The following is a 65,542-nucleotide window of genomic DNA, read 5'->3' on the forward strand; positions in this document are numbered from 1 at the left end:
GCTGTGGTGTAGGTCACAGATATGGCTCAGATCCTGTGTTGCTGAGGCTGTAGTGTAGACGGGCAGCTGCAGCTCTGATTTGACCCCTAGCTGGGGAACTTCCATATGCCACAGGTGCGGCCCTAAATTAAAAAAAAAAGAAACAACCTGGTAATAATAATAGACATTTATGGTGACCTTTCTATGAACCAGGTGCCATTCGATACACTTTACTTAAATAATCTTTTTTTTTCTTTTACTAAAGGCTGCACCTGCAGCATATGGAAGTTTCCAGGTTAGGGGTTGAGTTGGAGCTGTAGCTGCTGACTTACGCCACAGCCACAGCAACACTGGATCCAGGCTGAACCCAATGAGGGAGGCCAGGGATCAAACCCTCATCCTCATGGGACACTATGTCAGGTTCTTAACCTGCTGAGCCACAACGGGAACAATCTTAAAAAGAAGAACAACAACAACTTTTGGATTTAGGTACTATTAAGTCATTTTACATTAAAAGAAACCAAGGCAGAGTGCAGTGAAATAATTTGCCTAAAATCACACAAAAAAAGTATAAACTAAGGCAGAAAGAAGATATGGGTCCAGGAAATAGTGACTCAGACCCTAGAAAATAGTGAAAGGAAGTCCCAGGCAAAAGCCCTGTAGTAGTCATAGAAATTACAGAAGGACAGTGAATTTTTGGAGGGTGGTCTTCATGGAGAAAAGCTTGAAACCTAAAAATTAATACAAGTGAGAGATAAGATATAAGATAAAGGAGTCTGAGAGTTCCTGTTGTGGCGCAGTAGAAACGAATCCGACTAGGAACCATGAGGACCTACACCACAGCTCTGCCTGGATCCCTAGCCTAGAACTTCCATATGCTGCAGGTGCAGTCCTAAAATTAAAAAAATAAAAGGCTGGAGTTCCCATCGTGGCGCAGCGGAAACGAATCCAACTAGGAACACCATAAGGTTGCGGGTACGATTCCTGGTCTCGATCAGTGGGTTAAGGATCCGGTGTTGCCATGAGCTGTGGCGTAGGTCCCAGCCGCGGCTCGGATCTAGCGTTGCTGTGGCTCTGGTGTAGGGTGGCATTTATAGCTCCGATTGGACCCCTAGCTTGGGAACCTCCATAGGCTGCTAGTGCAGCCCTAAAAAGCAAAAAAAAAAAAAGGAATCCGGCAGCATGTAGTAAAGATGTCATTGAACTTCCTTCTAAGCACTGTTCTTCAACAACACAGTGTAGGGTCACTGACTGCTTCAATCCCTTTCACTAGCTTTCTCTGACCAACCCCTGAACTGGGTCACCGCAGCATTCTGGATATACCTCTATAATACCCTAATCACACTGTATGTACCAGTTTCTCTCCTTCGCTAGGACGTGAGTGCCTGGAAGCCAGATGCTCATGACTCATTGATGTTCGCGGCCCCAGCCCCAAATCCGTGGCCTGGCACCGAATTTCGGTGTTTGCGAAAGTCAATTTCTCCACTTTACACAAAACTTGGCTGAACTACCTACTTTGTCTTAGATGTGGGGCTGAGGCAGAAATTCGGACAAGTCCAAACAAGCGGATTTCGAGCGAGAAGAAGGAGCACACCCACAACAACCACAACCAAAAGCTAAGGAGCCAGATCCCACCAAGGCAACACGGTCCCAGCTGCTCCAATTGCAACTCTCGCGAGATTCGGCGTCAGCGACAGCCCCCGACACTTGCTGCTCCGTTTCCTCTGTATTCTCGCGGCTACGCAACAAGCCAGCGCGAGCACTTCCGGCGCTGCGCGCAGAAAGCGGAAGTGTTACTTCCCGTCTGTCAGAGTCGGTGTGTAACTCGGTGGTCCTGAAGTCTAGGAGTCGTGTACATTTTGCTTTCCCTGGCTCTCGAGCGCTTCCCCCCTAGCGGGTGGGAGTGCAGGGACGGAAGCGCGAGATGAGCACCATGTTCGCGGACACACTGCTCATCGTTTTTATCTCCGTGTGCACGGCTCTGCTCGCCGAGGGTGAGAGCGGCCGCTTCTCTGACGTTTGCTCAGTTCCTGGGGTGGGGGAAGGATCCCGGGCCCAAGGTCCCTCGCGCCACCAAGGTCGCGAGCCTTGCTTCCTTTGGCAGGGGCGGGGGTGGGGGTTCGTCTCCTCTACTCCAGGGAATCTTTCCTCCAGGAGCCGAAGGGATGGTGTGGAATCGATTGCCGAGGTTTCTTTGGCGTAGAGTAGATTTCGCTTGGATTTCTGTGGAAGCACCTTCATATAATGTCACAGTTGTTTTGGGTGTAGAGTAGGTTATCTTCACAGTTGAAAAAAGTTAATTACTGCTGAATATAAGGCAAAAAGTTGGAAAGCATTCTTATCCAACAGTAACCACCAATAAAGGCTGTTGTAATTGTTCCAAACATTTCTTTATTAGCCTGTTGCTTCTAATATTTCAGGTATAACTTGGGTCCTGGTTTACAGGACAGACAAGTACAAGAGACTGAAGGCAGAAGTGGAAAAACAGAGTAAAAAATGTGAGTATGGCAACATCCTTTAGAAATAGTTGCAACACATCAAGCTCGCTGAGTGGCTGTTCACAGTACATGTTTAAATAGCACCAACTGATATAAAAACCTTATAGTGGAGTTCCTGTTGTGGCGCAGCGGAAAGGAATCCGACTGGGAACCGTAAGGTTGTGGGTTTGATCCCTGGCCTCGCTCATTGAGTTAAGGACCCCTCATTGCTGTGAGCTGTGGTGTAGGCCTGCAGCTGTAGCTCCTATTGGAGCCCTAGCTCTGATTGGAACCTCCACATGCCTCAGGTGTGGCCCTAAAAAGCAAACAAACAAAAACAACAACAACTTTATAGAGATACAAAGGTGAATCCAACCTGAAGTCTCTTTAGATGCAAAATATGTAATATAAACATCAGCAGAGCAAAGGACCTGAGGGATACTTAATGTGGTGTGGTGGTTCTAAAGAGATCCCATTGGTTTGTGAGGGGCCATGGAAGCCGTTGTGATGCAGATGGCCCTGCAGTCCTTCTTGGATAGTTAGAATTTGGGTAGAGGACTAGATGGGGGAAGGAATTCCAGGCAAAGGAAATAGCATATGTACAGAAATATGGAAATTTTAATCAGTAGGGCGTGTTTGGAAAACAGTGGGTCAGTACGATTGTCTTGGGGATAAGCCGGCTTTCAGTTAGGTATGATGGTTGAACGAGTATTTGAAGAAAGGGTTAAGAACAAGTTGAGTTTGTTTTTGAAATAAAACAGGAATTCTGTAGGATACAGCTGAGGGGGCTACTAGCAATGTAGAATGAATGGTTCGTCATAGGCTTGATTTGGCTTTCAGTCTTCTACCTCATCTTAGGACTTTATTCTATGATTTTTCTTTATGTCTTCATAAGTGTTTGAAATTTTCGTTCTTACAATATCCCATTTCCAATATCCACATAGCAACTGTTTGTGGTCAGTTATTCTCCCTTTAAAGAAAAGAAGATTGAGACTCAGAAAGGTTAAATGACATATTAATGTCACAGAGCAAACAAAGAATTAGAAGCCAAACTCAAACCTTTTAAATTATGGGTTACTTATTTACTTATTCAGTGTTGATAGAGCACTTCAGCATATTTAAAAACCAAGCTTATTATCTTACCTTCACTCATGTGATCCTTTCCCAGGATTTCCCTGTTTGGTGAGCAGAATCTCCTTGCTTCCAGTGGTGCAAGCTAGAAACCTTGCTATGCTTTCTTCATTTGGCTTTTGATTTTGTTCTTATTTTGTTGGTTGGTCTTTTTTTTTTTTTTTTTTTTTTTTTCTTTTCAGTTTCCTTGTTGATCCTGTTCTTGACCTCCTGCTATAGAGAGTAACCCAAAATTTATTTTTTTTCCTCTCTACTCACCCCTTTGGTGAAGTCATTCATGTGCTTTACTTGTCAGTGACTCCCAAATTTATATCCTTAGCCCACTCTCCTGAATGTTGTATTCACATGTCCAACTGTTGACTTGTTAATTCTGCTGGAATGTCTGACATACATCTCAGACCCAACCTGTCCAACTGAACACTTGTTCGTCACTTCCAAGCCTGTTACATTGGTAGCCTTCACAGTCTTGATCAATGGTAATTCTGTCCTTCCCGTTGTCAGGACATAATCCTTGTGTAGTTATCTTTGATTCTTCTCTCACAGTCCATATCCAGTACTGTTGGGCTGCCTTCAGATATATCCACAATCTGACCATTTTACATCACCTTCACTGATAACTACCATAGTCCAAGCCACCGTCATCCTTTGCGTGAGTTATTGTAATAACCTCCGACAAGTGTCCCTGTTTCCCTATAGTCTGTTCCCAAGATAGTAACCAGAACTACCCTTTTAAAAGTGCATCAGATCATGTCTCTCCTCTGCTCACACCCCTGTGATGGTGTCCCATTTTTACTCAGAGGAAAAGCCAACGTTTTCACAGTGGCTACAGAGCTTTCCTCTTATGATTCTGATATTCTTTCCCTCTCATTCACTCTACTCCATCCCCACTGATGTGCTTGCTGTTCCTCACTATATGTTGGCCTTACTCCTATGCTAGAACCTTTCTAATGACTGTCCCCTCTACCTAGCATATTCTCTATGATAGCGGCTTACCTGCTCTTCATATCTTCTTCATATCTTTGTTCAGAGCTCACCTTAGTGAGTCTTAACTTGACCACCCTGTTTAATCAGCCCTCCTCCTCTACCATTGATGCTCCTCATCTCTCTTATCCTGATCTGTTTTCTATTTGTTTGTTTCATTCACCTGCTAGAATGAATGCTTCACCATGGCAGTGTTCTTTTTTATGATTGATGTGCCTCATGTACCTAGAAGAGTGGCTGGCACATGGTAAATGTCTATTCAATATTTATTGATTTGAATACTTTCTTCTCTCACCTTGTATGTGCACACTGTATATGTCTACTGTTGTTGTTTGGCTTTTTAGGGCCATACCCACAGCACATGGAAATTCTCAGCCTAGGGGTTGAATGAGAGCTACAGCTGCTGGCCTACACCTCAGCCACGGCAACTCGGGATCCAAGCTGCGTCTGTGAACTACATCATATTTCATAGCAACGCTGGATCCTTAACCCACTGGGTGAGGCCAGGGATCAAACCAGCATCTTCATAGATACTAGTTGGGTTTGTTACCACTGAGCCACAGTGGAAATTTCCTGAAAGGTTTTTTCTAAAAGGTACCAAGTTTTGATTCAGGTGATCTCTAGACTCATGAGTGTGCTCTAAATGTCAGTAAGACTTCTTCCATTATGTTACTTTTATAATATAGACAGTGAAAGAACACTTTAATAAATGAGAAAGAGTAAAGTATTATAGGTAATTGGATTCTTGTAACAAAATTAATTATTTGAAAACATTTATTAAGTACAAAGTATAAAGTGTTTCTTTTGTTTACAGTGGAATAGGATAAAGCTTTTAGGATAATCTATAAACTGAGAACACTAGAATTCAGAATGCAGCAATTACCAGGTCATGGGCAAAAAAGTATTTAATAGTAGACATCTTTTATTTTTTGTCAACTCTGCTATCTCCATTTCTTATGGGGTGAAGTTCTGGTGAATATGTATCAGCAAAAAGAGTTTCTTTACAACTTTATGAGGTTAAAAGAAAGGTAATTTTTATTAACCTTAGAAAAGATTTAACTAGTTTCAATCTAGTTTGCTAGAAGACCAGGTTAATTTTCATAGTATCATTTTATGTTTCTATACTCTAGTCTTCTTTTTTGTCCTTTTGTCCTTTTTTTTTTTGGCTTTTTAGGGCTACACCTGAAGCACATGGAAGTTCCCAGGCTAGGGGTTGAATTGGAGCTACAGCTGCCAGCCTACACCACAGCCACAGCAACACCAGATCTGAGCCTCACCTGCAACCTACACCATAGCTCATGACAAATGCCAGATCCTTAATGTACTGAGTGAGGCCAGGGATCGAACCCGCATCCTCATGGATACTAGTCAGCCTTGTTACCACTGAGCCACAACGGGAACTATCAGTAATACCAATTCTGCTTTTAGAATTTAGGCAGCAGTCTTAATATACTAGGGGAAAGATTCCTACCTGCCAATTCTCTTTAATCAGCTTTTAGAAATAATATATGTACTCTACTGTTTGCTAGTAAAGGAAGTATACTAAGATAATATAAGAAACAGATAATGTAAATAAAGTAAAAGTAATTTTTGGTATACCTATTGCTAATCTATTCGTAGGTGATTAAAGATAGTAAATATAAAATATAAATGTTACACTAGTCTTCAGAATCTTACTATTATTCTATTGTCATATTAATTGAAAAGCCTCAGAAAAAGCTGGTCTTAGATTTTTTTTGGCTTTCCTGATCTTCCTACCCTGTGCATGTATTTATCTTGCCAGTTGCCTGAACTATAATTGTTACTTGATTATCTGCCCTCACTAGCTTGTTTTTTAGAGGGCAAGGGTCATGTTTATCTTTTTATTTACCTAGAACAGTGCCTGTTAGGCAGCCAATAACTGAATGAATGAATTTCCACCTTCTGGAGTGAATATGAGAATGGAACTACAATTAATCATCAGAGAGCAGAATTTTAAAATTGTGTTTTGATACTTTATAAGGCAATAATCCTCAACCAGTGGTTTGAAAATCATTTCAGTTTTTTTTTTTCTTTTTCTTATTAAATGGGCCATGTTTAATTCTACACTCATTTTCTCTAGACCACAGTGTTTGGTCATAGATTCATAGATCAGTTAACACAAGCAGCAGCTATTTCACCAACAGCCTTGCTGTCTTTAAGCAGCAGCAAATGTCAAAAGTTCAGGAATAGGCCCAGAAGGATGATGAAAAGAATCAAGAAACATGTCTTACCAACTGTCAAAATAGCAGAGAAAAGCATCTGGTATCCAGAACAGCAGGTAGAAAGGGCATCAGCAATGACAGGCCTAACCCTGTAGGCTTGTTGGAGTAGCTGTCCCTACTTCCCAGTTCTGTCTTAAGGGACAAACCAGGGAACCTCATAAAAGTCCACATAATACAAATTAGTTATTTTGCCATAAGTCCCATGTAATCATCAGTTTTAATCAGAGTAGGTTTTCTTGAAAACTTGCTTATCACATTGATCTCTCCAAGTCTCAGTACCAGGATGCCACACATCTTTGTGCTAAGGTTTCCTTCTTGAACTGATCATTGATCATCCATTTTCAGGCTGCAAAATCTCTGAGGATAATGCCAGTCACTAGAGTGTCTTATCAGCTGAGCCTCAGTGTTGTTAAGAGCCATCCTGGTTCTATCAGCTGTGCCTTGGTTTCTCATGTTGAACATCAAGGATTCAGAGAACATCAGCATAAGACAAGGCCACTCTGTGGGTCTTCTGGGGTCTTCTGGGGAGGCGAGGGTTGGTTGTGGTCACTGGGGGCAAGGACACGGTGGCGGAAGACCCAGGGAATATTCTTTGGCATGAGTTCTCCAGGTGGTCGCCATCCTGGCCCGTTTCAGTTTTGATAATGACTTTGTCTTTATAAAGTCTTCTATGGGTATTTGATTAAAAATATTTACAATATAACTGTTTTAGTCTTAGAATTTTGTCTAGCTTTTTACTAAGTTAAAGTTAACTTAATCATGATCATAATCAAACTCATTGTGTAACTTTCTTGTAAGCTTTCATTGGTTCAGCTGTGATAAAGCAGCCTTTGTTCCCTTAATGTACTGCATAATTAATTTTTACAAGTTACTATGTTGTTCACAGTGGAAAAGAAGAAAGAAACAATAACGGAGTCAGCTGGTCGACAACAAAAAAAGAAAATAGGTAAGACGAGTTACTGGTATACACAATATTGAGGTTTTCCTGGGGAAAAATTCTTGGATGATGAAACTATAAAAGTTATTAATAGTAGTAACTCATGTTTGTATATAGGTTTATGGTTTATAGTGCTTGTATACATTATTTTACTTGATTTTCTCCACTATTTTATAGGGCAAGTTCAAGCAGTTGCTTGTTTTTTGCTCTTAGCTTTGAAATTTGAGTGTAGTAAAATGATGTTAACAGTCATGACTTTTGAACTTGGCTGAAGGTTCTTGGCATAGTTTATAAAAACGTATTGTTTTTCTTATCTGAGATGATTATATCCAATTAAGTCTGAGGTACTTGTGTTTATTGTTGCCATGGCTTCCTTACCGGTGATGGAACTCCACCAAGGCGTAGGAAATTATCTGCTGAGTAATTTTACCTAGTCTGAAAAATAATTATATGTCTTTGATTTTTCAGTGTAATTTAGAATTTAATTACAGAACGTAATTCTGTTCTAAAAAGACAGTTTATAAACGACTACATATGATTTGTATTTATACTTTATGATGCTTCCTGATTCTAAAATCAGGAAAAAATTGTTGTGAAATTGTGTATTTGGTTTAGCAGCTATGTCTGTATTCCTAGGACACTGCTATTAAATCTTAGGAGAGAACTCTACCAGGCTAGACTCTACCAGTGTCCTATTCTGGTTAAAGCTCTTCAGTTTAGCGTAGGGGTATCAGATTTTTTTTTTTTTTTTTTTTTTTTGTCTGCAGCATATTGAAGTTCCCAGGCTTAGGGTCCAATTGGAGCTGTTGTTGGGGGCCTACGACAGAGCTACAGCAACACGGGATCCAAGACTCGTCTTTGACCTACACCACAGCTCACAGCAACCCTGGATCCTTAACCCATGGAGCAAGGCCAGGGATCAAACTGCAACCTCATGGTCCCTAGTCAGATTCGGGATTTGTTTCCAACACGAGGGAACTCCTTAACCTCATTTTTAGAGATGAGAAAATTGAGGCTTAAGTAACTTCCTCTTGGTCATTCAGTGGTATGATAGGATTAAGTCAGTGGTAGAGAAGGGGTTTGAACCTGGTCATTTATAACTTTAGAATCCACCTTTTTAAGCCCTGTATTTTCTAGGCAGAAGGATAGGCATATGCAAAGGCACAGAGGGACCAAATAGCAAGGTATATACCTGGATCTATAAACAGTTTAGTATAACAAATAAAAGAAGGGGTGTGTGGAATATTAGCAGATGAGGCTAGAGAAATAAGTAGGGCCTAGTTCATAAAGGTCTTTATCAGTTAATCTAAGGTAAGGAGGTTAACTCATATCCTGAAGGCTTCCCATTACCATTAAGGGATTTAAACAGAAGTTTGAAAACAGATTTTAAGGAAGGCAAGTCTGACAATAGGTTGGAAGATTGAAATCAGAGGGCATCATTCTAGAGGCAGGGAAGTTCAAAGACTTTTTAAAGTATCCTAGGCATAAAAATGGCAAGAACCTGAACTTGGCCAATGACAATGGGAAAGGGAGTAGGTGGTACAGAGCCAGTGGATATAGAGGAGGTAGATATAATAGGACTTAATGACTTTATTTTGGTGTATGCTACATAGAGAGGAGTAAATTTGGGAAGAAGCCCAGATTTCTGATTAGGAGAGGAAATATCAGAGGAGTAGCAGATTGGCATGAGGAAGAAGAGAAGAGGATTTCTGTTTTGAACATGTTGGAGTTGTAGTGCCTGTCTTATAATAGGGTGGAAATATTTGGTACACTGTTGGATGTTTGGTTTGGAGCTGGAAGAGAGATAAAGCTACAAATAGATTTTAAAATTATATGCTTATAAATTGTAATTGAGCCCATTAGGTAAATGAGATCACACAGGGAGACCAGATAAGAGTAAGAAAAGCCAAGTGCTGAGGATGGAGAGAGTCTTGAAACAATGAAATTTAAGGGATAGTAGAAGTAGAGCTCTGAAAAAATATTGCCAGAGAAGTTGGAAAGGAGTTGCATCACAGAAGTTGAAGGGAGAGTTTCAGAGGACAGGAAGGGTCATAGGGTGGGTGTTAAATATCTAAGAGGCATAATGGCGACAATCAGGGATTTAGCAAAAATAATTTCAGTGGCATGATAAGGGGACAGAGCCAGATTATATAGATTAGGGAGATAATGCATGGTGAGGAAGTAAAGACATTGAACATGGGCAGTTCTTTCAAGTGTCTTTGCTGTAAAGGATAGGCAAGATACAAAAATAGAAAGCAGGAGTTCCCATTGTGGCTCCACGGGTTTAGGACCTGATGTTGTCTCTGAGGATGTGGGTTTGATCCCCTGGCCTTGCTCAGTAGGTTAAGAATCTGGTGTTGCTGCAAGCTTCGGCGTAGGTCGCAGACATGGCTCGGATCCCATGTTGCTCTGGCTGTGGTGTAGCCCAGCAACTTTAGCTCAGATTCAACCTAGCCTGGGAACTTCCCTGTGCCACAGGTGCAGCCCTAAAAAAAGGGGGGTGGGGTACAGATTATCCCCTGCCCTTAAACTGACAACACAAGGTATCTTACACTCAAATTATTTTAACATGGAATGCAACCTTGAATTGTTCGCTCACCAAAATGCCAAAATGTCATCAGAAGGTAAAAAAATACATATTTATGAAGAGTTGCTTATCAAAATTTTAACTGGTTATAAGACAATATTTATTAGGAGTTGCTTGACGGACAAACATCCTATCCATTCTTTTTGTTTGTTTGTTTGTTTTTGTTTTTTAGGGCTGCACCTGTGGCATTATGGAGATTCCCAGGGTAGGGGTCTAATTGGAGCTACAGCTGCCAGCCTACACCACAGCAATGCAGAATCCAAGCCGAGTCTGCAACCTACACCACAGCTCACAGCAATGCCAGATCCCTAACCCGCTGAGCGAGGCCAGGGATTGAACCTGCAACCTCATGGTTCCTAGTCGGATTTGTTTCCACTGTGCCATGATGGGAACTCCCATCCTATCCATTCTGTAGATTATAAATTTTACTCTTAAATTAAGCTAGATGATCAGAAATCTGTAAACCTAAACTTGCAGTATTTTGGACTTGACAAAATTGCTTTTCCATTTCACCTTGGCATTTGCACCATTGGGAATGTCATGAAAAACTCAGCCAGATAAAATATATTGTAGTACTACTGTGGAATGTTTTTGAAAACCTTGTGTACAAGGTGATACTCCTTTGACAAAAAAATATGGAAACTTTCTAGTAGTTTTCAATGTCAAAAAAGCATTGATTCTCATAAATATTGATTTATTTTTAGCTTATCGACACTATGCTTGAACTGATGGTTCCCTCCAGCCCCTGCTTTGAACCGGCTGCTATTAGAGTCAGATTTGCTTTTCATCCCCAGCAACTTTATAAGACCACTTAAAAGGGTTTTTGTATACTGCCCCTATCTACCATTTTTTGATTGTTGCAACTCTTACTTTCCCTTTGCTTATATTCCGCACTTGGGCTTCTTTACAAAAGTAGTGGGTGGACTACAAATAAAGAGTGATACTGCTGCCCTGAAAGAATCAAGTTCTCAGTAACTGGAGAGGGAACAGCATATTCAGTGTTTCAGAGAAGCGAAATGTTGATATCACTAGGTGAAGCTCTTTCCAAGAGCTTCAAGAATGATCTTGGATAGAGCCATTAAATTTGAAAGTGAAGTGTCTGAAGATTTTATGTTTCTCATTCTTAATTTCAGGAGCAGATATTTTCGTTATTTTTCATTTCCTTCTCATAGACAAGAAACAAACTACTTTTGACGTATGAATTTTATTTATTTATTTGTTTGTTTGTTTGTTTATTTTTAGGGCCACACCCATGGCACATGGAGTTGCCCAGGCTAGGGGTCTAATCAGAGCTACAGCTGCTGGCCTAAGGCACAGCCACAGCAACTTGGGATCTGAGCCTTGTCTGCAACCTACACCACAGCTCAAGGCAACGCCAGATCCTCAACCCACTGAGCAAGGCTAGGGATCAAACCTGAAACCTCATGGTTCCTGGTCGGATTCGTTTCCGCTGCACCACAATGGGAAGGCCTGATGTATGAATTTTATTTATTTAGTTCTTTTGGCTGCTGTCAAGTTACCTCAAGTAATGAGGAATTTAAGGATATATGTGATCCAGAATTTAGGAAAAGCTGAATTGATTAGTCACAAGAAAGCAAGAACTGTGTGAAAACAAGTGCTGCAGGCAGAACAAGCCCTGAGATAAAGCCAGACGTTGGGCTCCATTGTTAATTCTCAGTACTTCTGTTGTTGAGCTTTCCTACTTTCTCTGCGGTGCTTTCCTAGCATTTAGTTTTTGTCTGCACCTAACTTGGCTTGTGTCCTGTGGTTCTTTCTATCTTGGTACTATTCATAAAGTGCTCTCCAGGATACCTGTATCACCGCTGCTTGAGATACTTGTTATAAATAAAGGGTTCTGAGTCTTACTCCCAGGCTTTACTGAAACAGAGTTTCTAGACATGCAACCCGGGAGTCTGCCTTTTTAATAAGCTGCCCAGGTAAATCTCAGACAAACTAAAGTTTGAGAGCCAATACTATATTATTATTTTTCTGCTTCTGTTCCTGTTATTAAATGATTTACTTTTTCAAATTCCTGGAAGAAGGAATCCAGTTAACTCAGTTCATCTTTTTAATGCCATAGGTCATGGGAAAGACCATGGATTGGGCTACCTTTTTGGTCCATTGTGGCAGGACAGGGGGTGTTAGGAATCCTCCTAAGGTTGAACCTCAACAAAGACTGTGGTGAGAGGCAGATATTCCCCAGAAGGTGGCCAGCAAAAGGAGGGCAGGCATTTGCTAAATGAGATATGTATCTCCTTTCTTGGTGACTTGGAAATGTGGGCAGACGTTTTTGAAATTTATTTGGGGCCCTGAATTTATATATTTATTCTAGGCCTTTATCTGTGCTTTTTGGACTTTCCATAAAAGAAGGTTGTATCAGTCATTTCACTTAAATTTTGCTTCTCCTAACATACATGAAATTTTAAAGGCATGTTGTTAATTGGTCTTCCATTCAGTACAACTAAGAATATAGAATATATACCTAACTCGTTTAATCTGTAGAGTGGCATCTGCTATTTTGATCATCTCTTCCTTATTTGAAAATGTTCCCCATCTCCCAAACTGATCAGTTGGATCAGGCTACCCAGCTGCCTCCTGAGTCCTTTCATTGATTTATGTTCTTTGACAGAAAAGACACTGGTTATTGACTAAGATAAATGAAGTTTTCCTTCTTGGTTAAATTATAAAATTTAGTCTTGTAAAAGCCTACTGCTGTCAAATAAAAATATGTAACAGATTGGCTTGAGGTTTGTTCATTCTGTGGTCAGAATGAATGTCATCATTGCTATTAGTTTATTCGGTAGCTATAAAAATACAGCCTTTTTTTAGTTGGCGTGTTGCCCTCTAGAATTTTAATTTTTCCTTTTGTCTGTCATTTTGGGTAATAAATCATTCTAGAATATAAATGTATCTTTTTCATACTTCCAGTTTCTTCTCTCCATGAAATTTCTTCAAATTTCACGGAGGTTGTATTCCAAAAGTTAAGTAGTAGATGGGTGTATAGAATTCCTTTCAAATGGAGGAAATGAGGTAAGCTTGTCCTCAGTATTAAATCCTGAGCTTCTAGATGTCATACAGCCAAGGATGGTTCACACAGGACAAGTGAACACTGAATGACACATAATATTTATTTACAGCTGTATTCATCTTTAAATTCAAGATCTTCAAGGGAGGTATAGAAGGTTTTAGAAACATTTTCACCCTCCTGTTGTCACCCTAACAGAATATGATAGAAACTCTAAAGGGTGTTTTAAGAACTTTTAAGGACTTAAATGTTTCATTTCTTACCGTGTCTTAACAGAATATCCTCACAAAACTTGAATCTTATATTTTAAATAGTGAGAATTAGTAGAATAGATCTTTGCTTAGCAATTATTAGAGTCAGGGTTTGGTAGTCACAATGGAAGAGAAATAAAGAAGGAGTTTAGTAATTTTCTAAGACCCGAAAGGAAAAAAGAGGGTAAAAGATAATGTGGGTCTTGGGAGAGAGAGGGAGAATAGAGCGTCTGAGATGGAATTAACTGAACTGGGATAGGAGAAAAATGATAATGGAAAGACTTCAGATTAGGCATTTCTCCCAGCAATTATTTAAAGGTACCATCAGTTTGGGGGGTTAATGGGAAGAAATGGAGGTATGTAAACCTAGCTGTGGCTTCATGGGGATATTTACAAGTGTGTTGTTCATAACTTGGGGAGTACCTGAAATCGCTTCCCTATTGGTTACATTTCCATTTGATCAGATTCGCTCTTTCCCAAATGGGCTATTTTTTTTTTTTTTTTTTTTTTTTTTGATTTCTGAAGACTCTTACATTGTCTAGGACTTTTAATATTAAATTCCTTGTCTTTTGTAGTGTTTATGCTTCTTGAGGCATCTTAGCGTTTCGTATCAGCTAAACAGTTCAGGTTCATTCCAGATGGAACTTTGCATGCGTAGTTGACCCTTGAACAACATGGGGGTTAATCTATGTGTGATTTACAGCCAGCCCTCATATCTGGGGTTCCTATGTGTCCCTGGATTCAACCAACCACAGAATGTGGAGTATTGAAAAATATCCATGTATGAGTGGACCTATGCAATTCAAATTTGCGTTGTTCAAGGGGCAACTGTATAATAATTCCCTGTTTAAATATATACCTGTTTAGTGTGTTCCTTTATCCTCTTTTACTTTTTTTCTCCCTTCCCTTTTTTTTTTTTTTTTTAACAGAGACCTTTGGTTTGTTTTTGTCTTTTTAACCAAATTTACCTTTTTTATATAGTATCTTTTTGGTTCTGTTCTATTGAGAATGATCCCTAGTGAATGGTGAAATCACTGGAACACATAATACACACTTTTCAGGTTGCCACAGGCACAGCCGTCTTTTAATTATCCATGAGTAAAATACCTGTGCTGAGAATTAGCTTTAATTTCTTCTACCATACCATCTAGCTACATCTTGAGTGGTGCTATGCCATGAGTCTTTCAGAACAAGTCAGGAGTGAAAGCAAACATCTAAGAAACCTGACTCTGTTTCTTTTACCCCCTCCAAATCCAAATGAACATTAACTTAAAACACTACTAAAACTTACTTATATGGTGGGCACTTAAAAACAGTTTGAATTGAGAACTCTTTAGGCACAGCAGTATTGGGATGTATCATAGAGCTATGCTGTTGTATTCTTGTTAAGCTCTGGATACATATAATCTCCCTTGACACTATTTATGGTTAAAGTTTCTGTTTGGACGTAATTGACAAAAGTAGAGTCAAACTTCAGAAAAACGATGTCACTTTATTGTACTCTCAGCCTTTTAGGCTTTTTGTGCCTCTTCAGGCCATCAGCTTTATTATAAAGGACTTCCGAAATCCTTTGAAAGGGATTTTTGGTATAATGTGTTTTTGTATCAGCTCTTATTATATTCCTGATTCATTCATGAGGCAATATTGAGCATATACTACAATACTGAGCAACTAAATACATGCCGGTTACTGAGCAAACAAAGAAGAAGAAGGCATAGGTAGTCCTTGTCCTCTAAGAGCCTACTTTCTAGTTGGGTTGTTGAGAACATAAGCAGATCATTATAACAGAAGGTAAAATTTCAATGCGTATAGTGAGAGAGGTGTGCTTGGAATATTTTGGAAGCATAAAATAAGGACTTTAAATCCAGTGGCTAACACTGCATTGCCCTTATAACAGCCTCTAGCTACATTTGACTGTTTAAACTATAAATTAATTAAAGTTAAATAAAGTTAGAATTTCAGTTCCTCAATCATACTAACCACATGGTAACTGTATGTAGCTAATGACTACTGTATTGCCAGCACAGATATAGGATATTTTCATGATTGTAGAAGGTTCTTTAGAATAGTGTTGCTTAAGGAATTAAGATTTTCAAAAGGAGGTGACACAAGAGCTGATGCTTCAAAGTTGAGTACAGGCTAGCCAGGAAAGGATTGGATGGGGTAGGATAAAACATTCAAGGTGGAGGTAGGATAACCAACAATCCCAATTTTCTAGGACTGAGGAGTTTCTTAGGATGTGAGGTTTTCAGAGCAAAAACTGGAACAGTTGGGGCAAACTGGGACAGCTGGTCACCCAAGGTAAAAGAGACTTTATGAACAAAGACTAAATCAAGAGAAAAGCATCACATGTAGAGGAATTTAAAGTTGTTTGGTGTTGTAAGAACATAAAAGTTGATGGGAATGGTTGGGGATGTGGCTGCAGAAGTAAGCAGGGGCCAGATACAGGACTAGCAAGTGATATTGAAATATGAACTTCTGGAGTTTCCGTTGTGGCGCAGCAGAAACGAATCCGACTAGGAACCATAATGTTGCGGGTTCAATCCCTGACCTTGCTCAGTGGGTTAAGGATCCAGCATTGCCATGAGCTGTGGTATAGGTCACAGACACGGCTTGGATCTGGAGTTGCTGTGGCTCTGGCGTAGGCCGGTAGCAACAGAGCAGATTAGACCCCTATATAACCTCCATATACCGCAGGTGCAGCCCTAAAAAGACAAAAGACAAAAAAGAAAAAGAAAAAGAAATGATCTTCTAAGGATAAAAATCCATGGAGTGATTTTAAGCTGGAGAGTATCGTAATTGTGTTCAGTTTTGCCTTTTAGGTAGATTTGACATGGATTTATGTGGAAAGTGGATTTGAGGGAACAAGTTTGGAGGCAGTGAAACCTGTTAGGAGAGCTGAAGTAATAGTAAGAGATGTGAGAAATCCTAAGGAAGGAAGGAAGTATATTAAGGAGGAAGCGAGGAGGTGGATTTCATAAATTATTTATGAAGTATAATTGGTAGGACTTGGTGTTTGATTGGACGAGAGAGTAGGGAGTCAAGGATGCACCAAGGTTTCTAGCATAGATGCTTTTCTATCCGTCTTTTCATGTCTCAGTGGTAGTCCTTTCCCCCTTCTACTTGTTTTATGCCTCTTTACCTTTTAGTCAACTCTTAACTCCGATCCTCAAACTCCCAATTTTAAAAACTTATTGCATTGTAAGAGAACTGACTGCTCAGGTAGAAAAGGAGCTCCAACCCCTGGATACACCTTAGCTCCATCTCATTTTGCTCATGTTCTTCCATGTATCTTCACTATCCCCACTCTCTCCTGCCTGTATCCTTTCATCTCAGGGAGAACAAATTGGATAGGAGCCTTCAGGAAAAGGGATCTTATATTACACCATGTACTGTTTGGAAACTGCAATCTAGTCTGCAGTTCCTGTAGGCCTGTTCTTCTTCCTTTTCTTTACCTTCCTGAATTTGCCAGCCCTTAACACCAGTTTAATATATTCCAACTGAATATTTTTAATTGCAAATGGTATTACATTTTTATTTAATCTCTTCCTATGAGGGTGCAGATTCATGTGTGTTTTGTTCATTTCTCTCTTGTGCTCAGAAAAGTGCTTGGCATGTAGTAGGTAATCAATAAATATTTGTCGAAAAATAAATTGATCCTGGTGGTAAAGTTACATGATCAAAGAAAGCAAAAGCATAATATATAGAGAGATCATTAGGTTAGGAGTTAATAAACTTGGATTCTAGCCCTGGCTTTGCCATAAAACACTTGCGTGGTCTCTGAGAAGTCACTTTTCCTTTCTTGGGCCTCAGTTCCTTCATAGGTACAACAGTGAAGTCCCTTATGTTGATGGAGTACAGTAAATAAGTGCATTAATGTGCTGCTGAGACTTCTTTAGCACTTTCGGTTTTGTGTATATAACAATTTTCTTGAAATATATGTCAAATTGTCTAGCTTTCTAAGTAACTTAACTATGAAACTATGCTTATTTTTAGATTGACTAAACTGTAATATGAAAGAACTTGAGTCTTAAAGTCATCTTAATTAGCTTTTGATTTTTAGACTCCGTGCTCTCTAAAAGAAACCGAAAGGGAGGGAGAAAATATGAGATGGGTAATTAATGTCTGAAACCTAAGTATATTTTAGGTATTCAGCTTATTATTAAGTTATACCAGTCCGTGACAGTTTAACATTTGCTTTGTGCTCAGCACTGTGTATACTGACCAGTTGATTAATTCTTTGCAGAGAGGCAAGAAGAAAAACTGAAGAATAACAATAGAGATCTGTCAATGGTAAGAGTCTTAAATATAACTTTGTCACAAACCACATGTTTTTTAGAAAAAGACTGTGATTTGCATCAAGTACACTCTGCTTATCATTTCAGAAATTTATAGTTTATGAAAGCTATAAATAATATCATGGTTGTTGCTGGACCATATAGAAGTGAACATATGCTTACTGGGCTGAAGCTTCTTGTAAGTAATATGAATGAATAGCTTTTTTAGGCTGTCGCAGAGGTCATAATTGGTCCCTTTCACACAGTTTTTATTAGCTTCCCCCTTAGGTTTTCAAATAAAGTAGCTGACTTTCTTTTTCTTCCTCATGTTATTCATGAGTCTTTGGCTTTATGGTGACCTGTAATCCCAACATAGGAGTTGGAGCATCATAGATAGCCTTTATTGTGGCCATTATGATTATGATTAGCTGCACTTGCGGAAGTTCCTGGGCCACAGATCAAACTCGCACCACAGCAGTGATGCAGACTGCTGCAGCGACAACACCAGATCCTTAACTCAGTGCACCAGAAGGGAATGAACTGAGGCCTTTATTTTTTAAGAGGCTTTTGGTTCTAAGGGTCAGGCAGACAGAAAGGAAAAGTGATTTTTTTTTTTTTTTTTTTTTTTTTTTTTGTCTTTTTTCTTTTTGCCATTTCTTGGGCCGCTCCTGCGGCATATGGAGATTCCCAGGCTAGGGGTCTAATCGGAGCTGTAGCCACCAGCCTACGCCAGAGCCAGGCAACGTGGGATCCGAGCCGCGTCTGTGACCTACATCACAGCTCACGACAATGCCCGATCCTTAACCCACTGAGCAAGGGCGGGGATGGAACCCGCAACCTCATGGTTCCTAGTCAGATTCCTTAACCACTGAGCCACGACGGGAACTCCTGATTTTCTTTTTAAAAGAAAAAGCAATTTTCTTTTTTAAAGGAAAAGTGATTTTATTAGCCATTTACTCATTTTTTTACAGTTATTTTATTTATAAAAAGTAGAGTTTGTTTAAGCACGTCTTTCTGAGGCTAATTATATTGCTTGACTAATTTTTCTTTTTTTCCTTTTTTTTTTTTTTTTTTTTTTTGTCTTTTGTTTTTTTGCCATTTCTTGGGCCGCTCCCATGGCATATGGAGGTTCCCAGGCTAGGGGTTGAATTGAGCTACAGTTGCAGCCCGCTCCACAGCCACAGCAACATGGTATCTGAGCCGCATCTGCCACCTACACTATAGCTCACCAAAACGCCAGATCCTTAACCCACTGAGTGAGGCCAGGGAGCGAACCTGCATCCATATGGATACTAGTCGGGTTGGTAACCTGCTGAGCCACAACAGAAACTCCCTGTTTATTTATACTTTTATGGCATAAGTAATTAAGATAGGTGTTAGCTACAGGTAACAAAATACCTAGCAGTGACTCAAGCATATGAAAGTCTTTTTTATTTGCTCAAGAGGTGCAGAGATTGGTAGTCCTGGGCATGGTCATGTCATTAAGGACTCAGGTTAGCCTTCCTTAGCTTATAGTTGTTTGATGATGTTTTACTGTCAGGCATTTTTCATTCTAGGCAAGAAAAATGGGCAAAAGGTCTAAAGGGATGCTAGCCAAATTTGTCCCCTCTCATCTTTTTTTTTTTAATTAAAATATAGTTGATTTACAATGTTGTGCCAATTTCTGCTGTACAGCAAAGTGACTCAGTCATATATATATATATACATTTCTTTTTTTAACATTCTTTTCCATCATGATCTGTCCCAGGAGATCAGATATAGTTCCCTGTGCCATACAGGAGGACTTTGTTGTTTATCCATTCTAAATGTAATAGAACTACCAACTCTCAGTCCATCCCTGTCTCTCCTCCCACTCTACCCCTCTTGGCAACAAGTCTGTTCTCCATGTCTGTGAGTCTGTTTCTGTTCTGTAGATAGGTTCATTTGGTATTTCTGTCTTTCTCTTCCTGACTTACTTCAGTTAGTATGATCATCTCTAGCTGAAAGGTGTGTCCTTTTTAAAATTCTGGTTAGTACATGTGTTTGTAACTCATTGGCCAGAATTGGGTCCACATGGCCACCCCAATACTATTCCTCAGAAAAGGACAAGGACAAGAGGCCTTGAAGGTGGAGGGTGGGTTAGCCAGTTAACAAGTTTTTGCCAAGGAGCACCTTATAAAAATGAAATGAAACCAAAACTTTTGGGGTATGCTTTAGTGGTGGTTTTTCTTTAGTGTGAAATGACAATTCGTTGGTCTCCTTATAGGTTCGAATGAAATCCATGTTTGCAATTGGCTTTTGTTTTACTGCCCTGATGGGAATGTTTAATTCCATGTGAGTATCCTTTTATATGGTTTTATCTAACTACTGCTATATGTGTGTGTATATGTGAGCAATTAACTTTTTTTGGTAATATTTTGTTTTGATGGTTCAAATTTGCAGAAGTATTAAGAATAGCATATCCATTATCCAGGTTCACAGTTGTTAACATTTTGCCTCACTTGCTGTCCTTTTTTCTGTTTCTCCATATCATATGTGTACTCATTCATACATTTTTTTGTGTATTTTTCTTAATCATTCAGGGGTTTGTTACAGGCTTCATACCTCTTTACCCATAATTACTAAAGTGTGTATTTCCTAAGAACATGGACATTCTCTTAATTAACCTCAATCCAATTATCAAAATCAAGAGGAATTTAATTTTGATAAAATACAATTATGATAATTTTTTCACCCTCTTAATATTGGGGATATCTTACGTATAAGGTAATGACTTAGTATTATGGGGCCTCTAAAAAGAGTTTAATATATCCTTGGGTTTTTAAGTTCCTTACTAGCATCCTGCTTCAAAATGAAGGTAGTCATATAGAGATGCTTTGGCTCTTAAAATAGAGCCTTAACCACTATAATCTTGTTTAATGATAAGGTAAGTTATTATTGTCTAAACCAGCATATAGTAGGCCTGAGTGATTGTGAGAGACTGCTTTTGAGAGAAGCTGAGAACATATCCAAAAACAACAAGCAGTCATTTATCACTTTTCAAAGCTCACCTGGACTGTCCCATGTCTATTAGAATCCTCCTCAGTCACTCTTTTCCTTCCCTTTCTTCTACTCTTCCTCCCCTGCTGCTTTCCTCTCTGTCTCTCCCTCTCTTTGTACCCATGTCTTGCCCCTACCTCCAGTCAGTACCTCTCCCTACCTGTTAGAATGCCTACTTTTGCCAGGCATTCTAAGTATTAGAATATAACAAATAAGATAAGTTTTCTGCCCTCAGTAATATCGAAATTTTATGGGGAGAAAAAACAAATAAATAAATACATGGATGGATGTTACAGATATGTGTCTGTGAAGTATAGTAGGCAGAAAAAAAGGAAGCGGTTATTTTTACCCTGGTGAAGGACTAGAGAGAATGTCCAAAATGGTTTTAATGCAGAATTTCCACTTAACTGATGACTGCTAAAATCATAGATCTTTAGAGCTGAAACAAACCTTTGGAAGAGTAAATAACTTGCCCAAAGGATCTAGAAGTCTCATAATTTCTAATTTCTAATTCTAAACTCAGTATTCTCTTTTCACTGCTATACTGTCTCTCATTTCTTAGGTATATATCACCATGGATTATCAGACAAACCACTGAAAGTTTTTATAGTTAACTAGTAAGTTTCATTGGTGTAACTCAAATATTCATAAGTTTGTCACATTCTGGACAGTATAGAGCTGGCTAAATACTCTTTTTTTTTTTTTTTTTAAAGCTATTTAGGGTTGCGCCCCATGGCATATGGAAGTTCCCAGGCTAGGGGTTAAATCAGAGCTGTAGCTGCTGGCCAACACCACAGCTACAGCAACCTGGGATCTGAACCACATCTGCGACTTACATCACAGCTCACAGCAATGCCAGATCCTTAACCCACTGAACGAGGCCAGGGATCAAACCTGTGTCCTTATGGATACTAGTCAGGTTGGTTACTGCTGAGCCATGATGGGAACTCCCTACTCATCCATATTTTTAAAATTTGATACTTAACTGCTTATTTTTTAAAATAATATTTTTATAGGTTAGTGATGTGTGTGTATAGTTATTCTTACTGGTCTTGGCTTTGCTATGTGATAACTACAAATTTGAATCCTTCCTTTGTTTAAAGTTCAGCATTTGATTTTATTCCTTGGTCTTATGTACAGATGGGTTCTAATGAAATAGACTGACTAAGAAGTAACTGTGGGGAATATAGCCAATCTTTTATAATAACTCTAAATGGAATATAATCTTTAAAAATTGTGAATCATTATGTTGAACACCTAAAACTTATGTAATATTGTAAATCAGCTGTACCTCAATTTAAAAAAAAAGAAAGGATGGTGGCCATTTCTACCAGTAGTAGTGTTGCTTTGTACTCATGTGATTTCCTTTCTTCTTTTTTTTTTTTTTGTCTTTTGTCTTTTTGTTGTTGCTGTTGTTGTTGTTGTTGTTGTTGTTGCTATTTCTTGGGCCGCTCCTGCGGCATATGGAGGTTCCCAGGCTAGGGGTCGAATCGGAGCTGTAGCCACCGGCCTACGCCAGAGCCACAGCAACGCGGGATCCAAGCCGCGTTTGCAACCTACACCACAGCTCACGGCAACGCCGGATCGTTAACCCACTGAGCAAGGGCAGGGACCGAACCCGCAACCTCATGGTTCCTAGTCGGATTTGTTAACCACTGCGCCACGACGGGAACTCCTGATTTCCTTTCTTAATGTTATTTGTGAACATATTGCTGTAAGAAAGGGGCATCTACTTCAAATATATTATTTTCCCCCAAGGTGGAACCTTTTTCGTTACTTTTTTCCTCTAATTATTGAAATAATACATTATTTCTGGAGAAATTCCAATAATATATAAATGTATAAAATATAAAGTAAAAATCACTCTGCCTTCCTCAAATAGAGTAAATGTCCTTCAAGATTTGTACTTTTTCACTCTGTGTACAAACAGTTAGATATTTGTATGTATTAATTTTCATACCCCTAGATGATTATTTTGTAACCTGTGATAATTTTTTAAATACAATAATGTAACTCTTACATAATCATTTTTAATGTCGTAAGTATTCCATTGAGTAGATGTACCCTAACTTTTATATAATCTTCTATTAATCTTCACATAGAATATTCAAGATAGTTTGTACACCAGTGTATACTTATTTTCCTCAGGTATATCGTAGAAGTATTGCTTGGTTAAAATTTTGATAGAAATTGTTCTCTAGAAAGGTTTCATTAATTTATATTTTTAGATTATTACCCCCCAGTACTTGTGAGTGATTCTTTCTCCATATACCTGTCATCACTAGGAATTATATATCTGTTTAATATTTGTAAATCTAATAGTTGAAAAATAATATTTCTTTTACAATTTGCATTTTTTGTGAGATTTAGCATCTTTTCATATACTTACGTTTTCCCCTTATTTTCTATTTCTAAGAATTCGTTATGTTTTGAGACTATTAAACTCTCTTTTTGGAGCTATATGGAAAATATTAATTTTTATGTCTAATTTGTTACTCTTTTCTGTTTTATAAATAATGCCTTCCTCATACTGGATTTTATAAATTTTTTTGTGTGTCTTTTTTTTTTTTTTAGGACCCTACCCATGGCAAATGGAGGTTCCTATGTTAGGGGTCAAATCAGAGCTACAGCTGCTGGCCTGCATACCACAGCCGCAGCAACATCAGATCCGAGCTGCGTCTGCAACCTACACCACAGCTCATGGCAACGCCGGATCCTTAACCCACTGAGCAAGGCCAGGGATCAAACCAGCATCCTCATGGATACTAGTCAGATTTGTTTCCCCTGAGTTATGACAGGAACTCCTAAATTTTTTTCTTTCTATTTTTTATATTTAAATTTTGTTTAATTTCTTCATTTTCAGCTTTACTAAATTCTTGGCCATTGTCAATATCAGGTAGTGAATAAATAATACGTATTTTCCCCAATGATTTGAAATGACTTGTTTATTATATATCAAGTAGCTTCCTAAAGCTTATGCAGTAGGTCTTAACCAGAAGTATGTTTCAGAATAAAAGTTTAAAAAAAGAATTTTCTTTCTTTTTTTTTCTTGTTTTTTTTGGCCATACCCACAGCATGTGGGCCTGGGGAACCATAGCAGTAACCTGAGCCATAGCAGTGACAAAGTCACATCCTTAACTGCTAGACCACTAGGGAACTCAAAAAAAAAAAAAAAAAGGAATTTTCTTATACTAGTAATACACAAATACTTCTAAAAAATTCAAACAATGTAGAATAAAAAGTAAAAATGGGAGTTCCCACCATGGCGCAACAGAAATGAATCCAACTGGGAACTATAAGGTTGTGGATTCGATCCCTGGCCTTGCCTAGTGGGTTAAGGGTCTTGTGTTGCCATGAGCTGTGCTGTAAGTTGTAGATGCAGCTCGGATCTGATGTCGATGTGGCTGTGGTGTAGGCTGGCAGCTGTAACTCCAATTAGACCCCTAGCCTGGGAACCTCCATATGCGCAGGTTAGGCCCTAAAAAACAAAACAAAAAGTCAAGGTGAACCCAAATGAGTTGAAAACTTATGTTCATGCAGAAAGAAACCTGTACACAGATGTTTACGGCAGCTTTATTGATAATTGTCATAATTTGGAAGGAACCAAGATGTTCTTAAATGGGTAAATGGATAAACTGGTTTGTCTAAATGGTGGAATATTATTCATTGATAAAAAGAAGTGGGCTTGGGCATGCAAAGAGGAACCTTAAATGCGTATTACTAAGTGAAAGAAATCAACCTGAAAATCTTACATAGTATATATAACATTCTAGAAAAGATAAAACTATGGAGACTGGAGTTCCCGTCGTGGCGCAGTGGTTAACGAATCCGACTAGGAACCATGAGGTTGCGGGTTCGGTCCCTGCCCTTGCTCAGTGGGTTAAACGATCCGGCGTTGCCGTGAGCTGTGGTGTAGGTTGCAAACGCGGCTCGGATCCTGCGTTGCTGTGGCTCTGGCGTAGGCCGGTGGCTACAGCTCCGATTCGACCCCTAGCCTGGGAACCTCCATATGCCGCGGGAGCGGCCCAAGAAATAGCAACAACAACAACAACAAAAAGACAAAAAGACAAAAGACAAAAAAAAAAAAACAACAAAAAAAAAAACAAAAAAAAAAACAAAACTTTGGAGACAGTAAAAAGATCAGTGGTTGCCAGGGGTTAGATGTGAGGGAGGGATGAATAAGCAGAGCACATAGAATTTTTAGTGTAAAACTGTTCTGTATGTTAATTAGTGGTGATAACATGTTGCTATACGTTTATTAAAATCCAAGAGTGAACCCTAATTAAACTATGGACTTTGGGTGATAATGAAGTGCCATTGTAGGTTCAGCAGTTTACAGTTATGAATAATGCTTCTATAAACATCCGTATGAAGGTTTTTGGTTTTTTTGTTTGTTTGTAGGGCTGCATCCACGGCATATGGAAATTCCCAGGCCAGGGGTCAAATAGGAGCTACAGCTGCTGGCCTACACCACAGCCACAGCAATGAAGGATCTGTGTTGCATCTGCAACCTATACCACTGCTCACAGCAACACTGCATCCTTAACCTACTGAGCGGGAGTACAGAGATCGAACCCGCATCCTCATGGATACTAATCAGATTCATTTCCACTGCACCACATTGGAACTCCTGTGTACAGGTTTTTGTGTGTGAACATGTTTTCAACTCCTTTGGATTGATACCAAAGAGCACAATTGCTAGGCCGTATCCGTGTTTTTATTCTGTTCTTTGTGTCCTGAACAGTTATATATATATATATTTGTGACTAAGACTGTGAGTACCTAGAAGTTAAAGGCTATATATCTATTTTTATAAATGGGCATATGAAATTCAATGTCTAGTACATATTTTGATTGTATTGAACAATATTCATTCTTTACCAAAATGTCTCTTAGTTTCACCTTGATCATCTGTTTATTGTAAAATGGAATGCATTATGTCTAAAATCCACTGTATTTATTTTTATTTTTATTTATTTTTTTGTCTTTGTCCTTTTAGGGCCGCACCTGCGGTGTATGGAGGTTCCCGGGTTGGGGGTCTAATCGGAGCTGTAGCTGCTGGCCTACACCACAGCCACAGCAACGCTAGATCCAAGACACATAATGTGATCTATGCCATAACTCACGGCAATGCCGGATCCTCAACCCACTGAATGAGGCCATGGATCGAACCCGCAACCTTGTGGCTCCTAGTCAGATTCATTTCCACTGCCCCATGACAAGAACTCCATTTTTGTTTTTTATTTATTTATTTTTTTGCCATACTCATGGCATGCAGAAGTTCCAGGTAAGGGATTGGACCCTCATCACAGCAATGACTCGAGCTACAGCAGTGACAGTGCTGGATCCTTAACCACTAGGCTGCCAAGGAGCTCCTCTAATGTCTATTGCAGTCTTAAAAGTTATTGAGAAGTCAGATTAGACTAAAATAGAAAGGATTTGGGGAGCTCCCATAGTGGCACAGTGGAAACTAATCTGACTAGGAACCATGAGGTTTTGGGTTCAATCCCTGGCCTCGTTCAGTGGGTTAAGGATTTGGTATTGCTATGAGCTGTGGTATAGGTCGCAGACATGGCTCGGATCTGGTGTTGCTGTGGCTCTGGCGTAGGCCAGCAGCAACAGCTCTGATTGGACCCCTAGCCTGGGAATCTCCATATGCCTAGGATGCGGCCCTAAAATGACAAAAGAACAAAAACAAAAAGGAAGGATTTGAGCTCCTAGATTGCCAGAGAAGCCATAGGAGGCACCAGATTTAGCTATTTCCCTTTGGTTTCTCTTCCTGGATCATTTCCATAAATCTGAAACAGTATAATCTTTGAATTAGAAGCAATCTTAAAAGTCATTTAACACATTGCTTCTGTGTTAATACAGAAATCTCTCCAATATACTGTAGCAGATAATTTTCCATCCTCTTTCTAATTACTTTTAATGATGAAAGGCTTAAGGGTTTCTGAGATAATAATACAGTTTTGTTGAGTAGTTTTTAGGGTTTAAAAGTGGTTGCTTTTACTGAGCCAAAATAAGCTTCCCTGTTGTTCTGTTCATGAGTAGTGGTCCTACTCTCTAGAATTGCAGAATAAGTACACTTGAAGAAATAACTGACCTATTATACGCCATCTCTCTGCTCCTTTTTCTTTTTGTTTTTGTTGTTGTTGTTGTTTTTACTTTTTAAGGGCTGCACCCGTGGCATATGGAGGAGGTTCCCAGGCTAGGGGTCTAATTGGAGCTGTAGCCGCTGGCCTACACCAGGGCCACAGCAATACCAGATCCAAGCTACGTCTTCGACCTACACCAAAGCTCATGGCAACGACGGATCCTTGACCCACTAAGCAAGGTCTGGGATCAAACTTGCAGCCTCCTGGTTCCTAGTCAGATTCGTTTCTGCTGTGCCATGACGGGAACTCCTCCCTAGTTATTTTCATTATTAGGCTAGGCACCAATTCACTTAGCTATTCCTAAGGCCAGCTTTTAGTCTCCTGGAAAAATGAATTCAAAGGAATTTTTTTTCCTCCACGTTTGTGGCTGATTTAAGGTCTCATGCATGGTAAATGTTCAGTTTCACATAAATGAATAACATAGGACATAAAAGTTTTTTTCTTTTTTAAAAAGCTTTTTCCAGCTTTATTGAGACACTTAATTGATACATAATATAGAATATTGTGTATGTTTAAGGTATACAGAGTGACAATTTGATACCCATATATATTGCAAAATGATCACAACAATATGGTTAGTAAACAGATCCTTTATCTCACGTAAATATCATTTTGTGGTGGTAGTGGTGAGAACATGTAAAATTTACTCTCTTAGCAACTTTCAGGTATATAATACAGTATTAACTATAATTACCATGCTGTACATTAGATACCTAGAACTTACTCATTTTTTTTTTTTTTGGTCTTTTTTTGCTATTTCTTGGGCCGCTCCCGCGGCATATGGAGGTTCCCAGGCTAGGGGTCCAATCGGAGCTGTAGCCACCGGCCTACGCCAGAGCCACAGCAACGCAGGATCCGAGCCGCGTCTGCAACCTACACCACAGCTCACGGCAACGCCAGATCGTTAACCCACTGAGCAAGGGCAGGGACCGAACCCGCAACCTCATGGTTCCTAGTCGAATTCGTTAACCACTGCGCCACGACAGGAACTCCAGAACTTACTCATTTTAAAACTGGAAGTTTATACCCTTTGACCAGCCTTTCCCCATTCCTCCTCTGGTAACCACCAATTTAATTGTCTATTTCCAAGGTCAACTATTTTATTTATTTTTATTTTTTTGCTTTTTTTAGGGCTGCACTTGTGGTATATGGAGGTTCCCAGGCTAGGGGGTGAATCAGAGCTACAGCTGCTGGCCTATGCCACAGCCACAGCAATGCCAGATCTGAGCCGCATCTGTGACCTACACCACAGCACATGGCAGCGCCAGATCCTTAACCCATTGAGCGAGGCTAGGGATTGAACCCACATCCTCATGGGTACTAGTCAGATTTGTTATTGCTGAGCCACAGTGGGAACTCCCTGAGTTCAGCTTTTTCAGATTACACATTTAAGTAATATTGTACAGTATTTGTCCTTCTCTGTCAGACTTGTTTCACTTAACATAGTGCCCTCAAGTTTCATCCATATTGTCACAAATGGCGAGATTTCCTTTTTTTATTTCTGAAAAATATTCCGTCGTTTATGTACAATATATGTATTACATTTTCTTTATCCATTCAGCTGTTGGTGGATGCTTAGGTTATTTCCATATCTTGGCTATTATGAACAATACTGTGGTGATAGAGAAGTACAGAACTCTTTGAGATAGTAGTTTATTTCAGTTCCTTTGGATAAGTACCTAGACATGGGATTTCTGGGTCACATGGTGGTTCTGTTTTTAATCTTTTAAGATACATCCATACTGTTTTCCATAGTTACTATACCAATTTACATTCCCACCAGAGGTACACAAGGGTTCTCTTTTCTCTACATCCTTGCTGGCATTTGTTGTCTCTTGTCCTTTTGATAATAGTCATTCCAACAGGTGTGAGGTTTTGCTTTACATTTCCGTATGGTTAGTGATGTTGACTACCTTTTCATGTACTTCTTGGCCATTTGTCTGTCTTATTTGGAAAAATGTATATTTAGATCCCTTGCCCACTTTTTAATTGGATTATTATTGTTGTTATTATTATTAATGTTGTTGTTGTTGTGTTGTTTGTTTTGTCTTTTCTAGGGCCACATCCGTGGCATATGGAGGTTCCCAGGCTAGGGGTCTAATTGGAGCTGTAGCTGCCAACCTACGTCAGAGCCACAGCAATGAGGGATCTGAGCCACGTCTGCAATCTACACCCCACAGCTCACAGCAATGCCGGATCCTTAACCCACTCAGCAAGGCCAGGGATCGAACGCACAACCTCATGGATCCTAGACAGACTCGTTAACCACTGCTAATAATAACCATGTTATTATTATTTGCTGTTCAGTTGTATGAATCCCGTGTATGTTTTGTATATTAACCCCTTATTAGATATATAGTTTGCAAATATTTTCTCCCATGCCATAGTTTGCCTTTTCATTTTGCTATTTCTTTTGCTGTGCAGAAGCCTGCTTTAAAAATTTTTTTTTATTTTTTTGTTTTTTAGGGCTACACCTGCAGCATATGGAAGTTCCCAGGCTACGGGTTGAATCGGAGCTGCATCTGCTGGCCTGTGCCACAGCCCCAGCAATGCCAGATCTGAGCTGCATCTGTGACCTACACCACAGTTCACAGCAGTGCTGGATCCTTAACCCACTGACTGAGGCCAGAGATCAAACCCGCATCTTCATGGTTTCTTGTCAGGTTCATGACCTGCTGAGCCAAAATGGGAACTCCCCAGAATCTTTTTCATTTGATGAGTCACATTTATTGACTTTTTTTTTTCTTTTTTTGCTTGTACTTTTGGTATCCTTTTTAAGTCCGTAATCCATTTTGAGTTAATTTTTATGAGTGGTATATGATAGGGGTCTAGTATCGTTCTTCTGCATGTGAATATCCAGTTTTCCTGCACCATTTATTGAAGAAGCTATCCTTTTCCCCATTGAGTATTCTGGGCTTCCTTGTCAAATATTATTTGACTGTATATGTGTGGGTTTACTTCTGGGCTTTCCATTCTATTCCATTGGTCTACATGTCTGCTTTTATGTCAGTACCATATTGGTTTGATTACTGTAGTTTTGTGATATAGTTTGAAATCAGGACCTTTGGTGCCTCTAGCTTTGTTCTTTCTCAGGATTGCTTTATTTAGGATCTTTTGTTATTCCATATTAGTTTTAGTATTGGTTTTTTTCTATCTTTGTGAAAAGTAGAGTTTTGATGGAGACTGTATTGAATCTATAGATGGCTTTGGACAGTATGGACATTTTAGCAATATTAATTCTTCCAACCTTGACCATGGATATCTTTCCATATATTTTGTGTTTTCTTCAGTTTCTTTATCAGTGTCTTATACTTCTGAGTGTATATATAATATCTTTTTTGCTTCCTTGATTAAGTTTATCCCTAAGTATATTATTGTTTTTGATTCCATTGTAAATGGGATTTTTTTTTTTCAGGTCATTCATTGTTGGTATATAGGAATGTTGATTTCTATCCTGAAACTTTACTGGATTTATTTATTAGTTGTAGAAGGCTTTCTTTTTGGTTACAGTTTCAAATTTAAAATAGCAAGGAGCATGAAGACAATCTACGATAAATTTGTTGGGTGTATATGTTAGCAATAGGAGAGGTAAACATTTTGGGCTCTATTTATTCCAGCCCTCTTTTCACAATTTAACTCCAACAGAGGATAGTAGAGTAGCATACCTAGAAAGCATACTGTTTATAGCATATAACAAGAAAATATTGGAACAACTGTGTATCATACTTCTTGTGAGCAAATGAGAATATTTCTTCCTGGAAAAGTTATTATTTTTGTTTTGCTTTGTAAGGTTAGTAGAAGGGAAAGATTACTTCAAGCAGATTTTAAAGTATTTTTGTCATATCCAAGTAATGACATTTTGTGATTGAGCTCTTTCCTATGTAAATATATGCTAGTAGTAAGTGGACAGTCATGCATATATAGAGAACATGTCAAATTCATTCTGTCCTATATTCTTTGGAGTTCAGCTGTATAAGAAGCTCTTTACAACCACAATATAGTTATTTTCTATAAAAATACTTGTGTTAACATATAATGAAAATTGCTACCTTTTAAGTGATTTGGTAAATATTTTAACATTTCTCAGTTTTTAATTTATAAAACAATAAATATTGATGTAATCTCTAGACAAAACCATTTTATGGCCCATAATAATTTTTCAGTGTTAAGGGATCCTGAAAAAATTTAAGAACCATTAGTTTAGAAAAAGGTTGATTGGAAAAAAATCTAGGCCCTTCTTTATATCCTTGTACTGCAAGTCTCTTTTTAGAATGTCACCCTTTCTTTGTTTTTTAGAGATCAAGGGACTTAAAGTTCTATTTCTGTCCCAGATTCTTCTCTGAAACTAAGAAGCTTGTCAGTCTTCCAAAAATAACTGTTCTTTGTTTTTTCCTTTTTAGATTTGATGGTAGAGTGGTGGCAAAGCTCCCTTTCACCCCCCTTTCCTACATCCAAGGACTGTCTCATAGAAATCTGCTGGGAGATGACACCACAGACTGTTCCTTCATCTTCCTGTATATTCTCTGTACCATGTCAATTCGACAGGTGAGTGACCACATCCACTATTTAAGATGTATATCCTTCCTTGCTGTCATGCTGTAAATTAGTCTACTTCTGTAATACTGAAAGAATCTACCTCTTGCTACTGAGATCTTTCAGTTACTTGATTTAGAATTTCAGTATATTGGAGTTCCCATCATGGCTTAGTGGTAACAAAGCCAACTAGTATCCTGAGGACACGGGTTCAATCCCTGGCCTCACTCATCGGGTTAAGGATCTGGCATTGCCATGAGCTGTGGTGTAGGTTCCAGATGTGGCTCAGATCTGGCATGGCTGTGGTGTAGGCTGGCAGCTGCAGCTCTGATTGGATCCCTAGCCTGGAAACATCCATATGCCACCGCAGGTGTTGCCCTAAAAAGCAAAAAAAAAAAAAAAATTAAAAAATTTAGAATTCCAGTGTATTATCTAAGGCTGCTTTAAATGTGTGTTGGTTTAAATTACTCATCCGAAGGAATGGGAAGTAGCCATAAAATCAAACACTGTTTCCACATCCCATTTTTAAAGTTCTCGGTTTGTTTTGTTTTTTGTCTTTTTCTCCTTTTAGGGCCACACCTATGGCATGTGGATGTTCCCAGGCTAAGAGTCTAATTGGAGCTGTAGCTACCAGCCTACACCAGAGCCACAGCAACGCCAGATCCGAGCCACGTCTGGGACCCACACCACAGCTCATGGCAACACTGGATCCTTAACTCACTGAGCGAGGCCAGGGATCAAACCCACATCCTCATGGTTCCTAGTCAGATTTGTTTCCACTCCGCCAGGACAGGAGCTCCAAGTTTGTTCTTTATTGCAGCTATTTAAAGGTAGAAAAGTAAAGAGTGGGGTTTGTCTTCTCACTCATTTCTTTATTTATTATACACTAGCTCCTTTTGGCACTTCAGGAATACAAGTCAACAGAATAATTTGGTGACTTTAAGTTATTCACTGTTTTTTTTTTTTAATTAAGTTATTCACTGTTGAGATGAAGTCTAGTTGTAGAATTTACATTCGAGCAACATGATCAAATGCTGATAGTGAAAAAGAAAGAGTGGTATAGGGTTTTGAGAGCCTAGAAGAGAGGCATGGCATTTAATTAGTGGGGGATGATTCAGGCAGAAACTTTGAAAGAATGAAGTGATTTTTAAGATGGGATTTTTTTTTTTAATTAAAATATAGTTGATTTACAATGTTGTGCCAATTTCTGCTGTACAGCAAAGTGACTTGGTCATACATATATATACATTCTTTTTTAAATATTCTTTTCCATCATGGTCTGTCCCAAGAGATTGGATATAGTCCTGTGCTATACAGGAGAACCTTGTTTATCTATTCTAAATGTAATAGTTTTCATCTGCTAATCTCAAACTCCCAGTCCATTCCACTCCCCACCCTGGCCCTGGCAGTCACAAGTCTGTTCTCCATGTGTGTGTCTTTTTTTATTCTGTAGATAGGTGCATTTGTACCATATTTTAGATTACACTTATAAGTGATATCATGTGGCATTTGTCTTTCTCTCTCTGACTTAATTCACTTAGTATGAGAATCTCTAGTTGCATCCATGTTGTGCATTGAGATTGGATTTTTAAAAGTAAAAGAGGTTAATTAAAGTCTCTGGCTCAAGAACCATTGATATTTCAGAGCTTGATTCAGGTTTTGAGCATACTGCCATTCAGCAGGCATTGTAGTTGGGAGGCTGACACATGCAATAAATATGAATGTGTTGATCATTTCAATGTTTGTTACATAAATGAGACCTTCAGAGTTGTTTTTCTCCTTTTTTTATTTTATTTTTTTAAATTTGCTTTTTAGGGCCGCGCCTGCTGCGTATGGTTTCTAGGATAGGGGTCAGTCACATCGGAGCTGCAGCTGCCAGCCTACACCACAGCCACGGCAACGTGGGATCCCTAACCCACTGAGCAAGGCCAGGGATCGAACCTGCAACCTCATGGTTCGTAGTCAGATTCATTTCCGCTGTGCCACAACGGGAACTCCTCTCCTTCTGAACGTTGTGTATAGCAGCAGGTTTTTTTGGTTGGTCTGGCACGTTGGAATCAATAGGAAATGGAATCATAGTTTGAAGCTCACAAAGATCTTTATGATCTTACCAGTTAATCTTTCCCTGCCTCATCTCTTACCTCATGCAACACTCTAGCCATTCTGACTTGCCTAACAGGTTCCGTGTTCCACTCACCAGACTTAGACTTTCTGTGAATGCCTTCCTTCTATCTGGATGCCTCCCACCTTCTTCTTTTGCATATAAATATAACTAAGTTTGAAGGGCTTCCTGGGATCACTTTCTGACACTTACTGCATTTTGTAGGATAGGTGTGAGAGGGACATGACCAGATGCAGAAGTACCAGAGACTATTACAATAGTCTAGCTAAAAGCCAACATGGTCTAAACTATTTCAGTGAGGAAAGGGATGCAAAGGAGGGGACAAAGTTGAGAAATGCATAGGGGTAAATCAGCAGATCTTAGTGATTGATTTAATGCAAGAGAGAAAGGAGACACTAAGGTGGTTTCTACATTATGACTTTGGTGACCAAATGCAGGGTGGGAATAGAGGAAAGAAGAGTAGGTTGGTTAGAAGACTTGCTGTTTCAGGTGCTTGTGGGGCAGCTGAGTGTGTATGTCCACCAGGAAGTTGTATTCTTGTATAGCTGAGGTGTATACTACATTTTTTGAAATGCTTTAGCATTTTTGCTTATCCACAGGTGAAAGCCAAGACAGTGACAACACAGATCTCTTTGTTGGTTTAACAGAGGTCCATCGATAACTAGAACATTTGTCTTAAACTTGATTGAATATGAAATATTAAAATTATAGCTAGAAAAAAAATGTTGATGAACTACAATGATATGTACATTCTACTTTAACAGAGAGGAATTCTATTTTAATTACATACAGATGTTACTACTTTATTTGTAATGGCTCACAATAGTGATTTTAGATGTACCATTTGCGCTGCTGCCTGTTCATTGTTACCTAGAAATCACCAAAATCAACATCTGAAACTGTAAGTTTTTTTTTTTTTTTTTTTTTTTTTTGTCTTTTTGCTATTTCTTTGGGCCGCTCCTGCCGCATATGGAGGTTCCCAGGCTAGGGGTCAAATCAGCCTACGCCAGAGCCACAGCAACGCGGGATCCGAGCTGCGTCTGCAACCTACACTACAGCTCATGGCAACGTCGGATCGTTAACCCATTGAGCAAGGGCAGGGACCGAACCGCAACCTCATGGTTCCTAGTCGGATTCATTAACCACTGCGCCACGAAGGGAACTCCTGTAAGTTTTTTTTTTTTTTTAATATTGAGACTTTAATAAACATCTTTTAGTAATTGATAGAACAAACAGATTAAAAAGGTACTAGACATATAGAAGATATAGAAGACCTGAACAACATGTAGAAGATATAGAAGACCTTAACATATAAAACTAGCAAAACCTAATAATTGCAAAATAAATGTTTTTTTTTACAAGTAACCATGAAGTACTTAGCAAAATTGATCATTACTAGCAATGAAACCATCTTAACATGTCATAGGATTCAAACAGTATTCAGCTAGTTCCCAAATCAGAATGGAATTAATCTATAAAGCAGATAAAACAAATACCTGAAAATCCCCAGATGTTTGGAAATTAAGAAACAAATTTCTAAATAGAGAAATATGCTTCATAAAGTGAATTCCAGTAAAAATTAGAAAATGTATTAAACTCAATGTGAATAAAAGAATTATATATATCTCAACATGTGAGATGAAGCACAGATATGCTTACAGAGAAATTTTAGCCTAGGGAATTCCCATTGTGGCGCAGCGGAAACAAATCTGACTAGGAACCATGAGGTTACAGGTTCGATCCCTGGCCTTGCTCAGTGGGTTAAGGATCCTGCATTGCTGTGGCTGTGGTGTATAGTCCAGCAGCTGTAGCTCTGATTCGACTCCTAGCCTGAAAACATCCATATGCTGCCAGTGTGGCCCTAAAAAGCAAAAAATAAATAAATAGATAAAATAAAAATCCTTTTCCAAAAATTACATTAACATCGGATTTAAAAAAAATTTCATTCAGTATAGTTGACTTACAATGTTGTATTAGTTTCAGGTATACAGCAAAGTCAGTTATACACATAGCCATTTCTTTTTTCCCATATAGTTAAGTAGATTTCCCTGTGCTATATAGTAGGTCCTTGTTAGTTATCTATTTTATATACAGTAGTATGTATGTGTTAATCCCATCTTCCTAATTTATCCCTCCCCTCCACAGTTTCCCCTTTGGTGACCACAAGTTTGATTTTGAAATTTGTGAGTTTGTTTCTGTTTTATAAATAAGTTCTTTTTGTATCATTTTTATTAGATTCTACATGTAAGTGATATCATATGATATTTATCTTTGATTTAGTATGCTCATACTAAGATTAGCACTTAGTATGCTAATCTCTCAGGGCCATCTGTGTTGCTGAAGATAAAATATTTCATTCTTTTTTATGGCTGAGTAATATTACATTATATCTATGTACCACAACTTCTGTACCCATTCTTCTGTTGATGGACATTTGCTTCCATGTCTTGGCTACTGTAAATAGTGTTGCAGTGAACATCAGCATACGTGTATCTTTTCAAATTACAGTTTTCCTTGGATATATACCCAGGAGTGGGATCATATGTTAGTTCTCTATTTAGTGGGTTTTTGGGTTTTTGGTTTTTTTGGCTGCACCCACAGCATGTGGAAGTTCCTAGGCCAGGGCTCAAACCCATACCACAGCTGTAACCAGAGCCACAGTAGTAACAATGCCAGATTCTTAACCTGCTGAGCCACAAGGGAACTCCTACACTTAGTTTTTTAAAGAACCTCCATACTGTTCTCTATAGTACTACACAAAATTACATTCCCACCAAGCCAAAAAAAAAATTGTTTTTGAAAGGAGTTCCTGTTTTGGCTCAGTGGCCACTATGAGGATGCAGGTTCGATCCCTGGCTTCACTCATTGGGTTAAGGATCCCAGCTGTGGTGCAGCTGGCAGCTGTAGCTCCAACTCGACCCCTAGCCTGGGAACTTCCATATGCCACAGGTGCAAGCCTTTTTTAAAAAAGAAAAAAAAAAAAAATCCCACCAACAGTATAGGAGAATTCCCTTTTCTCCATACCCTCCCCAACATTTATTGTTTGTGGACTTTTTCATGATGGCCATTCTGACTGGTGTGAGGTTTTGATACCTCATTGTAGTTTTGATTCGTATTTCACTAATAATTAGTGAAAGCACATCTTTGCATGTGCTTTTTGGCTATCAAACTTTTTTTTTTAATGAAATAAATGTTACAAATGATTATTGAGAAAGTTCATCAAGCTGATCTTTAAACTCCTTTCAAAAAATCTGATGAAGCAAAAAAAAAAAAAAAAAAAAAAGGAGTTCCTGTGGTGGCTCAGCAGAAACGAATCTGACTGGTAACCATGAGGACACAGGTTCAATCCCTGGCCTCGCTTAGTGGGTTAAGGACCTGGCGTTACCATGAGCTGTGGTGTAGGTCACAGAAGCAACCTGGATCCCGCATTGCTGTGGTTGTGGTGTAGGCCAGCAGCTACAGCCCCTAAGCTGGGACCCTCCATATGCCGAGGGTGCAGCCCTAAAAAGACCAAAAAAAATCTGGTGACGTGTATGTGTATCAATGAATTATATCAGGTTTGCCATGGTCATACAGTGATCAGCAAACTTTTTCTCTAAGTGTCTAGATGATAAAATATTTTTACATTTACTTTTCAGACCATATTGTGGCTGTCACAACTACTCAACTCTGCCATTATAGTATGAAAACAGCCTTAGACAATATGTAAATGCATGAGTGTGGCTGTGTTCCAATAAAACTTTATGTACAGAAAACAGGCAGCAGGCCAGCCACAGTCTGCAAATCCCTGAAGGTTCAGGCAGAGACTGCTACAAACTCTGCCGGTATGGCGTGAAAACAGTCCTGGACAATATGTATGTGAATGAGTGTGGCTGTGTTCCAGTAACACCTTATTTATGAAACCAGTAGACCAGCCATGCTAACTTCTGAGAACCAGAGGGTATAAAATGTGCTACAAAGTTAAAAGTAGGAATATCTACAGATACTAGACTGGTAGAGCTTAACGACATAATTGCTTATTGAATACAAAAAAGGGGAGAGGGAAGGGGCAGCACAAAAACACAGAAGAATTCAATGTGTTTGTTTACAGCCATGGAGTATGTATGCTCATATTTTTAATTTCCACTTATCCAGTTCTATACATTGAATAAGAGAAAAGTATATAGGGCTATAGTATAAGTATCCTGAGATAATAAAAATCTTGGGGAAAAAATCACTGAAATGGCCTCCTTTTATAATTAGGTGCAAAGAGTTTCTGTACTGTTTTCCACTGTTTGTTAGTTTGTATACTGGATAATTATGAATTTGTATCCAATCTGAAATAACTTTAGCTTTTGAAATATTACTATGGAATGTGTGTTTCTTTTTTTGCATTAAAATGCTTGCTTGCTCTTGCTCTTTCCATGCTTTATTTTAATTTGTTGTTTTATTTACTTTTAGGATCTTAGGTTACATGGTAGTTAACTCTACATGCCTGTGAAATCAGCCATCATAAATTGAGGCTTTCAGATTATAGAATGCAGTATGAATCCCTCAATGAGGCCATTCTTAGGCAGAGAAACAGGCCATTTGGTTTCCAGCTATACACTGAAGCATAACGTAATTTTGAGAGAACATAATGAATTGTTTTTTTTTTGTTTTGGGTTGTAAATTTGAATAGTGATTGGTCATATTCTGCCTTATAAGATTTTTTGTCTACTTGTAATTTTCATCTTTTGCTTTCCTCTCCAACTCTTTTAAGGGTTCTCAATTGCCTGTATATACTTGAAAGTTTACACCAAGAAGGCACATGTGAAACAAACAGTAGATACTGCACTTAAATATAAACTTATAAACTTGGCCAATTGAGCATACCATTTTTTACTCCCTAGAGCAAGGTATGAAAATTCATGTTTCCCCTAAGATCTTGTAGAAATGGTCAAACTTTAGGAGTTTTACCAATCTAATAGATAAGAATTGCTATCTTGTTATAGTTTTAATTTGTATTTGGATTGAGCATCTCTACTGTCTAAGAGCTGTTCATGTAGTTTTTTCTTTATTTGGTGGGTGAGACACTATGTTTTTTGCCTATTTTGCTATTAGGTTCTTGGTATTTTTATTAATTAATTAGATTTGAAGGAGATTAGCCCCTTTGTGTGATACAAGTTACAAATAATTTTTGCAAATCATCATTTTTGTTTCAGTTTTTCTTAGTGTAGTTTTTGCCATGCAAAGTTTTTAGAATTTTTTTTTTCTTTTTTGGTTTATTAGTCTCTTTTGTTTTTTGGATTTTGGTTCATGGTTAGAAAGTTCTTTAGTACTCCAAAATTACAAAGAAATTCATCCTTGTTTTCTTTTAGTAAAGAAGGTTTCATTCCTTACATTTAAGTCATGGGTTGATCCATTTGCAGTTGATACTGGTGTACCTTATTTATTCTTTCTTTGCTATCTTTTACTTTGCCAACTATAATGTGATTTTTATGAGGGAAAACATGAAAACATGGATTCATTTGAGATCATGGGTTGCCTACCTTTTTTTTTTCCCAAAGACCAAGAAGCTAGAGGGTCAAAAGAATACACTGGGGTAAATGATTATTCTTAATAGAATTGGTGTGTTTTTGAAAACAGTGAACCCCTGTCAGAAGCCTGATATTAGTATTTTCTCTGGAGGGCCTGTATGAATTGCTCTTTGAAATTTTAAAGTCTGTTCAGATCTCAGCGCAAGTGTTTGGTTGGGGTCACTCCTACTTTTTTCACATCTTGTATGATTAGGTCTTTTGGAATGCATGGGTGTCATAAGGTGGGCAGAGTCATCTGAACCCCTGGAGTAAAGGAATATGGAAGAGTAGCTCAAAACATGTGTCATGACTAATCTCAGGGTTTAAACTTGTCAGTCCAACTGCCCATGGTAGTTTTCCTGAGGAATCCTCAAAGCAATCGTTTGTTATACTCTGAAGCTACTTTCTGGTTTCCTGTGTTCAGTAATCTAGTGCTTTTAGTCTTTTGTGTTTATTGTGGTAAGGTAGACATAACATAAAATATACTGTTTAACCATCTTTAACTGTACAATTCTGTGATATTAAGTATACTGTATATTGTTGTACAACCATCACCACTGTCCATCTATAGAACTTTTTCATCTTCCCAAACTGAAAATTTGTGGCCACTGAACGCTAGATCTTTTCCCCCTCCCCTCAGTCCCTGGCAGCTACCATACTACATTCTTCCTTTGTGAATTTGACCTCGTGTAAGTAGACTCATACTTACTTTCTTTTGTGACCGGCATGTTTTCAAGGCTCATCCATGTAGCATGTGTCAGAATTTCCTTTCTTTTTTAAGGGCGAATAGATATTCCACTGTATGTATCTGCGACATTTTGTTTATTCGTTTGTCAAAGGACAATCGGACTGCTTCTTCTTTTTTGGCTATTATGAGTAATGATGCTGTGGGCATGGTTGTATAAATGTCTGAGTTCCTGTTTTCATTTATTTTTGCATAGATACCTACCAGTAGAATTGCTGGGACATACCGTAATTCTATGTTTAATTTTTTGAGGAATCAACATAATGTTTACATAGCTACTCACTATTTTACCCAATACTGTTAATCTTAAAGCTTCAGTTCACCACCAGCTTGAGATCATTTTCAAAAGAATACAAGTGATTTCTCATGCTTTTGTTTCAGTGAGTGAAAACCATAATTTCATTTAATCAGGGTTAATGTTTATGCTAAATGTGTAAGAACAAAGTGTATTTTATTCACCTCCAGCAATGGTGGAGTGGCTTTGCTTCCTTTTTTTTTTTTTTTTTTTTTTTTTTTCCTTTTTTGCCGTGCCCCCAGCATGCAGAAATTCCTGGGCCAGGGACTGAACCCATGCCACAGCAGTGACATGGCTGGATCATTTAACCACTAGGCCACCAGGGAACTCCTGGTTTTGCTTGTTTTAATGGGGAAGGCTTCACACAGTAAATTAGAATATAGCATCTAGGAGAGTGAGAAACATTTTATTAATATCTTTAAAGTGTCAGTTTAATTGCTGGAGTAGATATTTTTATCACAAGCTTTCCAGAATTTATTTTTTTCTTTTCTTTTCTTTTTTCTTTTTCTTTTTTTTTTTTTTTTAGGGCGTCACTCACGGCATATGGGTTTCCATGCTAGGGGTCAAATCGGAGCTGCAGCTGCTGGCCTACACCAGAGCCATAGCAGTGCCAGATCCAAGCCGCATCTGTGACCTATGCCGCAGCTTGAGGCCACATCGGATCCTTAACCCAGTGAGCAAGGCCAGGGATCGAACCTGCCTCTTCATGGATACTAGTCGGATTCTTAAGCTGCTGAGCCACAACCGGAGCTCCCCAGAATTTATATTTTTAATATCTTTTATCTGTGAAAGATTATGACTACATTTGCAAGTGTAAGTTAATAACATCTCTATGGTATTAACCAGAATCCACTTCTTTCACTAAATGGTATAGTGTAATTAAATCAGCTAGCTCTAGTCCCTTCATGACATCATGACAGTAACCCAAGCACACACATGCTAAATAGATAAATAGATAAATAAATAGATATAGATTTTAAAAGTATCACTTTAAGAACAACTTCTAACTTTATCATTGTCATGTGACTATCATAACATAAGATGGAGGTATAATATTAGACTGAATTAAGGTATTTTTGCCCCTGTCTATAAGAGAACTTATTTTTCAAGGAGAAGCAGAAACTATGCTGATCATATACTAAATTTTAAGACACATTCCTACTTCAGAATCTTTAAAATGGTAGAGAGCAAGGAGGAATGCATTATACTGTTGAGGAAATACAGTATTTGGAGGTAAAACGCCAAAGTTTGATTCTTATTGCCACTTACTGGCTGAGTGTCTTTGGGGAAATTATAACCTCTCAGAGTCTCAGTTTTCACAAAGGTGAAAAGGGGTTTAGTGTACAAACTCACCGCATTATGATAATCAGATGACAGTGGTATAGGAAGTTAACCGTTGTTCTTAAGGAGATACTTTTTTTTTTTTAACCAATTAGCGCCTATCCCCACCCTTGGGGTATTTTTAAAATGAGTATTTTTTTCTTAGCCCAAGATGGTTTTTTTCCCCCACAGGTTGAAACATGGCGATATGTCATATTAACTGAAAATAAATCTAATTACCTTTCCTCATTTTATCTTTCTCCTTTTGTTTACTTCCTTAATATGTAGTGATCAGTGATTAGCTGCCTTGACCTTCACATCACTATTTCCTTTGTGTGAATTTGTAGCAACGGAAATGGTAGGTCTGCCAGCTTTTTTCAGAGGTGTTAAGTTAGTCCGGGGTAGTGGTGGAATTTAAGAACAAAAGGAAATTTTCTTAACTCCTAAAATTAAGAGACATGCTTTTTTATCTTTTCCTTTTCTTATTGTGAGTCAGTAGTGATTGAATAAATAGTCGTCTTCTCTATAGAAAGTGCTCTAAATCTTAGAGCAAATACAAGCAAACTAATCTGGTAAATAACTAAGGGAAAACTGGTCTATTCTTATAAATTTATGTGATAGTAAAAGCTTTGCACAGAATTCTCTTTGCTTTGAAAGCAAAAAGGATTAATGGTTCTGAGAAAAGTGGAAGAGTTTCTTACCTTTTTTTTCTTTTGTTATCCGCAACTTTTTTTTTTGGCTACATCTGCAGCATATGGAAATTCCCGGGCCAGGGATCTAATTCAAGCCATAGCTTCTACCTATGCCACAGCTACAGCAATACCAGATCCTTAGCCCACTGCAACAAAAGCGAGAACTCCTGTCGTCTGCATCTTGATATATAACTTTATGGATGTAATGACTATAACTTGAAGAAGTCGATGAGAATTTGTCAATGTCTCCTTCAGCAGACGTATGTGATAAAAATAAGTAAATTTTATTTTTTTTCTCATCCTTTTGGCTTTCCCAGGAAAAGGAATTTTGGTATGGCTTATATATCTGTAAAAACAGGTTCTAATTATGTCATGTCAGGATATCTTAAAGTGATCAAAATGATAGAAGGTCCAGATAGATGCCTGCCATCTCCTGCATCTCATTATTAATTTATGTTACATTATTTAAGGATTAGAACTTAATTCCAGCATAGCTCATCTGTAAGTAAGGTATTTTCATTTGTAGTATTTAACTTCAAATCGGAGAATGCATGATTCAGAAAGTGATAAAACTACTGAGAAGAACAGGTTATTCAGGCATGAGTATAATCTGATCCCCTTGAATTATTTCAGTGCGTGAGTTCAAGGCTTTATTAAGAATATTCCTGTCCTTGCTGGAGATTGATTCAAGTCCTCATACTATGCCAGGAATTTTTCTTTAATTCTAAGAATGTAAGAACAAAAAAAGTGATTTCCTCTATACGCTTATGGAACTCACAGTTTATGTGGGAAGACAGACCCATTAAGTAATAGTAGAGTGTGATTGATGCCCTTTGTGTATATGTGCTTGCACAAAATGGTGTGGGGCGGGGTGGTGGGGATTGGGGGAATGTGCTGTAAAAGTAAAATGGCTTCAAGAATTAGTTCTTCGAAACTAAGATTTTATATAAGGGGACCATTTAATTTGTATCTTGAAGGATGAATGGGGATTTCCAGTCGTATCAGAATATTAGCGTAGAATGAGAAAAGTCATAGAGGCTTGAAAGTGTGGGATGAATATAGAGACCACTGAGTTGAGAATTGTTGGTGGAATGTAACAGGAGATGAAGCATGTTACTGCTTAATGACAGTCTGTGCCTCACAGTATAGTGTTAAGTGATTACTCTGCTTCTTTCCATGTGTTTTTTATAGTGCAAGTCTGTTAGTGGCACATTCTCTTAATCTTCGTTTAGCAAAAAATATTTTATATTTATTTTTGAAGGTTATTTTCATGGGATATAGAATTCTAGGTTGACTCTTTTTTTTTAATCCTTTAAGCATTTTAAAATGCCTTTCCACTATCATCATCATCTTCTTTCCACTGTTTTCATTGTTTCTGATGAGAAGTCCTTCATATCTTTGAATCCCTGTAGATAATGTGTCACTTTTCTCTGGTTGCTTTCAGATGTTTTTTTTCTTTAAGTTTGGTTTTTAGCAATTTGAGTATGATGTGCCTAGGATATTTTTTAAAAATTATCCTGCTGGAGCTTATTGTTTTTATAAAATCTGAGAAAATTTCAGCAATTATTTCTTCAAATATATTTTTTTCTGCCCCATCCTTTCTTCTAAAGATTCCATTTACATATATGTAAGACCAATAGTCTTATTGGTATTGTCCAATAGGACACTGAGTGTTCAATTTTTAAATTTTATTTATTTATTTATTTATTTTTGTCTTTTTAGGGCTGCAGTTGTGGTGTATGGAAGTTCCCAGGCTAGGTGTCGAATTGGAGTTGTAGCTGCTGACTTTTGCCACAGGCATAGTGCCACAGCCTCGCCAAATCCAAGCCTTATCTGGAACCTACACCACAGTTTATGGCTATGCCAGATCCTTAACCCACTGAGCAAGGCCAGGGATTGAACCCACATCTTCGTGGATACTAGTCAGGTTCATAAGTGCTGAGCCACATCGGGAACTCCTGAGTGTTCAGTTTTTTAAAGTCTTTTTTTCTGTGTTCTTTAGATAGGCTAATTTCTAGTAATTTGTTTTCAAGTTCACTGATTCCTCTTTCACCTGTTTCATCATCTTAACTCATCCAGTGATTTAAAATTTTTGACTGTAGTATTTTTTAGCTCCAGAATTTCCATTTGGTTCATTTTGGCTTTTCTCTTTCCCTGCTGAGATTTCCTATTTGTTCATTTATTATGAAACATATATATATTTTTTTATATCCTTAAGCATAGTTACTTAGCTGCTTTACAAATTCTTTGAACTGATTCTAATGTTTGGATCATCTCAAGGTTGAACTGTATCTGTTGCCTGTTCCCTTTAGTATTTTCCTTGGTATGTCTTGGATTATATCTTGGGCATTGTGAATGATAGGCTGTAGAGATTATAGATTCTGTTATTTTAATAAGTGGGAATTTTTTTGTTTGTTTAAGTGTGCAATTAAGTTGGCATTCAGACTCCAAAGTCTTTCTTCTTTGTGGTATGCAACACCTGAAATCTCACTTATTTTAGTTTTAGCTCGGCTGTCTGAAGGCAAGTCTCATGCATGAATGGTTTAAGAGTCAGCCAGGGATATGGGTGGAGTTTAGATGTAGAATTTTAAACTACCCAGTGGTAGCTCTCTATTTTCCAGAAATTTTTTCCCCTTGATTTTCAGGTGTTGTAGTTGACCTAAATCCTGTCGTTTGGTTCTTCAAACCAATAAGGCTACGGTTTCATTCTGAGTTTTGGATACCCCTCACAGTGTCATCTGGGTTCTACTATCCATTGTGAGATTTATAAGTATAAAAAATTTTTGTCTTCATACACAAAACTAAAATTCAGAACATTTTTCTTGACTGACTGAAAACGTCACTTGATTCCCTAATCCCTTCAAAAGAGACCTTAATTACAAAAGAGGCCTTTGGACAACCCAGGACTGAAAAATTCATTTAGCTTTACAAAGGAAATGGGGTTACTCAGGTGCAGATTTGATGTGCTCATCTTCTTTTCAGAATTTTGATTTCCACTATGCAAGAATATGTGTTGAAGTCTGCAATATAATTTGTTAAAACATAGACACGTTCTAGGATGTTAGAGCCACAGCCACACAGGACTGTGGCTCCTTGAATGTGCTTGCTGAGGAAGTTTGAAGGACCCAGCAGGGGGCTTCAGATTCCCAACACTATTTTATCTATTTTCTGTGTTGGATTTTTACATGAGATTTTGTTTGAAGAGAGAATTCTGTGGCTAAAGGATCTGAAAACAATTCATCTGGCGAACCCTCTTCTTTTAAATGTAAGGAAAATTGAGATTTGGTAAAGTAAAAAGATAGTGCTTATTGTTTTCTTTGCCTAGTTTGCTAGTACTGGAAAACAAGTCTTCTGACTGCTAACCCAGTACTATTTCAGCTATACCAATATTGTACTATCATTAAATATTTAATCTCTGTGTTATTCTCCTAAACAGCCTATTTTGATATAGTGTGAAAATCCTGGGACTATTGGATGGGGCCATTTGAGGTGATTGGATTTTACACACAGCATTATGAATAAAGTAAAGATTATGTTATGGGAACTTGATGAGAAATTGTAATCAATTGGAAAAGAAGGCTGGTTGCCAGATGCTAGAGGAACTAATGAAGAGTGAAGAGAAGACTGCCATGGCTGAGTTATTTTAGCTAAATGACTAAGGAATAAAATTTAGCAGAATATTTTATTGCCTGTGACCTGGGTCTTCCCAAAATATCCAGTTAGCAACCAACAACTTCCTTTTCTTGATCACCGGTCCTTATCCTTTGCAGAGAGGAAGGAACGCAAATCCTGTAGTGGTATTTTTCTGGGTTTCCTGCCAAAAGAAGGCATGATTACGGGAAAATGTTTTTCCTTTGTTTTTCCCTTCTGACTCTTCAGTTGTTACCCTGTTATATAGGACTAGACAGAAATTCAAAATAATTGTTTTATATTTTTCTAAGACCTTATTATATCTTACATTTTACTTCTCTGTTAAGTGTTCTTCTATATCATCCTCATAATTAAAACTCCTGTCTTTTAGCAAAATGCATATTTCTAAACTAAATCTTCCTAATTAAGAAGGCCTGAAAAATTGGAGGAGAATTGAGAGACTGAGAAAGCAGTCAGGTCAAGTTTACTGGATAAGAGTGTTGAAAGATATAAAGGCGATAACATATGCAAACATCCGAGCCGAATCTGTAACCTACACCATAGCTTATGGCCATGCTGGATCCATGATCCACTGAATGAAACCAGGGATCGAACCCTCATCCTCATGGACACTAGTCCAGATGTGGCTCAGATTCGATCCCCGGCATGGGAACTTTCATTTGCCGCAGGTGCAGCCAAAAAAGGGGAAAAAAAGAAAAGTATTTTTTTACTTTTATTTTGTATTTAATGATTTTATTTTTTCCATTATAGCTGGCTTACAGTGTTCTGTCAATTTTCTACTGTACAGCAAGTTGACCCAGTCACACATACATATTATATATACATTCTTTTTTCTCACATTATCATGCTCCATCATAAGTGACTAGATATAGTTCCCAGTGCTATACAGCAGGATCTCATTGCTTATCCATTCCAAAGGCAATAGTTTGTGTCTATTAACCCTAAATTCCCAGTCCATCCCACTCCTCCCCCTCCCCCTTGGCAGCCACAAGTCTGTTCTCCATGTCCATGATTTTCTTTTCTGTAGAAAGGTTCATTTATGGCATATATTAGATTCTAGATATAAGTGATAATCATGTGGTATTTGTCTTTCTCTTTCCGACTTACCTTACTTAGTATGAGATTCTCTATTTCCATCCATGTTGCTGCAAATGGCATAATGTTTTTTTATGGCTGAGTAGTATTCCATTGTGTATATATACCACATCTTCTCCATCCATTCATCTGTCGATGGACATTTGGGTTGTTTCCATGTCTTGGCTATTGTGAATAGTGCTGCAGTGAACATTCGGCTGCAAGGAAAGTTTTGTCCAGATATAAGCCCAAGAGTGGGATTGTGGGGTTGTATATGGTAGTTCTATGTATAGTTTTCTAAGGTACCTCCTTACTGTTTTCCATAGTGGTTATGCCACTTTACAATCCCACCAACAGTACAGGAGGGTTCCCTTTTCTCCACACCCTCTCCAGCATTTATTATTTATGAACTTATTAATGATGGCCATTCTGACTGGTGTGAGGTGGTACCTTATAGTAGTTTTGATTTGCATTTTTCTAATAGTCAGTGATGTGAGTTGAACATTTTTTCATGTGCTTGTTGACCATCTGTATGTCTTTGAAGAAATGTCTGTTCAGGTCTTTTGCCCGTTTTTCCATTGGGTTGTTGGCTTTTTTGCTGTTGAGTTGTATAAGTTGTTTGTGTGTTTTAGAGATTAGGCCCTTGTCTGTTGCATGGTTTGAAATTATTTTCTCCCATTCTGTAAGTTGTCTTTTTTTTTTTTTTTTTTATGGTTTCCTTTGCTGTGCAAAAGCTTGTCAGTTTGATTTCATCGCACTGGTCTATTTTTGCTTTTATTTCTGTTGCCTTGGGAGACTGACCTGAGAAAACATCGGTAAGGTTGATGTCAGAGAATGTTTTGCCTCTGTTCTCTTCTAGGAGTTTAATGGTGTCTTGTCTTACATTTAAGTCTTTAAGCCATTTTGAGTTTATTTTTGTGCATAGTGTGAGGGTGTGTTCCAGTTTCATTGTTTTACATGCAGCTGCCAGTTTTCCCAGCATCGCTTGCTGAAAAGACTGTCTTTTTCCTATTTTATATTCTTGCCTCCTTTGTTGAAGATTAGTTGACCATAAGTGTCTGGGAAAGAAAAGTATTGCACTGCCTGGATTTCCATGAACTTCAGCCTTGGTTGCTAAAGTGCCTGTTGTTTTAGCATTTTTGTTGTTGTGGTGGTTGTTGCTGTTAGGGCTGTTTTCCATCTCTAGCAGTGGCTTGTGTCTAGTAGTTGTTTATATGTTTTTAGTTCATAATGAGACTACCTTTTCAGTCTGCCTTTTCTACCCATTCAAGTCTGCCTCTCAAAATATTTCCTATTTTCATTTCATTTGTCTTTAAATCCATACCTATAATTTAAAGGGCATCAGAGGTTTTTATACTGGTCTTTATCTCTAAAATGATAAGGACTCACTTAATTGACCCCTTTGGTCAGAAAAACTGAGCAAAGATGCCTTGTATATTTTGTCTAGAGTGTATTATGGTAAAAACATGTAACGAGGCAGATGTATTTATCAGCAGCTAATTCTGTAATGTCTTATTTCAAATATTATCTTTAAAGTGATTTCCCATCATGCCTAGCTTAATGTCAGATGTATTGTAGTTGGTCAGTACTTACTGATAAAATAAAAATGTTTATCTTATTGCTTTGTGCAGTGGATTTCAAGAGGGAGTATGGAGTAGCTATTTTTATTATGAAAGTAATACAAGTATTCTTCAGCTTTACTAAGGAGAAGTAACCTGAACTACTAAGGATTGGTTTTTCTTTTTTTTTCTTTTCAAGGCCACACCTGTGGCATATGGAAGTTCCCAGGCTAGGAGATGAAATGGAGCTACAGCTGCTGGCCTTCGCCACAGCCATAGCAACATGGGATCTGCGCCAAGTCGGCAAGCTACGCCACAGCTCACAGCAACACCAATTCCTGACCCAGTGAGTAGGGCCAGGGATCAAACCCTCATCAGATTCATTTCTACTGCACCACCATAGGAGCTCCAGGATTGTTTTTTCTTGTTTTTAGATTTCCTCCCTCCCAGCAGGAACTCCAGATTTCTTTCTCTCTCTCTCTTTTTTTTTTTTTTTTTTTCTTTTAAGATCCTTACCCACAGCATATGGAAGTTCCCAAGCTAGGGGTCAAATCAGAGCTGCAGCTGCCAGCTTACACCACAGCCATAGCAACTCGCAATCTGAGCTGCGTCTGTGACCTATACCACAGCTCACAGCAATGCCAGATCTTTAACCCACTAAGCGAGGCCAGAGATCGAACCCACATCCTCATGGATCCTAGTTGGGATCATTAACTGCTGAGCCACGAAGGGTACTCCCACTAGTTAGTTCTTAACCCACTGAGTCACAGTGGGAACTCCCCAGATTTCTTTTTAAAGTAAACATGATCCATAGTATTGTGAGTGATTGCACAAAGTTTTTTATAGTAAATATAATTTAAATTTAAATAAAATTAAATATGATTTTTTATGTTAAATATAATTTAAAAATTGTCTTCATATTTAAATATTCTGTTATATTCTGACAGAGTGTAATCTCTAGAAATATAAACACCTACCTCAAGCAGTCATCATTCATAAGGAGCCTGAATATAGATGTTTTCATAGTGCTTTGTACACAGTAGGTGTTCAATAACTGTTGAATGAATGCATACAAGTTAACGTGCCTACCAGGGGGCTGAGTTTGTTCTGAAGAACTTTACAGAGGAAGTACTGTGTAAGAGAACTCATTAGATTAAGAATCAAAACACATGGGTTTTAATTCTAACTCTCCTCTTCACTTAACTTTAACATTGGACAGCCCTTCCTCCTCTTCCAAGTTTTAATTATAATTTCTCAAATATTTTATGAAAGAATTGAGGGAGAACAGTTCGATGATCTCTTTAAAGTTTTCACCTCTTACAAATGCTGTGCAGAATCTTAACTGACCTTTCCTTAACCTTTTTGCATTCACAAGCCCCCTGCCTTCCCCCTTTAAGGCGTACTGATTCTTCCCCACATCGCACTATCCACTCCTGACTGCTCCTTAGGACGCCTATACCTCTCTGCTTCCACCAGTTGAGTCATTGCCTTTCAAGAGCCAATTCTGTTTATCCCCAACTGTTTGTGCTGGTTTTACTTCTTGTTGCATTTATATGATTTACTTTAGTTTAATGTTATAGTAACGATGAAATCTGAGTATAAAAATGGTTGTTTGGAGTGCCCTTGTGGCACAGTGTATTAAGGATCTGGCATTGCCACTGCTGTGGTGCAATTTCAGCAATTTCAGTTGCCGTCCTGGGTGGAAACTTCCAAATGCTGCAGGTAGGACCAGGAAAAAAAAAAAAAAAAAAAAGCTGTTTTTACGAGAACTAGTTTCATAAAGTTGAGTTTCTGAAAACCCCCAAACTATTAAATTTAAGTGAGACAACTGAAAAAGATGAAGGGAAGTGCTAAAAATCCAGGAGGATTCTGGACTCAGGTTACTTTGCAAGATTCTGAATTCTCTTGCTTCTTTCAAGAAATTGAAACTGAATATTTTAGTTTCAGCTTCACTTCATGCAATAATGACTAAATCCAGCCATAAGACCTCCATTCAGAGAAGAGGCTTGGCTACAAGAAGTAGCCAGTGAATGTACTGTGTATACTTTGTGTTGAAACAAAAGATTACTTCTTTTTGATTTTACACTTGAAAAAAATCAGCTTCTTTGGTTAGTAGCTCAAGGTTCCATCAGGTAAGAGGGCTTTTACTGTTATGTGATCTCCATAACGTTGTAGGCCTTTTAAAAAGTAACATAGTGGTAGTCATCCTATTTTAGATCATATCAGTACTTTTTATTTATATGGCTTCTCTTTATATGAGATCTATGTTCAACACATTTCTCTATATCTCATATTAAAACATAATTTGTATTGTTTCCTCTACAGAACATCCAGAAGATTCTTGGCCTCGCCCCTTCACGAGCTGCCACCAAGCAGGCAGGTGGATTTCTTGGCCCTCCACCTCCTTCTGGGAAGTTCTCTTGAAATCAAGAAGAACCCTGAATTCCTGTCATTCTTTTTAGACATTCAAATCAGACTGGCAACTATTTTGTAGCAAGAGCCACGGGCAGCCTTAGCACTTGGGCCACTTTCTAATTTTATTTCTGGGCTTTTTGGGTATGATTCACATGAGAATGGCACCCAACAAACATGATAGTGCTTTTGGTCACAGATTAATATTTTTAAACAAATGTGTTGATTGGATAAGCTCAGGTGATGTTTATGTAATGAGAAAAAATTTCTTATGTTGCTTACACAAATATTCTGTGGGACTGACTTTCAGGTATGTGCTGTGTGCCATGTACCATGGAACTTGGCTTTTCGAGAGCATTTAGAGATCTGGAAGAAAAATTTAGTTTATGTAACTTAATTGGAACTATTTGTTGTTGTTTTTTTCAAGTCAAATATATGACCTAAGATCAATAAAGAGGCCAAAATTTTAGCTATTTCATCTACAAAGAGAGATCTGTTTTGTTTTATCATATTTCTAGGTACATGTTTTTAGTAATCTGAACATGAAGGTAAATATTGACCAGGAAAGGGTAATGTTTTAAATGTACTATTTTATCATACTTGCCTCATATGCTCAAAATATAGTGTTGTCCTATTATAGAAACTGGAAAGCGTGAAAGGATAGGAAAGCAGTAATCCAAGTGAGTGCAAAAATGAGAGTTCCCAGAAGTTTCCTTTATACCCTTGTATGGTCTGTTGGCCTCTTGGGAAGGCACTCTTAGACGACCCCTGGAGCCAAGGTCATAGTTATATGAGGTTAATCTTGCAGAGCTTCCTTGTAGTCACAGTGGCCTTCAGTTCCCGCCATGCTCCTTTGTAAAGGATGAGAGGATGCTTTTACTATGATCTTGCCCCCTAATCCATGGAACTGGAAATCTGGTGTTGAGTGATATCTCTAGGAATAAGTATGTACATTTATCAGTAGTGTCCTTAGATGTATGTATTCTGGCAGTGGAAAGATACATTATTTGCAGTGTAACAACTGTTAAGCCAGACTTCTCAGTGGCATAAAATCCAGAAGATAATGGGATAATGTTTTCAAAGCTGCAGAAAATAATTGTCAGCAGAGTTTTATGCACAGCTAAACCATAAATTTGGGGGCAAAATTGGAGACAGTATTTTCAGAGCTACAGAATCCCAGATAATTGAATTATTAAGGGATATATTTCAGGGACAAAAAAGAATACCAGGGGCGAAGTTCCCGTCATGGCGCAGTGGTTAACGAATCCTACTAGGAACCATGAGGTTGCAGGTTCGATCCCTGCCCCTTGCTCAGTGGGTTAATGATCCGGCGTTGCTGTGAGCTGTGGTGTAGGTCGCAGACGCGGCTCAGATCCTGCGTTGCTGTGGCTCTGGTGTAGGCTGGCAGCTACAGCTCCGATTCGACCCCTAGCCTGGGAACCTCCATATGCCGCGGGAGTGGCCCAAGAAATGGCAAAAAGACAAAAAAGAATACCAGGGTCAAGGTATAGGATATAGGAAACAGGTCAACACAGAAATTGATAAAATATATGGAGAAATTTAAATGTTTTGTGGATTATCTAGTTAAAGGATTGGAACAGTCCCATGAGGTAATTACTAGTCTTACCCTCATTTAACAGATGAAGGAACTGAGGCCAGAAAGATTAAGTAACTTGCTCAGCATCCCATAGCTTACTGAGTGGCAAAGTTAGGATTTGAGCCCAAGCAGTCTAAAGCCATACAGTCCAGGCCTCAAATGCTATGTTCTCTATAGTCTCTCCGTAGTAGGTGGTGAGTCTCTTCCCATAAGTTAAGTTAAGATAAGTTTCCCTTATCTCCTTAACTCTGAAGTTGGGGGTCAGGCTTTTTTGTTGTTGTTCTTGTTTCCTCAAAGCTGTCACATAGGTGGGAGGACAGCAGAAGCTCACTAAAAGCAGATGAAATGGAACAGAAATCTCTATTTCAAGGGTATCTTTATCAGAAAAGATGCCTGATAATGGATGGTGATGACAATTAATGGTCTTTTCTTCATGTCATTAAGTATTCCAGGCAAAATAGTAGTAAAAAGGGTGGTAATGAAGGAAATGGTGACCATGATAACAGTGATGACAAAATGATGAACTGTCTGCAAGAGAACATAAGTGAAGAAACCACGCTCAAAATTCTGCCATCACTTTGGTAAAGTGAGAATAATATAGTTCATCCTACCACCTTAGGGTTTGAAGCTGGTGCTTTCTGATCAGATTTCTATGGATGAGATTTTTCATAAAGTATATTTCAGTAGAAGAGGATAAATAAGAGGGAGAAGGGGAGTTCCCCTTGTGGCTCAGCGGTAACGAATCTGACTAGTATCCGTAAGGACGTGGGTTTGATTCCTAGCCTTGCTCAGTAGGTTAAGGATCCGGTGTTGCTGTGAGCTGTGGTGTAGGCCAGCAGCTACAGCTCTGATTAAACACTTAGCCTGGGAACTTCCACATGCTGCACGTGCGGCCCTAAAAAGCCAAAACAAGAAGAAGAAGAAGAAGAAGGAAAAGAGATAACATCTATTCACCCTATTTCTAAAAGGGCACAGTAGCAGAGATGTGTACGGAGAAAATAAAGCTATCACACCACAAGAATGTAAGTTCAAGGAGATATTAGGGGCTACTGCAGCCTCACAATTAGTTTCTTAAGTTATTTTCCCTGAAAAATTTTCAAGACTCGTCATTTGGGTGACTAAATTCAGACTGTCACTGAACTAATGGAGATGACATTTCAAGTCAGAGAAGCCTCTGAACAGCTCTCAAAACACATGATTTGGCTACTATGTAAAGGGTAGGATGTCCCCTTTCCAGTTAAAAAAATCAGGCATTATTAATATTTATAATTAGGCTACTCAAGTTATACTCATAATATACTTAGTTGTAAACTTTAAAAGAAGTGCAGGTAAGCCTGAATTTATTAACAGATAACATTTCAAAATCTAAGCCAGTTTGAAAACTGGAAAGCAAGTGTACGTACTCATAGGCCTTTGACGAGATCGTGGTCCCTCTTCTCCCATTTGCAAGTTATTCTGTTCAGGAGGGTCAGTTGGTTAATGAGCACCCAAAATTCCCTTACATCTAAACCAGGCTCATTTTGTCACATACTAGTATGCAGTAGGGTTTTCAGCACACTTCAGCTTAAGTTGTGTGTTTTGATACTGCCCTTCCGTACAAGTAAGAGCACCATATGCTCCTTTTTTGGATTAATTCTACTTAAGTTAAACAATTTTTTATTTTGCTTGATTTTATTCCTTCTTTCGAGTTTTAAAACTTTTTAGAATGGAAAAAACCTCCAAAATAAATGAGAGGTTTGGTTTGTTTTTTTTTTTTTTAAGGTATAGTATAAAGAACACCCAGATAGCAGCTGTTCATCTTCAGCATTATTAACTCATGTCCAATCTTACGTCCACCCCCACTTGCCTCTCTCCCTCTTACACTACTCTAAAGCAAATCCTAGGTGTTGTCTCTTTTACTCATAAATATTTCAGGGCTTTATGTATTTAAGCTCAATACCTTTTTCTCACTTTAAAAGACTGACAATTCCTTGATAGCATAATTGTCTATAAATGTCAAATTTTTAAAGTTGTTTTTTAAAAATCAAGAGCTACGTAAGATAGCCATATTGCAGTTGGTTGATAAGCATTGTCAATCTCTTCTAGTCTATCATAGTGGTTCTCAAACTAGAATACGTCAAAGTCACCGAGATGGCTTGTTAAAACACAGACTGCTGGGCCACCCAGAGTTTCTGATTCTAAGTCTACCGGGGAGCTTGAGAATTTGCACTTCTAACAGATTCCACCCACGGTGACACTGATGTTGGTTAGTTTGAAGTCCACTCACATTTTAGTTCCCTACCATCTCTTTTGTTTCCCCCCTTGCTGTTATCTTGTTGAAGAAACTACATTGTTTACCGTGTAGTTTCCCTCAGTTTGGATTTTGCTGATTGCATGCCTGTTTTACACACTGTTGGTTGTCTCTTTTGCTAGTCACTATTACTAATTAATTAGGGATTGAAAAATTGTGAACTTCTAATCCTAGTATCCATTTATTAGGTAAAATACCTCTATAGGTAGACACTTGCCTTCATCTACTGTTTGATTACTGTTTGATTACCTAGGGTTAAATTTTTTTAGGAAAAGCAGAATAAATGCTTGATTATCTGGTTTTCATAATAATGAATTGTTCAGTACTATCCTCCAGGGGCGAACAGTCTGTGCATTTGTGTGTGTGACATTAGTAATTCATAGGTTTAAACATACCTGATTCACGTCAATTCACTGAAATTATTTTTCCTATGGAAGCTCAAATTGTCCCATTTATGGCTGGTGAGAGGTTTTTTTAGGTTGGCTCCTGGGTCTATTTGCCGTGACCCTAGTTTTCCTTGGTAGCATCTTTGCTATGATAAGATGTCCCAGGGCCATCTCACATTTCCTGCCTGACCTGAAAGCAGCACTTTCTCTAAGGAGGCCTGACTCTTTTTACTGGGAAATGGTATTTGGAAACTGCAGTCAGAGCACTGCATGCCCATTGAGACTGGGTTACTAGGTTTTTAGGCCTTTTTTGTGGACCAAGATAGGTAATATGTTTTGTTGTTGTTTTAAGATAAAATACCTCATGGGTTTATACCATAAATTTATGCACCACTTAAATTCAGGGCTACAGAGTTTTTATTTAATTTATTTGACTTATGTCTCTTAATTCTCATTCTGAGATTTCCAATTTTCAGCGCCAGAAACGATGGCCTGTCATATAATTAGTCATTAGCATAATCCCACCATATCCACCCAAAAGTCTCAGAATATCAACATTGGTACCAGTAACATGGTAACTGAAAATAATTGAAGTTTTTTTTAGTGGTGTGGAGGATTCTTTAAAATACATCCCAGGAAGTTCTCGTCGTGGCTCAGCAGAGGCAAGTCTGACTAGCATTCATGGCGACGCAGTTTTGATCCTTGACCTCACTCAGTGGGTTGGGGATCCAGCTTTGCTGTGAGTTGTGGTGTGTGTCTCGGATGCGGCTTGGATCCCCAGTTGCTGTGGCTGTGGCGTAGGCCAGCAGCTGCAGTTCCGATTGACTCCTAGCCTTGGAACCTCCATATGCCATGGGTGCAGCCCTAAAAAGACAAAAAAAGATATATCCATTGTGGGTTCACAGTCAAATTACTGAGATATCAAGCTACAGCTTTCTTTTTTGATTTTATGCCACCATTTCCATTCATTTGTTTGATTTTATTTTTCATTTGGGGAGCATGCCCTTCGATTTTACCTTATAACACAACATATAATGTTTTCATAGGTTTCCAGACTAGCCCACAGAAGCATATTTAACCCTACCTAGAGATGGGCACCTAACTACCCACACTCCTTTTATGGCTGTAACCCACTCAGAAGCCCCTAAATGTGTTGAAAGATGGGCAGGTACCTAATAGTATCAGGAACAGTTGTATTTTAAGCCAGCAGTGGGGATGGCAGGGACACTACCTTCAGTGACACTGCTCCCTTATTCTTACCCACACTTGTTGGATAAAGGGAGGAGATCCAGTGGGGGAGAAAAGACCATGTGAGGACATCACTAGCACTAACTCAGTCATGTCCTCATCACTGCTGCTTAGGTTCCCTGAAATAGCTTCCCAGGTAGTCTCCTTTATTCTGGTCTCTTAGCGTCACTCCATCATCCATCCTGTAATGGCAGTAATCTTTCTAAAATATAAATCTAATTATGTTGCTCCTCCAAGAAGAGTTATCTACTGGCTCCCGGTAGCCTGTAAGTAACGTACGTAGCGTAGAAAAAAGCATCTTAGTCTGGATCACCTTTCTCCCATCCCCCACCCTCATCCATATCTCACATACGTCCTAGCCTGTTGTCAAGTAGATTTATTTTTGAAATTCTGCATTTTTCACATTCTTTTTAGACTTTACTACTTTTCTCTGCCTGCCTGGAATGTTCTTCTGATTTTCTCCTGTTTCCTTCTTAGCTTGGGTCAGGCATCTCCTCTTCGTAAAAGTTTTCTCTGACCTGGACATGGTGGTGGTAGATTTCTTTTCCTTGAATCTCAGTTTGAACTTTCCATATATGAGTCACTTATAAAAACTGGGCCAATCTCTTAACTTTCTGAGCCTCAGTTGCCTCACCTGGAAAATGGGGTTAATACTCCAGTTAAAATTCTCTTATCCAATATCCATTTAGATCTGAATTTTCATCTAGATTCTCTTAGTTCCCTCTGAAAAGCCTGTTGCCAGATGCCCAAGGCATACTGGCTGCTCTCAGCCGCGCTTAACGCACTTTAGCTCTTAGCTCTCACCAGGGAATTGTAGAACATTACTTGTTTTACTTGTTACTTTTAATTATATATGCATTTACTAAGTGTTATGTAAATTAAAAAAATATGGGTGCAAAAGGAGAATTCATCTTTGAAAACTGATTTGAATGGCATAGAGTGACTCAATAAAAGCAAGTTGCCAAAAATAATTGGTTGGACTTATATGTGGGTAAAATAACAGAGACTGAGAAGAGTAGTAAAAATTTAGAAAAATTCAGCACTCATATTCTTTCTTGGTGTTTTAGTTATTAATACTCTAAAGAAACCAAAATGAAATCAAAGATAATAATACATTTTGGTCTTAAAAACATTTTACTTTGTGTGTATATATATAACTGAATCACTTTGCTGTACAGCAGAAGTTAACACAACATTGTAAATCAACTATACTTCAATAAAAAAGTATTTTAGGAAAGCATCACCATAAATCATGGAATTTTCGTCATCACAAGTTCCGTTTAAATTCTTCCAATTTTTGTAACCTGTATTTGAGATGGAAATGTTTGATGCATGGAAAACAAAATAAAGTATTCTTTGAAATAAGCAAGCCAGTCATGATGAATCAAACAAAAAGATACAGGAGTTCCCATCATGGTGCTGTGGAAACGAATCTGACTAGGAACCATGAGATTGCAGGTGGAATCCCTGGCCTCACTCAGTGGATTAAGGATCCAGTGTTGTCATGAGCTGTGATGTAGGTTGCTGATGCAGCTTGGGTCCCACATTGCTGTGGTTGTGGCTGGTGACTACAGCTCCAATTTGACCCCTAGCCTGTGAACCTCCATATGCCGAGGGTGCGGCCCTAAAAAGACAAGACCAAAAAAAAAAAAAAAAAATGCATTTTGGATTTGATGCATGCAAACAAAACGAAACAAAACAAAAAACCCCAATGGGACTCCAAACAGTAGAGTCATATTCAAGGAAAAAGCCTTGGCCCTATATCAAAAGTGAATTATGTTTTAAATTAAATGTTAGGTTTTAAATTAAAACTGAGGTACATATTTTTTTTTCATGATTCTGTGATTAACTTTTTAGATTAACCTACAAATTACTGGTTCAAGTCATACCAGCTACATGGGTTTTTCCCTCACAGTGTTTTTGATGGATTGTTATGTAAAGCAACTGACATCAGATGCCTGACATATTGAAAGCATTTCATCTTCAAACACAGCAGTCCTATAAGGTAGATAGATTATCTTTTTATTGTCCCAATTTTATGTAACAGCTGAGGTTCTGAGATGTTAAATGATGTATCCACGTAACTGTCAGAATCAGGAAGAACCCAGAGACCCTTAGGTTTCAGGGTCCATATTCTTTCTACGACAGCACCCAGTAGGCTGACTCCATTGGGTCCATTGGTGAGCTGGAATCTTGTCTGGACTTGTTATCCTGTATGTGAAGGAAGTGTCTTCATGTAAAATAAGCTGGCCTTCCCAGAGGGTATATTTAAGTGACTATCACTGTCTCTTTTTCCCTCTCTTTTTTTGCTTTTTATGGCCAGACCCTGGCACATGGAAGTTCCCAGACTAGGGGTCAAATCGGAGCTACAGCTGCCAGCCTACACCATAGCCACAGCAACGTGGGATCTGAGCCAAGTCTGCAAGCCACACCACAGCTCTCGGTAATGCCGGATACCTGACCCACTGATCTAGGCCAGGGATCGAACTCTCATCCTCATGGATACTAGTTGGATTCATTTCCACTGCACGGCAGAGGGAACTTCCAGAAGAATTATTAAAATTATTATTAAACCAATTAGGAAATCGTCCAACTGTCACCAGATGAATATGGAAGAGGATAAACATAAATCTACTAAGAGATGATATTTTGAATGGCTGCTTTCTGAAGATGGAGGCTAACCACATTTTTTTAATGCAGAAAATTATATTTGGATCCAAGGCCATCTGGCTGCTTACGAATATGATCAATGGTTATTTTTTACACAAGTGATTTTTAGGTTTATAATTAATTACTGCATCCATTTGCTGGACAGTCAATTCAATCATAAACAGAAGTCATACCAAGCAGGTTGAAAAACCCTGAAACCTGCTTGAGCTGGTGACAGGCTGTTCTTTTCCAGAGAAAAATTCACTTTTAAGTGAAATGGGACAATAACTTTAGAGCAGTGGTTTTAAAACCTTCTTGACAACTCATGGTAAGGAATATGTTTCATTATTGTAGCCCAGACAAGAAACAATGTTTTTCCTTCTATATGCACTCGGATAACTTGATTTTTCAAAAAATTTAGTGACATTTTCTAAATGGCATTTCCACTCTTTTTTTTCACAGTGCTGCTCCAAGAACACTCAGATATAAACAGTAATGTCAGCTTGGGCAGGAAAATGGAAATTCCACTGGCTTCCCTATTTCCATTTATATCCCTTGACTCAGGGGTGATATTTAAAATGTAAAAATTTTAGCATTCCTGTCATGCACAGCGGAAATGAATCCGACTAGGAACCATGAGGTTGTAGGTTCAATCCCTGGCCTCACTCAGTGTGGCCATGAGCTCTGGTGTAGATTGCAAACGTGGCTCAGATCCTGTGTTGCTATGGCTGTGGTGTAGGCTGGCAGCTATAGCTCTGTGGTGTAGGCTGGCAGCTATAGCCAAGCCTGGGAACCTCCATATGCTGTGCATTCAGCCCTAAAAAAAAAGCAAAAAAAAAAACAAACAAAAAACTAGATTTTTCAGATGAACAAATTTCATTTCCTTCTAGTCTTGATTATATCCCCTGTTGACAGGATAATTTAATTAAAAGTCTTATCTTCCAATAAAAAATAATAAACCAATTTCCTGCTTATCTCAGGAGACAGGATTTATTGATATACAATATAGATAAAAGCACCCAGAAGATTTCGAAATAACATCAAGTACTATTAGACCTGCTCTCAAAAATTACATAGCTACAGATATAGAGAGGTTGTAATCTCTAACTCTGGTAAGAGTCAATCCTTAAAAGTTTTTTTGTTTTGTTTTGGTTTTTTTTGTCTTTTCTAGGGCCACACCTGCAGCATATGGAGGTTCCCAGGCTAGGGGTCTAATCGGAGCTATAGCTGCTGGCCTACACCACAGCCACAGCAACGCCGGATCCTTGACCCACTGAGCAAGGCCAGGGATCCCACCTGCAACCTCATAGTTCCTAGTCAGATTCATTTCTGCTGCACCGTAATGGGAACTCCAAAAGTTCTAGCAATATGAATATCACCTCCCCATTGGAATTCTTCTCAGTCAAGATCAACTCAACAGCACCAGGCTAAGTGTAGAATTAATAATACATAGTCATTATCCTCAAGATCAAGGATGAACAACATGAATGATTATGATGTATGTTGCCATATATGTAGCTACACAGAGCAAAGGAAACCACTGATTCTGTCTGGAAGGATTTGGGGGATGGGTTAGCAAAAATTAGTAAAAACAAAACCCCTGCCTTCAAACAAGGATGGCAATTACCACATTCTGAGGTAATAGGGTTAGGATTCCAACATACTTTTTTCAAGGGACACTATTCAACCTATAACATTTCCTAATTCAGTAAAATCCAAAGTTTCTGCAAAGATTCTATGAGACCCAATGAGATGTATTCACTCCCCCGCTTTCCCCCCACCCCTCTGTACTCTCTGACAACAGACCCCCCCCCCCCCCATCCTCTCTCTGTCCTTCACTCTGATCCTGACACAGGGACTTCCAGGATGTTCTCAGTATACTGAGCACATTCTGCCTCAGGGCCCTTGCACTTACTTTTCCCTCTGCCTGAAAAAGTCTTTTTGCATGGATCTTTTTTTTTCCCCCTGCATGGGGCTTTTTTTTTTTTTTTTCTCTCAAAGCTAGGAAATCTTTTCCCAGATGATGCCCAGCCTTCCCAGTGCCCACTGGCTGTATCTGGGTTCCAGGCTCATTCCTAGGTCCATCAATGCCAAGGAGAATAAGACAACCCTACCTGGCTTAGTCTACTCAGAATTTGTCCTAGTTGTGTGGTGAGGGAAATAGACAATGGAACAAAATCCAGGATCTGAAAGCCTGTGAAAAGGGAGAAATGGCTTTGGGTCGGATACAAATATTAAGGGGTATATAGATAGTGACTCAAGAGAGGCCATTCAAGGTAGAATTGAGCTGCTTGAGGGGGCAGCCTGGCCCAGGGTGGGCCTCAGCCTCTCTTTCTCTGTATCTTGCTATTTGCCGCCACCTAGTGCAGGAGTATTTCTTTACATCATGAGCAAGCATCCGTCTTCAAGTTTAGGGGCATTAGAAAAATCCACTTGGTGGACAAAATTTCAAAAATGCAATAGATGTTTGAATAGGTGGACCTCATTCTTGAATTCCATCTTTGCTCCATAGGTTTGCTTTTTTCTAATTGTCCTTTATCCCAACTCCCGCTAAACCCACTGCTTATGTGTGTGTGCCACCTAGTGGTGAGAATTTATCCTGCAGGCTCTTCAGGGGAATGAGGTGCTGGTTCTTTGGAGCCATTAGCCCACTGTAAGGCAGATAGGACGCCTGCAGAGTGGACCCCACGCTGAGGGGATTCTGTAATAGGGCTAGTGGATACTGGAATAGGGCCAGTGGGAGGCTCCTTGTGGTTGAGCATGAAGACACAGATCTCAGAGATGCACAGCAGGTATCCTTACCTTTTTCCCTTCCTAGATGCTTCTGCCACTCCTCAAACCCCTCAATATACTTCCAAGAAGACAAAAACAAAATCAGAAAGGCTTGTTTCTTCCTTGACATGGCAACCATCCTTAAAAATAAGAATGAAAGAGAGTGGGTGGACCTGGAAGTGTACCCCTTTTCCTGCTGGTTGCCCAGCAGTGTGTGTCTTCTTATTGCTTGTTTCCATCCAGCCAAACCCGTCTTTCTCCCTGTGTCCCTTTTCCTTCCACCGAGTCCTCGGCAGCCCCTGTCCTTTGCTTAGACTTTACTACAGCCTTGGGTTTTTTATTTTTATTTTTTGATTTTTAGGGCCACATATGGAAGTTCCCAGGTTAGGGGTCAAATTGGAGCTGCAGCTGCCAGCCTATACCTCAGCCACAGCAACGCTGGATCTGAGCAGAGTCTGTGACCTACACCACAGCCCACAGAAGCACCAGATTCTTAACCCACTGAGCAGATCCAGGGATCGAACCCCATCCTTATGGATACCAGTTGTGTTTGTAATCTGCTGAGACACAATGGGAACTCCCAGCTACAGCCTCAGTTTTATCACAGAATACCCCAGCTACATTACCTGAAAACCTGCCTTTCTATGAAGGTAAATATAATTACATAAATGCATCTGATATTACATGGTAATTCACAGTCCTCTTTTTTTTTTTTTTTTTTTTTGTCTTTTTGCTATTTCTTTGGGCCGCTCCCGCAGCATATGGAGGTTCCCAGGCTAGGGGTCGAATCGGAGCTGTAGCCACTGGCCTACGCCAGAGCCACAGCAACACGGGGTCCAAGCCGCGTCTGCGACCTACACCACAGCTCACGGCAACGCCGGATCGTCAACCCAATGAGCAAGGGCAGGGACCGAACCCGCAACCTCATGGTTCCTAGTCGGATTTGTTAACCACTGTGCCACGACGGGAACTCCCCACAGTCCTCTTAAACAGAAACTGCTGTTCCTCTGACTTTGCTAGCTAAGGACCAGGAGGTGGGAATGACATGCCCTTAGCTATCCATCGCCCCACCCTCTGTTTTTCAAAAAGCCTGTCTTCTTTTTGTTAATATTTATTTTATTTATATTTTTCCTGAAAAAAGAACATTTTTGTTTTATTATTTTGAAAAACAAATAAATGGCATATATCATTTTAGTAGTTTCAGGAGTACAACATACTGATTTGATATTTGTATATATTGGAAAATGATCACCTACAAAAAGTCTAGTTAACACCCATCACCACACATAGTCAACACAATTTTTTTTCTTATGATGAGAACTTTTAAGATCTACTCTCTTAATGAGTAGCTTCAAATATACAACACAGTATTAGTAACTACAGTCACCATGCTGTACATGACATCTACTTTTTAAAAGACAGCGTTCCCATTGTGGCTCAGTGGTTAACGAACCTGACTGGTATTCATGAGGACATGAGTTCGATCCCTGGCCTTGCTCAGTGGGTTAAGGATCTGGCGTTGCCCTGAGCAGTGGTGTAGATCACAGAGATGGCTCTGATCCCACATTGTTGTGCCTGTTGTGTAGGCCAGCAGCTATAGTAGCTCCAACTCGACCCCTAGCCTGGGAACCTCCATATGGCGCAGTCATGGCCTTAAAAAGACAAAAGACAAAGTAAATAAATAAGTAAATAAAGAGGAAATGAAATGAATCTAGTGATTATAACATACATACTTAACTTCACAGTCTACTTAGCAAATTTCATTCCAACAAGGTCATCAGGCCACAGTGTGGGGATGCAGGGACATCATTTAGAAGTAAAACCTGTCCTCTTTTCAGATTGGTATAGCGTCAGTCTACAGCACCTTATCCCTTTCTTAAAAAATAGCAAATTTTTTTTTTTTTTGGTCTTTAGGGCTGCACCCAAAACATATGGAGGCTCCCAGGCTAGGGGTCAAATTGGAGCTGTAGCCACTGGCCTACACCACAGCTCATACAACACAGGATCCTTAACCCACTGAGTGAGGCCAGGGATCAAACCTGTGTTCTCATGGATACTAGTCTGATTTGTTTCTGCTGCATTACAGGGGGGAACTCCTAGGTATCTTTTATTTTTTTTCATTTCTTATTTTTTGGCTTTTTAGGGTCACACCCTCAGCATATGGAAGTTCCCAGGCTAAGAGTTGAATGGGAGCTACAGCTGCTGGTTTATACCGCGGCCACAGCAACATGGGATTCAAGCTACATCTGTGATCTACACCGCAGCTCATGGCAATGCTGGCTCCCCAACCCACTGATGGAAGCCAGGGATCGAACCAAATCCTCATGGATACTAGTCGGATTCACTTCTGCGGTACCACAGTAGAACTCCCAGGTATTTTTTAGATGGGATAAAGTGTCATGATGAGTAGATTTTGAGTAAAGCAGACCATCCTCTAAGATGTGACTGGAGCCTCATCCGAATCCTTCTGCTTCCTTCCCGAGATGCTCCCTCCAATCCTTTATTCACAGAGCAGACAGGGTGAGCTTTTAAAAATTTTTGCTGGATCAGGTCACTCCCTTGCTTTACACCTTTGATGGCTGCCTCATTGTTCTTAGGGTAAAATCCAGACTCCTTTCCATAACAGGATGCTTATCCTTCAGCTTCACCTTGAGCCACTCTCATCCATCTTGGCAATACACTGGCTGTCACCCAAAGTCATCAATAGTTTCTAGACTATGCTTGTCTCTTCTCCATCTGAGGAATTTCATGCATTTAGCCCTCTCTGTCAGAAATGCTCTGCCCTCAACACTTTCCTTTCCTAATTTCTATTTTTCCTTCCAGTTTTGGCTTAATCATCACCTCCTCTGTAGACACATCTGTTTATTTACCCCCCCCCACAGCATTTGGAAAATCACAGCATTTTCCAAATTTGTGATTGCGTATTTATCTGCTTATTCTCTATCTTACTATGCTTAAGTCTTAGTTCATGAGCATAGGGATCATATTTGTTTTATTCATCACTATGAACTTCATGCCTGGCCCACAATAAAATTCTGTTAAATGAATAGATGACTAGAACTCCTGAAAAGTATTTATTTTTTAAAAAATTATTTTATTGAGGTATAGTTGATTTACAATGTCGTGTTAAGATTCTTTTAACCCGCTTCACCAGACTGGGAACTCTCTGCTATTCAGGTTCGTATATGCTCAATGTCTCATTCCTCGTCCTCCAAAAAATGGGAAGGCAGGTGAAAAACCACCTACATGTCAGATTTCTCAATGGTAATGTTATAAACTGGAAGATAATAGGGTGTTAACTTCAAAATTCTAAATGAAAATTATTTTCAATTTAGAAGTCTGTGCTTACCTAATCCCACATACTAGATCACCTAGATAGATCATCAGTCATGAATGAGGTGAGAATGAATTTTTTTTCAATCAGGCAATCTCCAAAAACTTACCTTCTTTATATCCTTTCTCAAGAAGTTACCCCTAGAGGAGTTCCCTTCGTGGCTCAGTGGTTAACAAACCCAACTAGAAGCCATGAGGATGTGGGTTTCATCCCTGGCCTTACTCGGTAGGTTAAGGCATTGCCATGAGCTGTGGTGTAGGTTGCA

General features: G+C 38.8%; 1 protein-coding gene across 5 annotated transcripts; it reads left to right on the top strand.

Annotated features, from left to right (window-relative positions):
• Window positions 1–1,765: 1,765 nt before the first annotated feature.
• Window positions 1,766–51,070, top strand: TMCO1 (transmembrane and coiled-coil domains 1). 5 transcript variants are annotated; one of them, XR_014842714.1, is made up of 8 exons: window positions 1,766–1,973; window positions 2,400–2,477; window positions 7,698–7,757; window positions 17,858–17,904; window positions 20,134–20,201; window positions 31,462–32,318; window positions 37,080–37,118; window positions 46,572–46,589. XR_014842714.1 is itself a non-coding variant. In NM_001167585.1 (7 exons), exons 1-7 carry the CDS (start codon window positions 1,904–1,906, stop codon window positions 51,011–51,013), a joined length of 567 nt encoding a protein of 188 aa, NP_001161057.1. In that variant the 5' UTR covers window positions 1,793–1,903; the 3' UTR covers window positions 51,014–51,070. The 5 variants fall into 5 exon arrangements, 2 of the variants coding, with proteins under 2 accessions (XP_084876372.1, NP_001161057.1); XR_014842715.1 differs by lacking the exons at window positions 37,080–37,118; window positions 46,572–46,589 and adding an exon at window positions 32,329–34,413 and having other exon boundaries at window positions 31,462–31,803; NM_001167585.1 differs by lacking the exons at window positions 37,080–37,118; window positions 46,572–46,589 and adding an exon at window positions 50,915–51,070 and having other exon boundaries at window positions 1,793–1,973; window positions 31,462–31,606.
• The last annotated feature ends 14,472 nt before the right edge of the window (window positions 51,071–65,542 follow it).

Source organism: Sus scrofa, chromosome 4, assembly GCF_054392235.1.
Source record: "Sus scrofa isolate SSC_HxYL_T2T_F1_AM1 chromosome 4, Sscrofa_HxYL_maternal_Yorkshire_Landrace_v2.0, whole genome shotgun sequence".
In the NCBI taxonomy this organism is placed as follows: domain Eukaryota; kingdom Metazoa; phylum Chordata; class Mammalia; order Artiodactyla; family Suidae; genus Sus; species Sus scrofa.

Excerpts from the sequence above, each read along its gene's own strand:
- TMCO1 (NM_001167585.1), top strand. The coding sequence starts at position 1,904 with ATGAGCACCATGTTCGCGGACACACTGCTCATCGTTTTTATCTCCGTG. Across the intron at positions 7,758-17,857 it reads ACAACAAAAAAAGAAAATAG|AGAGGCAAGAAGAAAAACTG; the intron begins GTAAGACGAGTT and ends AATTCTTTGCAG. Across the intron at positions 17,905-20,133 it reads ACAATAGAGATCTGTCAATG|GTTCGAATGAAATCCATGTT; the intron begins GTAAGAGTCTTA and ends GTCTCCTTATAG.